This window comes from Balaenoptera musculus, chromosome 2 (genome assembly GCF_009873245.2).
Source record: "Balaenoptera musculus isolate JJ_BM4_2016_0621 chromosome 2, mBalMus1.pri.v3, whole genome shotgun sequence".
NCBI classification, from domain to species: Eukaryota; Metazoa; Chordata; class Mammalia; order Artiodactyla; family Balaenopteridae; genus Balaenoptera; species Balaenoptera musculus.
In genome coordinates this window covers 47,220,961-47,284,041 of record NC_045786.1, presented here as the reverse complement: position 1 = coordinate 47,284,041, position 63,081 = coordinate 47,220,961, and the positions used below count along the sequence as shown (strand labels likewise).

Genomic DNA, 63,081 nt, shown 5'->3' with positions numbered 1-63,081 from the left:
TAATAGACATTTATTAAATGCTTTTAGAGAGAGGCATGGGGCGCGTGATTACATCCTAGTTATAGACAGAACATAAAGACCTACGTTAACACCCATTTGCAGGAAGGAAGGAAGAGGTGGGGAGGGGGCTAGTAAGGCAGAGGGATGGAGCTAGGAGAGATGGGGCGGTCGGGGGCACAGAGCCTGGGCGTTATTAGCCAGGGCTGCCTGGCGGGGAGCAAGGCGGGAGCCGCGGGAAGTCTCCGACTGCTGCGGAGAGGAGAAGTCCTGGCTCGCCTCGCAGTTCCCTGGGCTTCCCCTTTCCCTGCACCCCACCCCCCCTTCCGCGTGGGGGGCTCCTATTCTCTGCCACAGCACAAGGGATATTCGTGCTGCCTCCGCTGACCCTTTTCGGTCCCCACCCCCCAACTCCTCTTTTACTTTATTTCAGCCCTCTCCAACTGAGACTCTTTGGAGCAAACTAGGGAGAGAGGGAAGGGAAGCCCCCGCACTTCAGGACCCCGCGAGCTCCTTTAAAGCATCCTCTCCCCCACCCACCCCCAAACCAGTTAACCAGAGAGCTGAGCCAGGCCTCCCTCAACACAAAGCAGACAGACGCTTTGGCCTCGGGGTGGGATAGTCCCGCTCGCTCCAAGGGTTCTTTGGCCCGACACGCTCTGCTTGTGGATCCCTCCTCCGCCCGGCGCCAGGAGGGAGCAAGCCACCTTTGCACCTCCGACGATCATCCTGCCTGGGGACCTGCCCTAGGCTAGCCCCGCGCCCCTCGACGACCTCAACCTCAGGGAGCTGGGCCTGCAGGAATGCCTGGGCCTACAAAGGGCCTAACCCCTTCCTGAGCGCCCCAGGGCCTCACCTAAAGGCCCAGTCCCCGGGCTCCGTCAGTTCTTCGCAGGTCCTCGCCGCGCCCTCGCTCCCCGGGGACGCAGTCACCAACCCCGGCCGGGGACAGCCTGAGTCAGGACTCCGGGCCCTCTCTGGCTCCTGGTAAGGAACACTTCCGCTATCTCAAAGTTGCCGTAAGAAAATAAATACAAGTGACACTGTGCTGGGCCAAAGCTCATTAGTTCGTTGTCCAGGCCTAATAAAGAAACAGAGGCGCAAATTATAGAGTTCAGCTTCAACACACGCTCTGTCACCCGATATCAGCGGACGGCGAGCCTGATTCCAATTGCTCCGAACTTGCTGCGTAGTTCGCCCCCCACCCCCTCCTCGCGAGCAGGAGGTTGGGTGGAAAAATATAGTTCCAAAGGGGGTAATGATCAAGCTTTTCCTCTCGGAAGCCTGCGCCACCTCATTTCCCATCAGTAATCCCAATAAAATTAACGTCGTGGCTGCAATTGAAAAGAGGAGGGCCCGCGACACTCCTGAAATAACACCCTCTCCCCCAGCAAAAGGTAAAAAGCAAAACGGCCCTTTGTTCAGCTAATTAACGAAGGCCCAACTCCGAAAGCAGATGTGTTTGCTTAGCTAATCACAAGCATGTTTCTTTCAAGGAACGTCATTTAGAAGGGGCTGCTCCGGGGGATGGGAAAGGGGGACACAGCACCCACCCCCCTCGCCAGGCCCTCTCTGCCTCAGGGGTCTCTCACCCCAGACTAAGATCCACAGGCTAAATCCGGGTAGCCCATCTCTTACACCTCTCTCTCCCTTGGTCCTACCCCAGAGGCCCACTAGGCACCTAGGCGCTTGCTCGAATGCCAAGCCTGCAAGACGCAAGGGGGTGGGGGGATGAAAAGTTTTAATGACACAGATGCCATATTAAATGAGGCAGTTTTACAATTCACTTTGAATAAGACGCTAACTTATTACAAGTGTGTTATCAGAAGGACGATAAGATTTATAACTCCAAGAGTCAGCTTTTTCGCCTTAATGACAATGGATGTTAAGGAGAGGAAATCTGTTCTCTATTAGAAGAGATGAGAGTCCCTTCCCTGTTTTCGGGCATTTACAGATGCGTCCAAGAGGGCAGATACCAAGTCCCTTTGTGTCTCCTTATGAAAAATTCTCTTTCCCCTTTGGCTATGAAACCGGCTCCCCTGTCTGGGTTAGCACCTCGCTCAGTTTTTGAGCGTGAGTTTGAGAGAGGGGGAAAAAAAAGAGAGAGAGAGAAGGGAAGGGAGATAGAAGTGGGGATGGAAATGGAGGGGGTGGGGGCCGTTCTCAGCCCTCCAGTTCACGCAGTAAAACTATTTCCACGTCTTTCTTTGCCTTACAAAAGATAGCTTTCCCCTAAACCAACAGAGTAAGCAAACTTTAAAAAACTGGGGTCCTATTACAAACCAACGCCCAGCACTAACTGCTTTAAAATTACTGCATAATTAGATTTAGTTGAATTTCACCATTAATTAGGCAGCCGCACTGCAGGGAGCCTTTGAAATCTGAGAAAATGGGAAAAATCATCTGAAGCACGTTTTTTAAACCTAACTTCAATAAATCTTGACGCGGCCCAGAATTCAGAGTACCTCACTCCCCTCCCAGGCGGCTGAGGGTAAGGGTCTCCAGGCCTGGGCTGGAGTTGCAGTTGGACGTAAGGGGCGATTCCCCCGTCGGCTGAAGGCTCAGCCCGGGCCAAGCCACTGTCTCTCCAGAGGCTCTCAGAAGACCCTCTCTGGGCGGCCAGGTCTGTCCCACGGCCGACCTCGCCTCCTCTCAAACCTATTAGATAAAGGGGATACCCCGCTGTGAAGTGCTCCTGTCAGGGGCGCCGTCCACGCCGGCTCACACATTTCTAGCGCCTGCGACCGCCCGCCCGGAACCAGCCCTCGGCCCCTGCGCACCCCCAGTCAGCCCTCCGCCCAGAAAGCCAGCTTTCCTCTAAGTTTGCCATGCAAGCAGCAAGTTGTGCCCACGTCCGGCGGGGATCGCAGCCCGGTCCCCACCCCCCAGCTCGGAGGAGGCCCCGGCACAACCCCCCGGCGCAGCCCCTGCATTAATGAGCGCGAGAACTGACCGAGGTCTGTTAATACTGGCCTCTCCCCCTCCCCCATACCATTCAAACATTTAAGATCACGGTTGAGGATACAGACTTTTTCTCATTTGGTTCTTGTTGGGAGGGGAGGCCTGAAATAAACTCTCCGGATTATAAGGGGGAGGGGGCGAACAGAGAAGGGGACACTGTGTCACCAATATGTTCCCCAGTAATTCTGCTGCTTTAATTACAGAATAATCGAGGACCAAACTCACTCGCCAGAGAGTTTAAAAGAGGGTTTTCTGCCTGCAGATGGAATGGCCTTTAGCCGCCCCCCCCCTTTTTTTTTCTTTTTGGTAACCAATGTGTTTTCTATTACCCGGCCCTGCCGTGCCTGGCAGCCCGGCGCTCGCGGTGCAATGGGAGACGCCATGTTGGCTCAGCTCATAGGACCAAGTCAAAAGCGAGCTTCGAGGCAGAGTTTCACACGCTCGAGCTCCCCCTGACCGCCCCCCGCACCCGCCCCCCGCCCGTCGCCGCTTAATGCACATCCCAGGAGTGCAGCTCCGCGCGCCCGGCACCCCGGACTTTCCGGGGGCGCGGGCGGAATTCCGCCGCACGTAAGTGGGGGGCGGGGGCTGGGGGGGGCAGGCACTTCTCCGCAGCTGCTGCCAACTCCAGGCTCCCGTCCCCGCAGCCTGCCGGATGCTAACCCAGCGGTCTCCGCGGAACCAGCCCCGGACGTCGCCCGCTAACTTTGAGCCCCAGCCCCTGGCGGCCCAGAGAGAACTCTTGGTAAAAGGCCGAGGCAGGGCGACCGCGAGCCGAGCGAACAGGCTAGAATTCACCGTCCCGTACCCCCCACCCCAGCTTAGGCTTCCCCCAGGTTTGTTTCAAAGTGTCGAGAAGCAGCGACCGACCCTCTCCCTCTCTCTCTCTCCCTCTCTCCCTCTCTCTCCCTCCTCAGACTATTGTTGCATCTCGCCTCTAACTGGGTTCTCTCACTCCCCCGAGCACCAACAGGAGGAGGGGGAGAGGGGTTGGGAAAAGAAATAAAGCGAGCTCAGATCAGATGGAGAAAAAAAAAAAAAAAAACAGCAAGGAAAAAGAGACACTTAAAGGGAAAGAGTCGCCATGTTTAGCAGCTTTTTTAAAGATCTCGTCAATTTCACACAGAACGCACTCGCTGGGTCCCAGCCCTCGTCTTTTGTCCAATTCAGTCGCAGCAAAGATCTTTTGTTCTAACTCAGCGTGAAAAGAAAAACTTTCTTTAAATGCAATAAACTTAAACCAAACTCAAGACTCTAAACAGATCCTCCTCCGGCCACTCTAAACATATACAAGGGGTTTTGTTTTAACCGTTTGAAAAAATTTTGGTCCTGTTTTTCTGCTTCGCAGACCCCAAGCTCACTGCTGAAACTTAGAGAGAGTGAGAGAGAGATTTCCAACGTCTAGAACACATGCTTAAAGCATAATAAAACAGGGACTGTCTTTTGCTTTGAAAATCATAAATTATAATTTAATGCCAATAATAATTTACAACAAATGGCTGTTTACAATAAACTAACACAAAACAAACAAGGAAAAGGGCCTGTGTTTTACTTATTAGAGAAACTTCACACACTCACATGGATAGCACTTGCAAGAGAAAAAAAACAACCTACAAAACCTCGATCTAGAGGTCAGCGATGTTCTGCCATAAGAACATAGTTATATTTATGTATGTATATATCTACAGAAAGAAGCTGAGGGTCAGATGGAGAACTCCGCTCAAATGCACAAATCAGACAGATTTTTCTGGTCTACATGTATTGACTGGAACTGAGTATCAAAGTTTAATACACTTTACAAAATGATCCCTTTTTTTTCACATCCCCTTACCCACCACCCCCTTTTAAAATCAAACCACGGCACGGGATAGTGGTGGGGCTGCTGCAAAGCCTCAATAGGAACAAAAATTGCAAAAGCTCCCACACACCGAGCTTCCTCCGAACCAGGAAAAGAGAAAGAGGAAAAGACTCCAAAACAAGATACTTCCAAATCCACACACCCTGTAAAGTTTCCTTCTTTCTTTCTCTTTTTCTTTCTTTCTCTTCCTTTTCTTAATTTGGCTTTTAAGGACAAAGGATCCCAAGAGCAGTACAGACTGCATCTACACAATCTGAAATGTCAAAATGTCGATGTGTTTTTATGTACAGAACTCCAATGGAAAAGATTCCCTTGACCTGTGGTCATGCTCTCACAGAATGAACGTACGGGAGGAGGGGGGAGGAAGGCCAACTGCAAGTTATCATATATACATTAAAAATAAACCCTTCAGCCGCTCTAAGCTATATCACTGAATTTGAAATCCTCTCAACAACCACACTAGATGAGAACCACAGAATATTTTTAAAAATCACACCTACTTAAGGAAAAACCCATTGCAAACAACTGCCTTCTATTTACAAGGCTGTGATAGCTTGCTTGAACGGTCTTCTGCGTAACTGTCAGAAATGTACAAAACAGTATTTTTTCCTGATCATAAAATAGATACTGATCTCAAGATTTCTAATACTTTTCACAATACCTTCCCTAAGCAGGCACTTAAGTGTGACAAATATAAGGGCCTTTTTTTTTTTTCCTGGAAAATCCATTTTTAATTAAAAGAAGGATTAGGTGAATGGGGGTGGTTTACTATATCAGTATGGCACTTCCTAAACCATAGATAAACCATTAACTTCAGCTCCCCCCACACACACACTCAAATTAAACAGGCAAATACACTAGTCTACCTTTGAACAAACTGGCTGAGGGGAGTAAACAAATAGAGCCCCCGGCCCAGCTCAGTGAGAGCTCACAGGGGCTTCTCGAAGGAAAGACAGTGAGTGGGGACAGCCAAACAGGTTTCAGATATCAAATAATATTTTAATTTCTGAATACTTTCAATTTTCCTTGGAATATAACACACAAAGACTCGACCAAACAGTTCAGTTATTATAACTTTTACAGTATACAGAAATGTTGCACTTAAAAAAAAACCTTCAGTTTTTTTAAAACACAAACTGTAAACTCTAAGATACTGAATCAATCACGTTACCTATAAGTGCCAACAGTGTTATTTTGTCATGCTGATTTCAATGGTATTTTTTAAAAAGGGAAAATATCAACAATTATAATACAAAGGGTTTGCAAATATACAAACAGATATAGGATTTTCATAACAATTCAAGAACTAAGCGGGACCCAATTCAAATTACAAAAGTTCACTTTTTATTCAAAACCTCAGCATGTGTCTTGGACACATTCCTTGGCTGCCAATAAATTCCACAGTTCATTCTCTTTCTTAAAATATTTTTAAAAAGCTAGGTTTGTCATGGTATCTTTTTTGGGGGGGGGCAGGGAAGGGGAAGTTAAGTGTTGTATGTGGTTCCTCCAGTTCTCAAATTAGAGTGCTCAACTTCACCTAAAATTTTTGGTCACCACTTGTAAGTGCGTTTCCATCATCTTTGAGTTGCCTTTTAAAGTTTTATGTCTTCCTATGATATTTTCATGGACTGAGTTTTAATTCTTGCAGAACATATATTTTAAGGATACACAGTTTTTAAGAAGCCAAGATTATATCAAAACTTATTATAGAACCACAGAATAAACTGGTTTGGAACCAGAAAAGTACAAAAAAGAACAGCTAGAGGTACATAGACACAGGACAATTAATAATTTGGAAAAAAAAAGACTTACTTTCTCCATTCTGCTAATTTTCTCCCAATCTCCTTAAATGCACTTTTAGCAATATTTTTCCAAAATTTACCAAAAAAAGAAAAAGACTAATTTCCTTTTTATACAAAAATGATAAGTAGCAAGTTGTTCTGACCGACACAGGAGTTTTTGTTTTTTTGTTTTTTTTTTTAATGCATTCTGTAAAAGTTCATTTGACAGTCTTTTTTTTTTTGGAAATTCACAGTCCATTAAATTCTTCCCCTCTCTTCTTTTAGCAAACTTGTAACATCCTTTTATATCCTTTCTTAATAGAAAGAATTTAAGCAAACAAACCAGTCTTTTGCCTTTTCTTTCTCTCTGTTTCACTCCCCCTTCTTATCTTGATTTATTTATTTATTGAATTGCCATATACGGCCAGTTAAAACTGCTGCCGGACAGTAACATATCCCGGATGAGGGTTTCGATGGGGGTTTTACCTACCAAACGGACGAAAAACAATTGCTCTATGACTGAGGAGGAGACCGTGCGGAGGGAAGGGAGGCGAAGCAAAAGCTTTCCGAATCGCGTTGGTTGGTTGGGGTACTGGCTCCTAACGTATTCTTCCAAAGCACACTGGGACTTTTCCTGCAAGCTTTCCACATGGGCTACATCAGAGAGACCACAGGCATCTGGAAGAAAGTTTAAAAAAAAAAAAGAAGAAGACGAAGAATTCAGTCATCAGATTAAGAGGTCTGAAATGGGTCACATGAGGTGTGTGTACAGTGCTCTGTCAAACTGCCCCAACCGGAGTTGGAGCAAATGCCTACATACTGAAAACTGGGGTGGGGGGTGGGGGTTTGGGGAGGCGGGGACCGCAAGAGATGGTCCTGGGGTATTTGCTTTAAAATAAAACACAGCTCAATGCGTTGCAGGCTTTCCCTGTCCGAGTCCTCAGGCTTGGTCACTGGGAGGCCCAAGCAAAGTGCATTGGGTAAATCTGGCCCAGGTCAGTAAACAGACAGACAAACAGATGAAACCAAAACTGCCAGTGCTCCTCCCCCTCCTCCTCTGTAAATAATAGTTTGGTTTATAATTATATAGTGGGGGGGGGCAACAACCTGGCCCAACCCCGGGTAATGGCGCCCACGACCCAGCCTCAGATTCTCCCCAAAGAGGGCGACTCATTTTTCTCCAGTCTTTGAAACTGATTTAAGTGGCCCTTTAAAACTGATCTTGTCAGTTTAGCCTATTGAAGGGCAGCCATGCAAACTGTGATCTCTCTGTTCATTTGAGCTGTTTCTTTTCCCTCCTTTTCTTCTCTCTCCCTTTTTCTCCTACCACCCCCCCCCCTTATTTTTTTTTTTAAACCCAGGTCCCTCCAAGAAGAGACCCCTCCCCGTTATCTTCAGGAAAACACTTTTCTTTTTCGGATACGTGAAAATACAATAAGTGCCTTTGAAATGAGAGGCTTCTCAGTGAAGGCGGTGCAGGTTGTGACCTGACCTTTGGGGGCTCCCCAGGCAAGACGAGGGCTAACACATGCATACTGTGAGTTCTTAAAGCAGATATTCAAAAAGAGCTGCCACCACGTCCACCCCAAGAAACAGAACACACATACAATCTCCTCATGTGTGGATCTGGGACTTTGCATGTATGCAGAATGCATTGGTGTCTGTGATCAGGAATTAACAGATCTGTTTGCATAGGACTCCTTCTTACAGCGGACTGTCTCAGAATCAGATAACAGGAACCTTTATCTCTTTGTGAGGTGATTTGCATTCTCCACACAGGCCTCTACATTTTGCAAATAGTAATACATTAAACTGTTAAGACAGTATCAGGCATTTCTTTCCTTGGAAGACCAAGGGTAAGTCTAAGAGCTAACAAGCATATCAAGAAATGAACCACCACCCAGATGGTCTGGGAACTTGGGCTGGGTTAGGGTTTTGGGAAGGGGTGAAGGTGGCTATAGGCTAGGGGAAGATCCTGCCTGTACCTCTGCATCAGGCAAATGTTCTAGTTATGACAGGTCCCCCGAGAAAAATAATCCAGATCCAAGCCTCTGCATACAGCTCTTCCTTGCCCAGACACTGTCCTTTAATTGACTACCTAAGGACTTTCAAAGGCAGAATTTGGGGTGGCAGTGGAGGCGGTGGATTTTATGTGAAGAGCAGCAATATGTAAAAGACAGTGGGTTAAGGACTCAGAACCTGCAATAGATTCAGCTAATGACTTGGGCCCCTAGAATTCCTTGGAACAGTAAGGAAGAGACTGTGGATCTTTTTGTCTGCCACAGGAATTCCACAGCTCTCCTCGTGTCCTGATTACAAGCTGCAAAACCTGCAGTGGGTGACTAGGTTCCAAGCCCTACCCAGGTCCAGATGTTTGTTATCCTGAACTGGGAACCCCTTCCCCTCTCAGCCGTGACAAAGGGATCAGCTGACAACTTAGAACAGGAATGTGGAAAGGGTGATTTCAACCCACCTGGGCTCTGCTGAACTCAGCCTGGAGGCAGCCAAAAGGCTCAGGTGTGGCCCAAAGTGGTAAGCCAGACACCTTCAACAATCGTTTGGCCTCAAGAGTTAATTAATATTAGGTCTATTACTCACACAGGTTAAACTACCTGCAAACTAATTAGATTTCATAATGCAGTCAATGATGGTTTTATAGCTCCAGCAATACTCATACCCAGCCCAAGTTGGCATACACTTTGGGTTGTTTGAAAATTGCCTTAACTGTTTGCCTGGGCAGAGGAAGCGAGAGGCCAGAGTCTTCAACCCCCTACAGGCATTCTGAAGAGTTATGATGGCCCCTTTCTTCCTCTTACCCCTTTCTGACAGCTCTTTCCCCTCTCCTGGCAGTCTGCACTGTTTTAATAAAAATATGATTTTGAAAATTGCTGCCCTCAGGTTGGATGTGCCTGGAGCTCCAACTCCTACTGAATTAGCAGGCAAACTTTTCCCCTGCAGGGGCAAACTTTCCCCTGCAGGGATGATACCAGGACTGCTCCAGTGCCTAGGGGCATCTTCTAGAGGCTCAGCCAGGGTGACAGAGAAAGCCATGGGGTAGAGGAGATTCCACAGGCTCAGCTGGCCCAGAGGGCCTGAGCTAAGGGAGGGAGCAGAAGCATGCATCCTAGTCTGGTGGGAGGGGAACAGGCCTGAGAGGCTTCCCCATGGCCTATTTTGAGTCTGTGTCTGAAGCATCCTTCTTGCAACCCAGCCTTCCTATCCTCTCCCCTCTCCCCAGGACAGGCCTGGTGGGGCCCCAACAGCTATGCAAAGTTCCCATTCCAAGTTGCACAGACAGTTTGCCTTTTTAAGGGGGAGGCTGGGCTAGTTCTGGGGGCTCCGAAGAGCTTAGGCCCTAACTCTGAGCTAGGAGCGCTTGGGCATGAGAGGGCAGGGCTCCTTCCTACCTGAGGTGAACAGGACTATGGCCTTGAGGCAGCTGTACTCGGCGGAGTCGACGTGCAGCGCTTTGAGCTTCTCCACTTGCTCTTGGAAGATCCGTATGTGGTCCATAAAGGCGACCACCCGGTCGGCGGACATGGGCGAGGCGTGTAGGCCGGCGGCGGCCAGTAGCGGGGCGACATGGAGGGGCATGGAGCACTGTGCCGCGTTCAGCACGAACAGCTCGCTCCAGGTGAGGCGAAGCAGGGCCACCTGGTCGGTGATCTGCAGGTCAGGGAAGAAGGGGATGTTCCGGGCCCACTCGACGGCGCTGAAGAGCATCCGCGCGGCCAGTTCGCAAATGTTCTCGATGCCCATGATGTTGTTGGGCTGCATGCACTGGCTGCCGAAGCGCGACGTGGGATAGGGTTCGGCGCGCAGCAGCAGAGAAATATATCCGGACAGGTACGAGTGGCAGTTGAGGGGGTCCCCGTTGGTCAGCGCAAACTGCCCGTGGGTCGGCTGGGTGGGCGGCATCCTGCCCCTCTGCACCGCTGCAGGGAGGAAAGGAGACACTCCGCAGTTAATGACCAGCTTCGTTCCGCTGCTCCCCCGGCAGGGTCTGCCCCAGCCCGACCCCCACCTGACCCAGACCCTGCGGGGCGCAGGAACAGGCAGGCCTGCCCCTCTCACCAGCGCGCTAGGGCCACAGACCTGGGAGTCGCCGGGAGCCCGGCTGCACTCCTCTCAAATCACCACCCAGGCAAGCTCTGGCGGCCAGGGCGGCACACTGGCCTCGGAGGCCCACTCCGGGCTGGGCGGCCGAGGACCCAGAATTGGCCGCTTTGCCTCGCGGTCCCCGGCACGATGGGAGGGATGGAGCATTCTGGGGGCATCTTTCTTCCTTACTGCTAAACGGTTGATATTTTTTATTGATTGGAGGAGAGGGAGCGGGAGGGGCGAGGCTGGGGGAAGGGTGAGACGCTTTTGCAAAAGACACCAGGCTTCACCCCGGACGGCCTGTGGCCACCCCGGAACCGCTTTCCCCCCAACCCCGCAACCCCAGCCCCGCGGGCCACCCCCGGTGAGAGACAAGCTGAGAGCCGAGGTCTGGCGGCAGCCTAATCGGTGTGCTCGGAGGAAGAGAGACGGAGGGAGAGGGCGGAGAGACAGGCCGGCCGAGGCGAGAGGAAGCCGGGGAGAGACGGGGAGCGGGCGGCCGGCGCAGCCCGGGGAGGGCCCGGGAGGGCCGGGGAAAGCCGGCCAGGCTCGGGCACGAGCTGTTATCTGACGCCGGACGGGGAGAGTCGCTCTCGCAGAAACACAAAGAAACCGCGGCGTTCGCTCGCCCCAACCCGGAGCCCGCGCCCGGCGCCGAGCGCGCCATTGGCCGAGCACGGCTTGCGGCGCTCGGCGAATTTCATATCACAAAGACCCAACTCGCGCAGAGCGAAAGCAGCCGCCCAGAGCCCCTCGCCCACCCTTCCCCTACTCCCTATCGCGCTCTCCTCCTTTCAAAAGTGAAAGGAAAAAAGAAAACAGAGGGTTTTTTTTTTTTTTTCCAGCCGAATGTTAATCCACGGAGGGTCACATGAGTGCTGCCCGGGCGGCAGCGTTAATACGGCGAAGTGCGTAAAATTGCCATTTGTAATTTGAACCTCCTGTACAAAAGTACAATCTCAGGTTGTTGGGTGTTTTTTTTTTTTTGGTTTTTTTTTTTTTGAGCGGGTGGGTGTTGGGGAGAGGGGTGGGGAGGAAGGACATGTGTTGAACATGCAGGAAAAACAAGGAGAGAGAAAAAAACTGAGAGGAAAGAGAGAGAAGTAAACCAGGCTTTAAAACAACAACAACAAACAACACCCCATCACTTGCAGAAAGGCGAACTCGAATGAACTGGCAGTCAATGCAAAGAAAATGAACAGAGCCCGAAGAGAGAGTAGAAGAGGAAATCAGTCGGCCAAAGCATGCGGATTTGGGGATCTGGGTTCCAATGCAGAACTTGCTTCTAGTATAAAACCCCTTTCAGCTGCAATACGAAGAGAAGAGCTTGGGGCTTCCGTGTCCTTACCCAGAGCAGGCTAGCCAAACGCACCCAGGGCCCCGGGACCCCAGGCGAGGGGGGTAGAAATGAGAGGCCGATACCTTCCCGTCTCATGCCCACTTTGAGGCACTTTTTGAGGCGGCAGTACTGGCACTGGTTGCGGTGGTGCTGGTCGATGGGACAGTTCCGGTTGGCGCGGCACGTGTAGCTCAGGTTCCTCCGCACGCTGCGCTTGAAGAAGCTCTTGCAGCCCTCGCACGTGAACTGGCCGTAGTGCTTGCCGCTCGACTTGTCCCCGCACACCACGCACTCGATGTGCTGCTGCTGCTGCTGCTTATCGCCGCCCGGACCGCCAGGGCCGCCCTGGCCGCCGGCCGCCGTCTGGGCCGGCGTGCTGGCCGGGCCCCCTTGGCCGGGCGTCTGTGGTGTGTGCGGGGCGCCGGGCGGCGGGCCGGGCACGGGCGGCGCCTGCGAGGCCTGGCTGCCCTGAGAGCCGGGCACCTCGTCCTGGGGGTCGCGCCACGTGCTGACTACCATTGCCATATCTATGGGGGCCGCGTCCGGACTTCCTGCTCCCCTGGCTGCGGGCGGCGGCGGCTCCCGGGTCTCGGGCTCCGGCGCGCCGCCTTTTGTGTGTGCAAGGGTGCGAGAGGGCGCCCCGGGTGGCTCGGGGTCTGGTTGGTTGAGGTTGGTTAGTTTTTCCTTTTTTGTTTCTGCTTTGCAAAGTTTTGTCGATTGCTTGTCTGGCCCGGTGTGTTTGTTTTGTTTGTTTCTCTCGGCTCAGCTTTGTTGCTTTCGGGGGGCTTTCCGCCGGGAGGGGAGGGGATGGGGCCGGGGGAGAGCAAGTGGGCGCAGAACGTGGAGAGAGAGGGAGGGGAGGGAGAGCTGCAAGTCGATTGTCTGGCTTCAAGACAGAAGTAGGAGGCAAAAAAAAAAAAAAAATCTCTCCAAAGATCTCCCTCGCTCTCACTCTCTCCCTCCCTCTCTCGTTCACTCTCTCGCTCTCAGAGCTGGTGTGCAGCCGAGGAGTTGGAGGAGGAGGAGGAAGAGGAGGAGGAGGAGGAGGAGGAGAGGCGACTGTCCGGGGGCCAAGTCCAGGGCAGCCCACAGTCAGCCATTCAGGAAAGCCATCGAAATCAGGAGGACTAGGAGAGCAGAGGCGCCGATCTCAGGCGCGCCCAGAGAGCCAGGCAGGCCGGGGCGGAGGCCGGCGGCCCGCGGAGTGGCCGGAGCGCTGCCCGGGTCCGGGGGAATCAGCATGAAAGTGGTCCGCGTCGGGCGCTGCGCGGCGTCGTCCTGGCGCTGGGCCGCCGCCGCCGCCTGCCACAGGCGCCCGGCGCGCGCCTCGCTTGCTCCGGCCGCCGCCGCCCGCTTTCGCCGGATAGAGGCCGCTCGCCGCTCCCTGCGGGCCGCCTGGGCCGCCGCCGCCGCTGGAGCCGCCGCCGCCGCCGCCGCCGAAGCCGCCGGGTCAGGCCCGGAGCCGCCGCGTCTAGCGCCGCCGCCGCCGCTGAAGCCGCTGCTGCCGCTGCTGCCGCCGCCGGAGCCGCTGCTGCTGCTGCTGCCGCCGCCGCCGCCTCACACACATAGGGAAAGAGTCAACTCGCCGGCGGCAGGGGAGAAATGATAAAAGAGAGAGAGGAGGGCAGATCACCACCTAGAAGCACATCCTTCGTGCGCAGAGGGGGGAGGAAAAGACGGAGAGAAAGAATGAAAGAGGGGAAAAAAGGCAGCACGGCACCCGGAGAAAGAAGACAACTCGGGGAGAGGAGGAGGAGGAGAAGAAAACACACACGCGCGCACGCACACACACACCGCGGAGAGAAAAGAACAGAGAATCAAAGTGATCAAATATGCTAAAAAGGGGGGCGCGGGAGGGAATGCGATTTATAGGCGCCGGGGCTGGCAGAAGTGGCTTCTCCGCGATCAGCTCACTGAGCTCTCTATATAGTGAACTTTGACACGACTGCTGCAACTTAGCGCACGTTGCCATGGCGACGGCGCGCCTTATAAGGCAGCAGCCGGGGTTGGCCTGGCCAGGCGCGCGCGCACCGCCCCCTCGCCGTCATTGGCCGGAGCGCGGCGGCCCCGCCATGGCGGCCGCGGGCTCAGCCCGGTCCTAGCGCGAGCGGTGTCGCGGCCCGGGCGCGGGGGGCGAAGGGGGGCGGGGAGGGGGCGACTGTGCCGCCGCCACTGCCAAGCGGGGGATGGGCCCACACCGGCCCCGGGCGCGCGGCCACAGCTCTCTCCGCACCCCGCACCCGAGGTTTCCGCCCCAGAGGGGAGAGGACCGCGGCGCGCACACACAACGCCTCTTAAAGGCTCCGCGAGAGGCTTTGGATGGAATCGAGGACTTCGACTCTCGCAACTTGGCAATGCCACCAAATTCGTCGCTCGCGCACCACCCGGGACTCCCAGCGCATCTTTATGCCCACAGTGCCAGAGAAAGAGAAAAGTTCCCTGGTTTCTTTGCAGAGGGGTAGTGGGTGAGGATGGGAAGGTGCCTCGAGCCGAGCTTGCAGGCATTTTCCAAACGAAACATTTGGTCAAATCCGGGTGATGGTAGACCCTTCCCTTAGTCTATTCTGATCACTTTCTTGGTTTGGTGGCTATTTTTTCTTCCTTCCTTCCTTCCTTTCTTCCTTCCTTTCTTTCTTCCTTCCTTTCTTTCTTCCTTCCTTCCTTTCTTTCTTTCTCTTTCTTTCTTTCTTTCTCTTTCTCTCTCTTTCGTTTTTTTTAGAGAAAAGGAACCTTTCAGTGGCTGTGTTTTCCTTGTAGGGTTAACATTTCACAGGAATGTGGCCTGACATTTTAATTGCTCAAATAAAGCATCTCGGATGCTGAGAAGCAGAAATAGACTTCATCTCATTGTCATGATGCAATTAAAATCAATTTTCTTCAACTTTATCCTCTCTCGTTAGTTTCAGCTAACTCCCAATCCCACGTCCTGCCACACACCCAGTCTTGGTGAGAGGTGAAAAGACCTTTCTGCCCGCTGATGGACAAGCGGATGCAGCCTCCCAGCGTCCTCTGTGCATACCCTCTGTACACACATGTAAGCGTACATATATCAGATGCGCATTTGTCAATGTACACAGACAAAGGCTTCAGCGACTATGCTTCTAGGTAATAGAAGAGTTGAGTACGACTTCATTGTTCCTCAAGTTCCTTTTAAGCATTCATACAGTCATTAAAACACACCCAGAGATTCTGCCCCAAATTGGGAATAATAACAAGTACAACTCACAGGAATCACGCACAAGCCATATTCTTCCTCAAGAGATTCACTGCAGTGAGAACAACTTCATCTCCTGTGCCATTCTGCTCAATGTGCTAAAATCATCAAGCCAGTTATGTCTCTGAATTCCAGGGTTTTTGGTTTTAAACATCAAACATCTAGAATTGCCCCCCAGGACACACTGTATTCCAAATCAGTAACCTGTCTGTTGGATTTTGACCAGTTAGTGGATTATGATTATTCAAAATTTATAGAACAAAATTGTGACTCCATCATACACTCTTTGCACCAAGAAAAACTGTAGACTGGTAATCCAACCAGGTTTATGAACAATTAAGATATTTTACACAAAACATGTTAAGCTTCCAGAAACATGAACACACATAAAAAGAGTAAATTAATGACCATAGGAAAGCATCCTTGATAGTTTAAAAAATCGGAGTGATGAAGGATTAAAAAAAATAAACCATACATATAACTGACATGTGTAGATTGTACTTTGCATTCAATACCCTTTACACACATGGGGAGAATACGAGGTAGGAACTAAATGAAGATGTAGGCAGATAGGCGCTAGTTTATAGGGAAGGAAAGATTCTCCTTATGCTTCATTCTTGAAACCTCCTTAGCCCTCACCCTTCCTCCGCTGAAATCACATATTTCACTAAAGCTGCAGGTGCTGGGATTATTTGGAAGTTGTTTTAAAAAAAAAAAAAAGAACTATAGTGGACACTGAGCTATCATAAACCTGGCGTGTAATGAGATTGCCATAGAGCAAAGCCAGGCAGAAAATTTCAGGTTGATTAGAGACACAATATAACTTTCTCCTAAAGAGGACAAGAAGGATGGAAAAGAAATCATTTCGGAGAAGGCTGTGCTTTTTTTTTTTTACTCTTTTTCTTTTCAACCTCTATGATTTGAGGAATTTCCTAATGCTACAAATGTCAGTAGATTAGGGGCAAACTCAGCAGAGATGTGGTAGGGCTGGGGTTGAGACAGAAAATCTAATGGGCATCCCCATCTCAATTTAATAGAAGACAAAAATAATTGATTATAAGGAAATCCTAAACTCGCCTCTTGGGTGCAGACACTTCCATGGCAAGATCACCTTTTACAAACATGCCGTCGGAAATTTTTGAGGAAGAAGAGCTTCTCCAGGACACTTTGAGATTTTTGGTATTTGAAGTACGCTCTGATGGCTTCAGATTTAAAATGAAGGATTTCCCAACCATCTCCTACAGCTCTGGATCCTGCTAGGCATACAACCACAGGGCTGCCAATGAGTCAGAGGTGTTTTACTCTGTATTTTAGGACTCATTCAGTTATGGGGGTGCTATTAAAAAGCCAAAAAACAAAAACAAAAACAAAATGACCATTTCAATTGTAGTTAATTTATTGTATAGAAGAAGGGAGAAGACTGCAGACTGAGAAGAAAAACAAGGAGAAAATATTTTTAAATGTCTTCTTCTGAGATGCTTATATTCCTTGATTAAAACAGCTCTAAGGCTAAAAGATAAATATCAATATGTTGTTGCTGTTTTTTTTTTTTTTTAGACAATCCAGCCCAGTCTTTTATTGCAGATGTAAATTTATTTTAATGAGAAGAATGGCAAGCTTTAATTTGGCCAGAGAAAGTTGAAAAAAACATTTGTTTTACTGTAGGGGGAAAAAAAGCCACCCAGGAATATGATTTTCTTCCAGAAAGTGGCTGTAATTCTCCACAAATTAAATCATAATATGAATACAGACCCCAGCAAATGTCGAGATTAACTCTGAACTCAGTAGAAACCAGTTCTGTCCACCAGGATTCATTGAATTCCTCCTTCCCCTCAATCTAGTCCGTGTGTGTTTTTCTCTTCCACCACACTGGAGCTCCATGAATAGAGAAAGGGGCTTCCATTGTGTCTCTCTGAACTTCCAAGTCAATGCAATTTTTAACCACTGGCTTGTGGTACTTTGAAAATCACCAGGGGCTGTCAGAGTTGGGTCCTCTGAAAAATTTACAGTGCTAAATCAGAGCATATGCTGGGAGGGAAAAAATTGCTTAAGATTGGAGCAAGTACAGTATCTGTCTGCCCCCTAGTGTAAGAGTCCTCGCTGCCTAAAACGCAACTTTAAAAGAAAAGAGCTCTTAAAGGGAAACGACTTTGAGCTCACGTAGGCATAGCAGAATGAAACTTCTGTACATTTTAATCTGAATAATTCTTCAGGGTTTAAAATTAATTGGCTCTGGCTTGGTTGGACCGAACTCCGATCTCGCCACCTCTGCGTTTCCTGAGTCACTGGCGGAGAGGTGATGATTTTTTTTTTTTTTTTTTCTGAACTGGGTTTATGTGCGTCCCCCTCACCCCCTCCTCTCTTTTTTCTTTCTCTGTCTCTGTCGTCTCTCTCGCTGGCTTTTTAAAAATGAGGAACCGTTCCTTGAACGTTCTGGACAGAGAACAGAATTGCTTAAGTCAGCCCGACACGGTTGTAATAGACAGCAAAAAGGTAAACGTTTGCCTGAAATCCGCACGCCAGCTCCACCACCCCGCCCGATGGTGAGTACCCTTCTCGTTGCGATTCTCCTAGCTTAACCGAGCGCTCTCCTCCCGGAGCCGCGGCCGAGGGCGCCGGGCAGAGCTTTCCTCCCTCCCTGCCTGGCTGGATGTCAGTTGCACAAGGTTGCAAAATACAGCGCAGAGGCAGATCGAACAGTAAATTCTGACGCTTAGTGAGAGCCTAGTAGCTCCTTTGCTAGAAAACCGAGTCGTCTATTGCTTGGAAAAACACGTTTATAGGACTGGTTTTTAGTTTGCTCTAGCGAAGGAAATGAGTTTGAGGAGATGGGAGGCACCGCAGTCTTTACGCTTCGGTTTAATCATATTTTGGCAGCTTCGCAATTGTATTTTCCCCTTCTCCCCGCCCCCCACCACCTCTCCTACCGCACACATGTAATAAAATATGGCAAGGCATTGAATTGACTGTCCCCCCTTCCCCGAACACCTTAAACCACAGTCCTAGGCATTTCATACACGTTAGCAATCCGATTTTTTGAAAAACCCCAAGTCATCCCCAACCCCACACAGCACAAGGAGGAAAGTGAGAAAGGAGAGAGAGAGAGAGAGAGAGAAAAAAAAATACTGTAAGTAAACATACCAAAACCATATTTGCCTTGTTCAAGGTCCCAAACCGCTTGCATCTTCCTTCTAAACTGGAATAACTCTCCTTTAGTTTGGCGGGTGAAATAAATGCTTTGTTGGCCCCCTGAAAAGATGTGTCTTTGATAATTAAAGAGAATCTCCTCCTCGGTGTTTATCTAAGCGATTGTGCAAACTGATAAAAAGTAGGCACTAGCCTGCAGGGAAAAAGAGGAAAGGTGAAGGGAGAGATCTTCCACCTCAGGGAAGTGCTTCCCCATGTATTAGGCGCTCTCAGCCTTGGAAAGCCCTGCACAGTAACTTTAGAGAGACGAGGTTTCAGGGAGCTTTGTACATAGCTGCTGAGGAATGCAAGCCTCGCCTTTAAGAAAAAAAACCCCAAACCGTAGGTAGGAGATGTCTGGAGTGATCCTTGTCTCTCATCTCATTCCTTAGAAGGAAGAGTGCGTTGTTACACCTTGTTTGGGGCTGGAAAGACGAGACTTTAAAAACACCCGTCCAATTGAAAAAAATCTCCCAACTTAATGAGTTTAGTCGGAGGCTGGAGCTAACGGCTCAGCCTCAGCAGAAAACCGCCAACAACTATAGGCGATATTGCAGAGCAAAGACGACCCAAGGCACAGCCAAATTCCACTGTTTGGGGTCGAGAGGGATGGAGGCTAATCCTAAAGCAAGTTGGAAAAAAACAGAGGTGGGAGAGGAGGGGAAAAAAGCAGCAGCCTCACAGACTGGCAGACAGGCTCCCCTCACCCTAGATCAAAGATAGAACTTGAAACAGGAGGGCAACATTTTTCCTAGGAATCCGTTGAAATCCTCATTTTCTACTTTTAACTCAACCCCCCCCAAGTGATTTTTCCCTCTCCCCTGAAGATTCATGCCCCCCCCTTCCCAGTTCCCCTTCTAGAACTTTCCTGAAGAGGAAACCTATTTCTTTTGGGGGAGGGGTTCCCCACTTTCTGTCTTCAGATAATGTATGCTTAATTCACCCCCTCCCTTCATCCACCTCCCAAAATGAATAAAGGAAGCAGGAATACAGTAACTAGCAAAAATTGAGAATAAACTATGCTTCCCCTCGCAGTTTAATACAGTTTTAACTAATGGATTTTTTTTGTTTTGTTTTAAGAGAAGAATAATGGGGAAACACGGATCTTTTATTTTAGGAAACTGTTATGGTAAGATGTATGTCAGACTTGACAAATGGAACTAACCCTCTTCGGCTGCTTCTTGTCCTTGTCTTAAACAGGAATTAAGTTAAACACAGTGCTGAATGTTAATTACATGTTTACTGGCTAATGAAAATTACAAATGGTTTTGCCACCTCAAACAATGATGAAAACTCTGAAGACACTGTAATTATATACTTTGAGGGAAATAACTCAGAATATTGATCATAAGAAGTGTAAATCTTTTTTTAACTATTCATTAATACCATAAATATGGGCTACAGAAGTTTTTCCTTGTGGTTTGTCTCATTAGTTATACGAGTGGATGGATGGTGAGGCTTCTCTGGGGAGGTGATGAACTCATTCTCTTATAGAAGGAGGCCACTTGTGTAACTGGGGGTGCCCCCCTCCCTTTCACCCCCGCCCCCTTTAACCCCAGCAGAAGGTCGAGGGATAGTTGAACAGGGGGGCCGGGCTCAGGGCAGGTGAAGGTGATCACAGCTCAGCCTCTTTCCTCCCCTCCCCTTGTCCTCCTCTCTCCTCCTCTCCCTCCTCCCTCTCCTGCCAGGTCTGATCGATGACTGCCTTCCCCAGCCAGGGCGCCTGTCGGATAACCTGGCGTTTGGGTTCCTAATGGAGGACAACTCACCGCAACCCAGCGATGCAGCCCTGACAACCCAAGTTCCCTCCTTTAGAGGTGGCTAGGGCAGTTCATTGCAAAAGAAGAAGAAAAAAAAAAAGGTTGAGTGAGGTATTACTGGGTAAGGTGGCTCAGGCGGCCGAACCAGAACTGGTTTCCCTGGGTTTGGGAGTAGAGAAATATTTTGCTGTTTTGTTTTAACTCTGGCCTGAGTTGTAGCTTTGCACTCTGCAGTGTGGCAGCCACTTCGATCTTGGGGGTCAAAGGTGAGGGCTGCACTAACCCTAAAAGCCTGGTCTGGCCTGGCCAGAAGGCCGAGCCCGCAGAGGAGTGGGGGGTGGTCAGCCACGCCGCCTGACGCTTCGGAGGGGGTGCCAGTGAAACCCGCACGCGGGGGGCACAGAACCGAGAGCGGGTTTTAAGTGCAATATTGAAGGTTTTTAAAAAGTGCCCTAGGCTTGTGGGACTGGAGTCCTCTTTTTCCCTGAGAATTCCCAAGGCGCTGGTCTTTGTCTTAGAAGGAATGGAGTTTCTGAATGGTGTGAAAGGGACAGAGAGGGTCGCTTCAAATCGATTTTACTTGTCCTTTCTGTCTTTTCGGATCAACGCCCTTCAATGGGCACAGAGGTGCTCTTTCAACCAAAAACTTGTGCTACATTTTCTGCCTGTATTGGTGCTAAATACAATAAGCACTGGGCAGATTTTTTCTTTGCTTTCCAAAGCAAGAAAGCACCCTAATTAAATTGTTTTATATGGACAGTCAAGACGGACCAATTAAGTATGCATTAGTATAAAGATATAGTCTGCAGATAAAGCGGTTTAGAAAATCACGTGTGCGACAAAGGAGAGGGTGCTAGCGCTGGGGAGGGGTGCGTGAACCAGCGAGGTGGCTCACCTCCCTCCCTGGACCCGGGGGGAATTGCAGAAGCCCCGGCCTCAGGTGAGAGGGGATCAGGGCCGCTAACAGGTGGGCGACAGTGTTGGAGTTTTTCAGGCCCGCGCCCCCGACTGGAGAGCGGTGGAGCCCAGGGGGTTAGTATCTCTCACATCCTCCTACTCTGACAAGGCAGCGGCCCGAGGTGGTGGGTCCGTAGGAGGGGGCGAGAGCGTGCCATGCCTTACTCCAGGTCGGGCCCATTGCCTGGTGTCTAGATTCAGGGCGCGGCCCTGAAGTAAGGAAGGAGTGTGCGCCTCGGGAAGGCCAGGGGGGGCGCGGACACTGTCACTGCCGCGGCCGCAACCCTCTGGCAGCCAAGATCAGGGCAGGAGGCCCCCTTCCAACTCCTCCAAGCTAAGCGCTTTTTCCGCTTCTAAGGAAACGGGAGCGTCTCTGCGAGGAAAGTAAAGTTCCCGCCCGACGCCATCCGGCCCAAGGGGCGTCGAGGACCAGCCACAGAAGTGGGGAAAAGACTGAGGGTCTGAGAAAGGGTAGCGAGGACAGTGGCTCCCCGTCCGGGCCACCGCAGCTCTCGGCTTCTCCACAACCCCTCGACCCTCTGAGGTGTGGACGGGCAGAGTGCATTTCACCCCGAAGGCGACGACTCCCAGGGCAGTGGCCTGGGCCTCCCCGCGTCGAGGCGTAGGCTTGTGATAGGTGGTCCCCGGGCCGCGAGGGCGCGAGCGCAGCGCGCTGCCACAGGAAGGGCGCGCGGGGCGCACTGGGCGCCCTTGGTTGGGGTGGGGAGGGGGGAGTAGGGCGAGAATTAGAGCCTGGGGAGGCAGCTGAATGTCAAAAGTAAAAAGGTTGAAAAGCCAATTTTCCCGGCGCGCTTTCGCCCCCCCTTTGCTGGTTGCAGAGGCCGTAAATCAGCGGCCAGCGGCGAGGGCGGGAGGAGCCCCCTCGGCGGGCTCGGCGCGGCCCCGCCCTGACCGTGCGCACCTCCCGGTGGGCCCCGAATCGATCAGAAGCCTAGCTGAGGATGTCACCGCACTAAATATTTACTGATCACACACAAATAGCCGGGGCTCGAACGATTTTCCTCTGTGAGGAGAGCGCAGAGAGAAGGGTAAATCATTTTATTAGTGTGGATAAAGCCCAGAGCACACTCCGGGCTGGAGTGTTTTAAGATGTGTCTTCAACTGGATGAAAAGAGTTAGGGAAATCGATACGGAGTGATTAGAAGCCCCCGGGGTGACGAAGGGGGCCGGGGCTTTCAGGGATTTGGCGAGGCTGAGAGGGGGGAGCGAGCCTCGAGGGGGGCGGCCCGACCACCGCCAGGGAGCTCCCGGGGGCAGGCCTGTGTCCCTCCCTCCTCGACGGGAGACGCGAGGGCGCAGCCAGCGGCAGGGAGTCCGCCGCGTCCCGGCGCGGCTGGGCTGGCGCTGGGTGAGAGCTGCGCGGGCCGCCGCGGGACAGAGAGCTTGGGTGGCACGGGGCTCCACATCGCGAGTGCCAGTGGTCAGGTGGCCACGGAAGGGGATCGCAGGCCCGGCGTGGAGATGCTGGCAGGTTCCCGCACAGCGCGGGCTCTCCAGGCAGCTTCCCGGAGTAACGACGTGGCCCAAACGGGTTGCATTTTCCCCCGCCGCGCCACGCAGCATCCCCGAACTTTCTCCCGGATGCACCTCTGCCCCCTCGTCTCCCCTAGTGTTCCAGAGAGGACGCAGCGGCCCAGCCCAGCGGGCTGCCTCTCCATCCCACCCACCCAGTGTCAAGGGCAGCCGCCGGGTGGCGGAACCCGCTGCGGACCGCAGGGCCAGTGGATTCCAGGTTCGGGGCTCCTAGGCAGGTGGGAGGAAGTCTGAGGTGGAGCAGGAAGGCAGAGGCAGGGTGACACACACCAACGACGCCCCCAGGATGTCCCCGTCCTCTCCAGGGCGGGAAATCAGCTTTTGGGGGGTCTCAAGCGACAGTCCAGCGAGAGAAATGGTTCTGTGGCCCCAAGGCTGGGTGTAGAAGCCTAAAGTGCGAGGACGCAAAGGCTTGCGGGGCTCGCTGAAGTTAGCAAGGCTTTGGGTGGAGTTTGCTGGGAAGGAGAAGAAAACCTTCTCCCCAAACTCAAGCAGCAGAGTCCTGGCGCGGAAATGGCTTTTCACTTCTGGAAGCGGAAGGCATCGGTCGCTGCTGTGAACAAACCTTGAGGTTCGAAACAGCTGCAAATAATCAAGAAGGCACTAATTTCGGGGGGAAAAGGGGAGACGGAAGGTGAGGAAAGGGAAGATTTTTTTTCGTTTCTTCTTCCCTTTCTCTCTCTTAACCTTTTCCTAAAAATCTGCCCTTCCTGAAGAAACCGATAGCTTGCTGGCTTTATTATTTATTTATTTATTTATTTATTTATTTATTTATTTATTTATTTATTTTCCTTCTCTCCAAATTGCTCGATTTCCTTGGCAGATTGAGGAATTCAGTTCAGGCTGCCCTACTTGGCTCCTCGGTGCAACAGGAAATATAACTGCAGATCTAATTAACCGTTTTGCAGAAGGGAGAATTTTTTTTTTTTTAATATGAATCCCAATGGCTTGGAGTGATGTGTTCAGGTGTGAGGCGATTGGTGCCTCGAATTCATTCCTCGGTAATCCTCTAATTCCTGCGATGGAAGCTCGAGAGCATCGCTGACCTGGAGGCTGTCAGAAGCCGGGTCTCCATTAACTCTTCTTGGTCTCGGCCAGAGCGAAGGTTAACTACACTAATGTACCAAAGGGGCTGTAGCAAAAAAGGAAGGAAGGGTGAAAGGGAAGAAGGGGGAGGGAGGGAAGGTAAATTCACTCTAGTTGCAAGGATTATAGAGCTCTGTCTTTCACTGGTCCTCCCCCACCCCCACCCTTCCTACGAAATCGGGTTTCCATTCTGAGAGACAAAAGTCTCATCCATCAAGGCAGCTCACTCCACGGAGATGGACTTCAGGGAATAAGAAAACACAATGTAGTGAAATATTTTCTTCTATTTAACTGACCACCCAGTTCACTTTAAAAACAATTCTAACATGTATGCAACAATTAATTATTGTGGGAGAGGTTTTAAAAAAACCCCAAATCCTAATACATGTTTTACCTTCTTTCATTTAAGTAAAAGCTAATTTAGAATTTTGTCAGTAGCCAAATTATAGCCATAAAATCTAGATGAGATTAGGAAAATCCATTCTGCTGGTTTCACACCTGGTGGCATTTTTAATGAGTAGTTATATAATAGTTATGTGCATGAAGGTATATGCACATGGGTGTGTATATATTCTTATGGTGGTAGAAGTTCCATGATAGATTAAAGGTTTATATACTCAAGCACTAGATAGAGGCTGTCACTCATGTGTACATGCTGGGGGTCTGGCAGAAAACAATGCAAAAAAGAGTTTTGAATGAGTTCCTTGGAATCTCTATTGTTGAAATACAAGCTGAAGCAACTTAGTAATGGTAAAGCTGTTGTGCCTTGCAGAATCATGGAAAGATACTTAAAGGTAAAAATGTCAGTTTTCAGTTTGGTAGCTTTGGCAGGGCATTTAAACAAGAGGTGAACATCTTTTGCCTAATATATTTATTTTAAAATTCAACAATATGCTACTCTGTTTATTTTACTTTTTAATGAATTGAAGAATTAAAAGAGAATAGGCTCTAGCTATAGATGCTAGCATAAGGGATTTGTTGCCCATTTAACTAAGTCTGATGTGGTCTGTATATGCTTTTAATATTATATTGCAAGGCAACTCCAGCTGAGAAAGTTTTAAAGACACCTAAAGCCATGTGGACATCAGTTCTTATTTAGAAGTGGACAGAGTGAGGAAAGGTTGTCTGATTCTGTATTTTTTTCTCTTAGGAGACTGGTAATGAAATCTTTAAAATGACAGTTCATTTTTGGTTTGTCAAAAAAGGCATTAATCAAATGGTTTCAAGTGCCAGTCATTTAAATGTGAAGGTGTTAGTAAGGCGAATATCCAGATAAATTTATATTGTTAATTAGCTGCATCAGTGTACTTAAAGAAAATACAAACAGAACAACAAAGGGGATTTATCTTGTTTAATTTTCTTTAGCCACAAACTCAAGGTGAATTTCAGAAGGAGAAAATAAGGGCTAATTTCCATTCTATTGGTTTTTAGAAGGCTGAAAAACCCCAGTTTCAATATAAAGCATATAATTATAGAAGTAAGTAAATGGACAAAGACAGATATACTGCCATAATAGAAAAACATAATGTATGAATTTAGAAAACATAATTAATTAATTAACTATCAACTGCACTTCTCTTCTTAAATGGATGGTTTCTTGAAATGTTGAACGGACACATTAAAAATAAAGGACTTCTGTGCAAAAGTGAGAGGAGGCTAACATAATGTTCAGTTTTTTTGACCATAGGAAGTATCAACTTGAGGCTTTACAAAGTATAATGTTTAAATAAAATTTACACTGATCTTTTTTTTTTGAATACAGGACACAGAAAGTTACCTTTCTTATCCCTACATTACAATTTATAATAAATTAATCAACCTTATCAAAGGGATTACAATGTGCTTGACTGAGGTAAATTGACTGAGATGATATCACTTAAAATAGTTTAAAGCAAAAGTGAAAATGTAAAAGGAAGAAAATATTGACTTCAGTGATAAATGTCACATTGGGTATTTATTGACAGGACCACATTACATCACATGTCAGGGAGAAGTTAAAAATTTAGGCAACCCTATTTCTTGCAGAATGCATGTTAATAATGTATTTACTGACTCCAAAAGTTATGGTGTAAATTTTTATTTTGCATATACTTTGTTGCCATATTGCCATCCAAATAGAAAGAAGTGAAATTTAAGCGAGGGGGGATGGGGTTTAAAAAATATTAAACAATGTTTTTCTTTATAGTCTTCAAGAATTATGCTTAGTTACACATTGACTTTTTTCATATGATTTTGATTAATTTAATAGCTTTTAAAATCATATATATTGTGTTGAAGTCTGCATTGTTTATACATTGAAAACAAATTCAAAGGCATCAGATCTTTCTCAGAAAGTGCAATTGAATGTTCAGTTATTGAAGAGCTACTATTTAAATTTCCCAGGTTCCATTAAAAACAAACACACTTACAAACACCTGAATCTATTCTTTCCGAACAACTTGTAAAATTGCAACTGGCATGGCTGTGGATGAATATTTTATATAAGAGTCTTTTGTTCTCTTCTTGTTTAGCAGGGAAATGCCTCTAATTTGTCTTTTATGCTTAAATACTTTAAAAAAGCATTAGTCCATATGCAAGAATTATTCATCCTCTTTAAAAAAAAGTGAATAAAATTCTAATTATAAAGAAAAGGTGTGATGTTTACTCTGAAGTTTCAAGAACATGTAAAGTTTTCTTAATAAACTAGAAGAAACTCTATCCTAGATAAATTTAAATAGGGCAGATATTGGGTATGGTTTACATTCGTGTCCTTCTGCCTTCTTGCCTTTGGCATTAAGGTATCTGGGTTTTTGTCTTCACACACTGTCTATTGTTAGCAGATTTTGAGATTAAAAAATATTTTCAAATTGTCTTGCCTTTATAGCTTAATGCATTATTAAATTGGAAAATAATATTCACTTCTGTGTTCAAATTTCTATGTCCAGACAATAGTTAAGAGGTGAGGTTCTGCACTACCCCCCCAAAAAAACCCAATAACAAAAAAGAAAACATCATTACATATACAAGCTAAAGAGGAAAACAAAAGCAAAAACAAAAACCTTAGGCTTCAGTGTGTTGGAAATACAGAATCATTGTTTTTACAATGGAGCTCTTTACAAGGCTTTTTTCATCTTAACTATCTACCAAGATGGGACACTTGAGTTTTGTATAATTTTTGAATTTTGAGCAAGTTTTAACAACATATCACAGGCTTTTTGAAGTGAAGAAAATTTGAAAAATAAGCCTCCAGAATAAAAAAACACAGATAAGTGACAGGGCATGATGGCTTGCTTCCGTTTTTAGGGATGTTACAGAAGTTTTATTTTAAAAATTACAATAACATGCTTTTTCATTGGGTGCAAAACAAGATAATTATAGGAGAAAAAAGAAGAAAAGATTCCCTCCCACTCTTGGCCACCAAAAAACAAAACAACAACAAAACCCCAAAGAAACCCCAATCCTAACCCCCACCCTTACCACTTTAGGGAAGTTTCTGTGTAACTGTGGGTCCTGCAGTGGTTAGACTCTAGTCCGTAGGCTGGCAGCCTCAAGAAGGAGGCAGATTCTCTGAGCTCAACTGCAGATGACCTACCACTTCAAGGTAAAGTTGGGAAAGCAACTGTTGAAAGTTAACCTCTCCTTTCCAAAGAAGGTTTTCAGAGGCGGGACAGTGAGAGCTGATATAACCAATTTTATTATTTTCTAAGGCATCCCTAACTTTTATGATCCCCCCCTTTCCTTTACTATCCATCTTTGTGCCTCCAGGGCTAGTGAGAGAGCAGGGCAGATTCTAGATTGCTTTCAGAGTTTGCCTTCTCTGATGATGGATTACCACGTCAATTTAAACGGCATAGGATTAATTTGTTTCAATGATTTCTCTTTAGGCTGAATGCCAGCCGTCTTTCTAGCTCTCCCCTTACTCTTCAGAACAACAACCAAAAAAAACCAAAAAACCAAAAAAAAAGCCTTCTTTCCATATTCTAAGTTAGGAGACAATAACAGAAATAGACAAGTTAGGTGTAATGTTGCAACACAGTTATGGGTCTGAGTGTTTTTATCTCTGTCTAAGAGGCTGAAACATACAGTCAGTCACATTAAAATGAAATTGGACTCAACATTTATTCAATAAATACTTGTCTTGTAGATAATACAGTGCCAAGTGCTTTTGACATATAAGGACTTAATTTGTCTTGGGTAACAAGTTATTAATATGGCACATTTAAACTTGCCACCTACAATAAGGTTTTTGAGATCCATAACAAACTCAGATGATTATTGTGAAAAACAATTTGTGTGAGGGTGGGAGATCTTTCTGAGAATGAATATCTTTATTACATATATATATATATATATATATATATATATACACACACACACACACACACACACACACACATACATATGCATATATACATACATACATACACCCATACTAGTAACACACATACATGTCAGATGACATGCAAACAAAAAAGTTCAATAAAGTTAAAAATATCCATTCATTATGCAGGTAGATCTAACCTTTCCAAACTAAGAATATGTAAGACAGTTTTCTCTTTTGAATGATTTCTAAAGTGCACAAGAAAAATGCTGTTCAAATCCACTTTCCTTGCAAGACCAAATCCATTATAAGGATGAAATGGCACAAAAAAGCACTTAGGTGCAATCCAAAATCAAACACCCCCTCCAGATTTTTCACCTAGACTAACCTTGCAGCCAGATAGAGCATGTTGCTTGTAGATAAAGGCAATTTAAGTGAAATAAGCTATCCCTAAAGTGATTATTGTATTTCTTTCTTAACTGGAGGTCCTCCAGCAGATGTGAAGGAACAAGAGAGGGGTTTTATCCTATAGACTGACTATGTTGAGTACATGTGGCTGTTTTGAACACTTGGCTGCTGTTTCATTTTTTTTCAGTTTTCCTAATTGCTTCTCCTTTTCCCAGCATTCCCCTGCACTGAAATTAAGCATCATAGTTCAGGATAATAAATTGCATTCTGAATATGAACACGATGGATTTTCTAGACTTCCTCTTTTCCTTAGGCTTCTCAATGCTGTTTTTGAGCAGGTTCTACTTTCTAAGGACGTATGCAATCTGAGGCCAGTGACTGCCAGAACTGGAATCTATGCAATTTTAATTTGTAAAAAAGTTGTTAGTTGTTAACCTTGGGGGAGATTGTGCATCTCTGAGAAACCAAATCTTTGAGAGCTCTCCCTGGGAAATGATGTTACACATGAGCAGAAAATCTAGGCAAGAAAGGCTAATTGAATGAGGAGAGAGAATTAGGTTAAAAAATAGAGTACAATCTAGTATCACATTTTCACGAGTGTATCTTGAAATGAAGGTGTCTTCAAGTCGCCAGTGATGCCAGAATGTTTAGATGCTGGCCACAGATGGGAACACCTATTGAAATGTGTCTGAAGAAGATTAATAGGGCTTGTCACTGTTGGGAAAGCACTGCTTTGCTGTAAATTTCTACCAGCACAAGATGAATTACCGATGAATGCTCACTTATCAACCCCATCACTATCGTTCGACACTAAATCAAATTGAGAAGTTATCTGCAATCAGAAAATTTCTTTTTAAAATAGACATACACCTTTAGGCCCCGACTCTTTACTAATCCTACTCAGAAAACAATTCCCGTCCCATGATGCTTCTTTAGCTTAAACAAAATTGTATCTCAATAATGTATATATTTTTAAGTTCACGTGCAATGGACAGCTGGTCAATGGCAAAGTCTGACAGTATTTTAACAAGGTATGAAGGCTTCTTGGAAGATGTCATTGAATATTTCATAAAGTGTGTTTTCTTTACTTTGAGATATTTCTTTCTCTAATTACTTGGAAGGCAAAGAAGAGAGTGCTGTTTTCCTGTTCTAAACCCTGTCCCTGCAACCTAATCATCTTCTAATTCCCTGGTAAGATAAAATTATGAGAGAATTGCAAGTTTAGGTAGAGAACAGTAGAACAGGATTAAATGGATAACAATGATAACTGAGGAAATGCATTTATTCTTTTATGATTACATGGTGTTGCATGTATCTCATTTCTAAGGTGATTTATTTGAGAAACAAATCAGTGGCATTATCTCTTTTGTCATCTGTTAACCAGCTCTAAGCATCCAGAGGCTTTCTGACCTAGGAATAATAATGTTTAATAAAACCATCAACCCTTGTATTTTTATAGGACTCTACCTATTTACGAAAGTTATTCTCACATGCATAACTCATTTGGTTTTTACCAAAATCCTGCAATGTTGATATTTTAAATTCCCATTTTGCTGATGAGTAAACTGAGGCTCAGAGACTTATCTGAGGCCATGGAACTAATAGGAGCACAGTCAGAATTCATACCTAGGTCTCCTAGGATCCTTTCAGGGTTTTTCACTATGTAAATGAAGAAGAAAAGGACGGTGATATTAACATCAGCCAACATTGACTATATACCAGAACTATGGTAAACATACACATGTATTTTATTTAATCTCTTATACAACTCTGAGGTAGATATTGGTGTTATTTTCCATTATGCAAGAGAAAAATAAAAGCAAACCAAGGCTTATGGAGGTTAGGGACTTGCCTGAAACTCACATTGCTAGTAAGTTGGTGACATGTTATTCAAATCCAGGAAGTCTACATTCAAAGCCACTTCCCTATCCTATGTTCCCGTTTCCAATTGCAAGGAGTCTTCAACTGCATTGAGTGGTCGCAAGAAACCCACTTATCTGTGGAATATAAAAATCCCTCAGACTCTGAGGCAGTGTGTCATAGCAGAATAGATCCTGGTTTGGAAATAGACCTGGATTTAAATTCTAGCTTTACCAGTTACTAAGTATGTGACCTCCACTTCTTTGGCCTTTATTTTCTTCATCTCTAAAATGGGGTGGTTGGGTCAAATGAAACTATGGGCATTGCTTTTGGGTACTTCCTTCTGTCATGGTCTCTAAGAGAGAAGAAGTAAGGAACAGAAAAATGACAGCCATGTCTGAGGAGGCGAGCAGGGACAAGTGACAAATGAGGTACTTTGAGAAGTTGTGACTGCCATCTCTCAGAGACTGGCACTGGGGACACTCAGCATTGGATGAAGTCTCTTTTCTTCCTCTCTGCTTTCAGAGAGCACGGAATGCTTAAGGACAAGGATAGTTCCTTACAAAACCATAGAATTTAAAACTTACAAGGAGAACTTTACCTCCCTTATTTCCCAGATGAAAGCAAGAAGAAAAACCTGAGGTCTGGAGAGGTTGGGTGACTTCTGTAAGTTCTCCCAGCTGATTGGTGACAGGGTTGAAATTAGACCCCTTTTCTCTTGGCCCCAAAACCAGGAATCCACCCTCCCTCCCACAATATCTTCCAAACTATGCTCCTTATTCATCAAAAAAAAAAAAAGTTTAGATGATCTCGTCGTGTCCCTATTATAACTATTTTGCTGCTCTAATTATTTTGATATGATAATTTGTGTGGGTTATTATTGGTTGTAATATGAAATCTTCCTAAATCTCTCCCACAATAATTTTTCATAAAATCTGTTAAGCTAACCAGCCGAAGAGTTTAAGCTGCAATGAAGAATCACACAATAATAAAAATATTCTGTAATCTCCATTAGGTCACTGTAATATTCCAATCTGTATTTATTACAACCCTCCTCTTATGCTTACATAACCAAAATTGCTAGATTTATATTCTCTAATGGTTCCCCAATGGGAAAAACCTGTGTTTTTTATCTCCCTTTTCCTGTCCCAAATCACCCTTCCACATACGTTGGCTGCTTTGGGAAACCCCGTCTGGGTTTAATCAGAAGTTGCAAGACAAAATGTGCATTATTAAGAAATATAAATATTTTCAGAAGCAATCAAAGGGATGAAAGATTGATTCAGCATGTAGATTGGACCTAATTCGAAGCAGCTTTTTTCTAGTGAAGGCTACCGAGATACAGAGGCAGGAGTTATTGTGGCCACCAGTTGGAAATGCCCACTCATTAGAATGTCAGGATTTCTCTTGCTAGGTATGTTGAAATACTTTTTGCAAGGTGTATTCTCTAGTCTCTGGGCTGAACCACCTTTCTTGCCACCCTTAGGGACTTGGAGTAGTTACCTTTGAGAAATTTAGACTAATTCCTTCTTCTCTTTAGAGTTTAGATCAGCGAGTACCTCCATTTTCACAACTCGAAAGTTGGCTTAGCATTAACTTCATAAGAACATTTTGGCCTGGAGGCATCTGTATTACAATTTCTTTCTTGGCTTTATAAAAGGTATCACATTATCTACCTGGTCAATCTCTATTGGCTTTCAAAATAGAGACATGGAAAAACCTAATAAGCTTCATTAAGATACCTGCTTTAAAAACAACAGGCTGCCTCATTTAGCATGTTGCTTTGAAATGTCCCAGCAAAGCTGGGTGGTCATTGCTTGAATACAGGTATTGCTAATTTGGGATCTTTGTCAATCTGGTAGCTCTGGAAAAAAAAAAAAATGTCTAATGTGTAGGTGGAATTTTAATACACAAGGGATCAAACCCTGATTGGTGTATTTTGTTTCTGTTTTCTTTCTTTCTTTCCTTTAATCCCACTTTTTGTCCACATGGCTATGTGTGAGAGATGGCTTGATTTTCTTGATATGGTTCACCCATCCACAGATGGAATCCAAAGAGGACTGAAAATGTCTTTAAAATCAACACAACTCAGGGAGTTTGAGTGAACCAGTTTTCCTTTGTTGTAGGGTATAGTATTATTGGCTGTAGGTTTTTTGATATACATTCTAAATTAGGCCTGCAAAGGCATGCTTCATCTTTAATTCATCACTCTCAGCTGAAAGAGATTAGCAATGTCTAGCACGCACCCCTCGTATGGTGCTGACCTCATCAAGTATGGCCTGAAATTAATTAGCCTCATTCATTCCAAATGGAAAAGGATAATGGAGCAGCATTTTAGAGATGACCATCACAAATTGTATGCAGCATATTTAAAAGGCTCCTATTTTCAAACCATGTAGATTAAAATTCTTTCCTGGGTTTACAATATGCCAGAGTTTTCAAGGACCCAGAGGGAAGCCTGGGCAGGTTTCGGATGTATATGTTTGTGTGTGCGCATGCGTATGCCAGAGTGCGTGCATGCCCAGTTGTTTGTTGTATGAGTCTTAGAACCTGTGTATGGATGTGTCCATATTTAGCTGACTTGCTGTCTAGGGTGATACCTGGAATACGTGACCGACAAAAATATGTTTCATGCTGATTTAAATGATCCGGTAATAGAATACGTTAAGAGTATTTTTCTTTTTTTCTTTTTTTTTTGGTTGCCATGAATACCATGAAGCGGGCACGCTAGCACAAACTTGCTGCTATTTTCCAGTTAGACGCTATTCATCCTCTAATTTAGAAACCGAAAGCCTCTTAAAGAAATGCTTGGTGTTTCTATTTGGAGTTACTTTTGGAACTTTCTATGTCTTTTCCCAGTCCTTACCGTTTCATCATATTTCAAAACATGATTGAGGACTAACTTGGATTACAGAATCACTTAAATTTACCACCTTTCTAAGATTAGCTGATTTTTTCCCTTTTGGGAATTGACTAAGGAAGGCCACATTTGTTTTTTTTTTTTTTTTAACATCTTTATTGGAGTATAATTGCTCTACAATGGTGTGTTAGTTTTTGTGTTATAACAAAGTGAATCAGTTATACATATACATACATCCCCATATCTCTTCCCTCTTGCGTCTCCCTCCCTCCACCCTCCCTATCCCACCCCTCTAGGTGGTCACAAAGCACCGAGCTGATCTCCCTGTGCTATGTGGCTGCTTCCCACTAGCTATCTATTTTACATTTGGTAGAGTATATATGTCCGAAGGCCAAATTTTTGAATATCAAAATTGCTTTCTTTTCTAGCCAAAATAATCTTGACTGGGGTTCTTTGGTATTCTCAAAGATGTTGTAAAGTTTATTTTTATTACCAGTCATTTGGGGACTACAGATTAGAAGAAAAAAAGTGTGACTTTTTTTGTGTGTGTTTTCAGGTTTTAATTTTTTAAATAATATAAAGTGTGGTTAACTTATGAAAAAGTATCAGTAGTATTTGGGAGAAATTTTATCTAATGCACATTTCTTAAGAGAAATTTTTTTTTTTTTTAAATCCCAGAGTAACTTTGTTTAGTTCCATTAAAAAAGTAGGTATTCAAAGTAATGTAACTGCAAAGCTTCTACTTAACTATTGGAGTGAAAAATGCACTTCTAGGCAAATAATCTTTTTAATCTCATTGATATATTAGTCTCAATATATAAGTTATTTAAGATTATTTTGCCTTATAATAAAACAGAAACTGTAAGCATGTTGCCCATATCTCTGCAAACGTAGGATTTGGAAATTTCCCTAAACTCACTTTTGCCTAATCTTCTCATCCCAAAGGCCTCTTTATTTAATGGGCATATATCATTTATATGTCCAAGATCATCAGTCACAAACTGTGAACCTATCATTTTGACATAAAAGATCTATCCTTAAATCTCCTCAAACCTCTAGCATATAATTTGAGGAAATTAGCTAAAGTCTGGGCTTCTGACTTCTGGGGGGAAGAAATGTAAAAATGGAGAAAGCTTATATAATACAAATTTGATTTTAAAATCATGGTTTACCTGAGCCAGGGATTAAAAATTGATGCAGCTGCAGATCTTTAAATGTTGACAGAAATAGATAATCTTGTTAATTATTGTCTGGTCAACTTGGAATTTTGTGGCTAATAAACACAGTATGAAGTAAAGGAGAATATTTGCAAAAATAGCATGACTCATTAAAGCATATATTACCAAAACTGTATTTTCCTCATAGTTATATATTGAGACAGAGAAATGTATATGCTCTAAAATATTGCAATTTGCTGAAATATTGAACAGCATGTCTCAGTTTTTATTTAAAAATGTTTTTTATCAACTGAGGTGAAAATGGCAGGAAAACCATAAATATAAGGATTAAGGCTGCATGAAATTTGAGTTCATTCAAATGACAAACCCAAAGTAAAACTCAGATGAACTTACCAAATTTCATTTGGTATCCACCTGAAACTGTAAATCCTCTTTTGGCATTTGAGAGTAAAAAGGAGGTTCACCTAAAATTCAAACCAGGTTTTCCTAAAGCTAACCCAGATTCACTCACTTTGGGGTAAACTACAGTTGTGTTTTGGGTTCATAATAAAACTTTCATCCCACTTTAGCTAATGATGAAGAGATGATGGGCTGGGGAAGAGAGCTAGATGTTTTGGGAATTGCTGTTTTGTCCTGTTTTACTTCGTATTTCCTGTAACATTCTGAAGTAGGGAAGAACAGTATATGAAGCCCATTTTCAATGACATATGTGGAAATGTGACCACATATGAGAGACCAGAGGGGAAACTGACAGTCAAATATGCATACGATTTTTTAAAAAAGGAGAATCTAAATGAAATGTCGGTAACCAACATTTCTTGAGTGCTTACTGTAACCAGGCACAATTTTAAGTACTTTGCATGTATTAACTCAACTTAGTTGACCATAACAGTACCAAACAAACACAATTATCTCCATTTTGCAGATAAGAAAGACTAGGCACAGGGAAATTACATAACTTGCCCAAGGTTACACTGCTCCTAAAAGGGATTTGAACCCCAGGATGTCTGGTTCTGGAATCTCTGTACTTAAGCACAATGCTATACTGCCTCCCTAGAGAAAATATAATTGCAATGTTGTTTGGAAAACAAACTGCTACAGACTATACATAGGAGAAGTATTTTCCCATTTTTAACTGCTAAGAACAGAAGTAAATGTAATGGCAGAAACCAGGGTCGAGAAAGCTCATTCTTGTCTAATCTTCTTAACCCAGAAGTAGGAAGGGAGTCGAAGTCCCAAATCTCCCTGAAGTCTTTGCTGAGTGTCTACTTGGAATGCTACATATGTAGACTACCTTAATGCCAAAGAGATAGAGATAAATGGACTGGAATTCAAAGAAAAAAAGTACAAAAATGACAGGGTGAGAGATTGACTTGGGAGGAAAGATCAAAAGAACTAAATAAGGAAAACTTGGAGAAGCAATAGTTAATATAGAACTCAATAGCACTCTAGAAATATTTAGAAGAAAAATGAAGGCCTACAAATGTCACCAGGGAGATTGGAAATAGGTAAAGAGGAAGGTCTAAGAGAAAAACAAATTAAGGGAACTCAGTTAGATTTTGTCATTTTCTTGCAAGACCGGTAATGAAAGCTATATTTTCTTGGAATACTGAAGCCTAAGTCAGAGATTTCACAGGAAAACAAAAATATGTTCCCTGCCTTGTGTAGGTTGAAGCAGAAAGATAGGCATATATATATATATATATATATAAAATATAATACATATACTATTACATATATTACTATTTGATAGTAATATATATATATATACTATACTATTATTAATATATATACTATTATGATGTAAAGTATTTTTTAAGCCATATGGCTTTAAAATTGCTTTACATCATAATAGTATGTGGAATGTCCCCATAACCTTTATATTCACTTTCTCATTTAATTCTCATGATGAGTTTGTGAAGTTTATATTATTAGCTCCATTTTGCAGATATGAAAACCGAGGCTCAGGGAGGTTGTTGTTACCTGCCCAGGGTCATGCAGCCTGTGGACCCCCTGCATCGTCCCAAGCCTCGTCTCCTCCCAGAACACCACACACTGTCTTCTCTCCCACGGCATCCCCAGGACTTCACCCAGAAGATGATGTCACAGAACAACTGGTTTTAGGCCAAATTCACTGCGGTGCATCACCCTTGAGGCATGTACTGATAAGAACACGTTCTGCTGGAATGGGACATAACCTGGCTTCTGATAACTGGGGGCACCCTCTAGGAGGTGGCCTGTCTGCTCAGCTCTTGCAGAAGCTGTGTATGTTAAGTAAACACTCTGAAGTTGGCTTGGATGGGGGAGCAAACGATAGATGGATGAACATTCAAACATGAACTGGAACTCTCCAAGCGGGCCCCCAGTCTCCTGTGTTTACAGGCCCCCAAATGAAATCACACGGCTGTTTATAGGAGTCTTAGTGCTGATGAAAAGACTGAGTTAACGCTCCAAACTTTTCCCTGCCAAAGGAGAAAAGTTCCAGGTTCTTTAAAAAGTATGTAAAGCATCTGATCTGAAAAGTGGCAACAGCATTTGGGACCAATTACCCAGATTAAGAGGCAACAATGCTCTGTTTACACTTTGTAGCCAAGAGCCCTTTGGCTCTGGCCCACAAGCTGGAGATTGTAAATTACAGAAATTTCAGCCTAACATTGCCTTCTCTTTTGACCTGTGTGTCTTAGGGTAGAGAAAAGCAGCTAGAAAAACCCTGTTGTTACTTGCCTTAAAGTGTCAGTGAATGGGGAAAAATGAATGTTGTCTTCCAGGTAAGATGTTTAACACAGATCCTCTGCAAGGAAAACGTGCATTTTCTCACTCAGGGAAGGGGCTGTGGATGCTGTGTCAGGATGTGGTTTTTCAGTTTGCCACTCCTCAAAAATGATTTTTGCAAAAGAAGTTAAAAGTAAAGGCTCTCTGACATCTTTTGCTTAATTACCATTGCATTCCACTTTAACTCCGTTTTCCAATATGCTGTGGATTAATCAGTAACAAATGGGAGTTAGTGGCATCATTACCCTGAGGACTGTACTGCTGAGAATGGAGAGACACAGATTATGGTAAATACAGCCATGTGGGCAAAAAAGAGGCATCATTTGGCCAAAACTTGGAGGCCAATACGGGTCAGAATCATTTGGGAATGAGATTTCGTTTTCTCCCTTTACTAAGGAGGCCAGCCCCTACTTTATGTAACGCTGATAATTCCAGAAGTTTGGGGAAAATATTCGTCTTTCTTTCAACATAATCCTGATGTTAAGGGCTTGACCTTGCCGGGGGAGAAAGGAACCACAGAGGTCAGAAGGCAAGAAGAATGGGAGGCATATCTATTCCTGAAGCACAGACCTGCCAAACCCAGTGGTGTGGAAAAGACGAGTCATTATTTTACCAATAGCCGTAATGCACGTGTTCAGAGGTTTAGAATTTAACCACTTTCAATACCACATTTAGACCATCAAACTGGATGTATCCAAAGGCAGGGACTGAGCTCTTTTTAAAGTTCTATAGGTTAGATAGTCATTTAGATGAAAACGTGATTGGCATTGTGATTGTGGAGTATTATGGGAATCTTAGGATCGGAAACTATTTTGTTTTGTTTTGGAAAACATTTTTTACCCCGTAATCCAGGGTCCACTTCATGGAGGGGCTGTCTTCTGAGGCAATTCATATTTGAGGGCATTCCAGTCCTCTTGGATGTCAATATACTTTTTTGATAAAAACTGATCAACAACCAAATTTATTCAATTTTGGATTCTTCTGACCCTGGTCTATCTCAATAATTTACCATTTTTGGCAGTGTCAGAGCTTCCTGACATTTACAATTAACTCACAAATTAACTTAGAAATGATAGTAAGCTCTCAGCTAAATGATACAGTGGCCACTGGGGACCAGACCAATTTTCTAGAATAAGGTTAGGGCTAAGTTGCTCTGTAACAATGCTAAGGTTGGTTGTGTAGAAGTAGTTATTCAAGTGTGAGCAGGAATCTATGTGTGAGGGGGAGATGTTATCTGCCTCTAATTCTGCTGGTTACTAAGCCCTCTGATATTTCTTCATCTATACAACAGGGATAACCGGTTTCTAAAACATTGTGGAATTCAAGGCTCCATAATGGAATCAAGAAGTCATGAACGGTTCCCTTGGAAGGAAGCTTGGAGGACACTGGTCCAACTTCCCACTGAAGCCAGAGGTCTGGAAATGGGCAGATGGTCAGGCAGACACCGATTCAGCATTTTCAAGAGTTGTAAATTCAAGACAGGTAATGTAAATATGTGAAGGTCTGGGTGAAGGTTGCCAGTTAGCCCTGGCCAACCACCTAAGACAGATGGGAGGGATAGGGTTCCCTTTCCCCCAGGCTACCACTATTGGGAGCTTTGTTTTTAGAAAGTTTTGTTCCTTCTATGGGAACCAAAACCGTGTCCCTGGAGCATCTTTCTACAGAGTTGGAGTCTGTCCTCAGAAGCAATACAGTTGAACCACTGCATCCCTACACCATATGGCAGACTTTCAAACCCTTGAAGGTAACTTTCATTCTCCCCCATCCCTTCAAGCCACTGCTTTTGTTTTATTGGCTAAATTCCCCAGTGCCCCATATGACATGGACTCAGAAGTTTTGTCTTCCTGAGTTGGCCTTAGTTTGCCAGAGTCTCTTAAGAAGCATCCAGAAAAAAATAAAATATTCAGAAGTCTCATGACCAGTGCTATCTATCATGTCATGTGACTTTAATCAGAGCCCTGGTCAGGAAGGAGCCCCCATACTGTGGAGTCAGACTTCAGTCATCTAGGGCTTGTATGGGGGATTTATTGCATTTAAGAATGTCTCATGTTTATCCCCATTAAACTGCATTTTGTTTTGGCTTTTGGTGGCTTTTAGAGTCTATTTCTCTCATCTTTTGTTCCTTTACAAATTGCATTAGCATGTCTCTTACAGTTTTGCCCAATCATTGATCTGAATACTGCAGAAGCCAGGGTTTCTGGGGTTTCTAGGCTCTTTGATGTCACTAGTAGTTATGCTGAAAATAGTTAAAGCTTTATTTCTTTAATTAGTTCCTAAGCAGCCATTAACAGTAAGGTCTCTGGGAACTAGATTTGCCTGGATTTAAATCCTGGGTCCGCTGACATACAAGGTGTGTGGCCTTGGGCCTGCTGATTTACTACCTCAGTTTCCTCATCTGTAAAATGGGGGATAATAATATAACTATACCTATGGTTGTTTTGATGATTAAATGAGTTAATATATGTAAAGCACTTAGACTAGTGACAGGTACATAGCATACACTATTTATTATACAATGAAAATAAATCAAGACAGGGTCCCTAAGGACAAGGACAGTCTCTCATTTGTATCTGTGTCTCCAGAGACTAGCACTGTGCCTGGAATATATTTAGGGCTAGTAAATTGAGTATATGGATGAGTGAGTTTCCATAGTGTTCTAGACACTAGATGCAGACAGATAATATAATCAATGCTATGATTTCCAATGCTAACAGATTTTCAATACTATTATAAAAAAAGAGGTTGTCCACATTCAATTTCAGGCCATCATCGGGGTGGTTATTTTGCCCCTAATTTTTCTAGGAATGATCATCATGGTCACCAGTGTCTTTATTGATGCTAATCTGTTATGTCTCAGTTTAGCTTGGAAGACCAGAAAAATCACACAATGAAGTTTAGTCTCAGCTCAGAAAAAGAGCAAGGATACAGCTTAGTTTGCCTGCCCCAATCTGAGAGGTGACGCTGTCTATTTTTAGCATGAAAAGTCTCTTAACCCAAGAATGCTAGTGTTCCTTAGTCAGATCTTCATGTTTAAACTTTTGTAGATTCCCCAGCCATCGGCAGACTCATTCAAAAAGACATGATAAACAATTTAAATGTTTTAAACATCATCCACAGCGTGGAAGTTTCCGCATCTCTGTACCTTTCCATTAACACCCCAAATGAAGCGCTGACATCAGGCTAGGTCTTGATTTAAGTGCATAGCAACATAATGCCCCCCTTGGTTCAGTTTCTGTATGTGAAATCAAGTTCTCCTCGGGTTGCTAATTTAAATCTTTCAGAGATATCTTTTTTTTTTTTTTTTTTTTAAGTTTATTTATTATTTATGGCTGTGTTGGGTCTTCGTTTCTGTGCGAGGGCTTTCTCTAGTTGCGGCAAGTGGGGGCCACTCTTCATCGCGGTGCGCGGGCCTCTCATTATCGCGGGCCTCTCATTATCGCGGCCTCTCTTGTTGCGGAGCACAGGCTCCAGATGCGCAGGCTCAGTAATTGTGGCTCACGGACTTAGTTGCTCCGCGGCATGTGGGATCTTCCCAGACCAGGGCTCGAACCCGTGTCCCCTGCATTGGCAGGCAGATTCTCAACCACTGCGCCACCAGGGAAGCCCCAGAGATATCTTTTACATGGAATTCCCTTTGAATTTCCGTCCAGGCTAATTCAAACACGTTCCGTATTTTCCTCCTTCTCTATTAATACAGTGGAGCTCAAAGAAGAAAATTCACCCATGTTTTCTCCTTTGTATATGTTCAATAGTTACCCCTGCAGCAATTACCTACTGGAAGGTGGAGGAGGAGCCAGTCTGTGAGCGCAGGGGCCACCGGTAATAGGATCCGTGGTTGTTGTGTGTGTAAAGTGCTAACACTTTTGACAGCCACCATCCTAAAGGGGTGTAGCAAGTCATTGGAAATTTGTACACAGACTGCCCCATCCATTACGCATCACCCATATCATACCCATAATCTCCCAAGGCAGAGATGCTATTACACTCAGCGGGCCAAGGGCTGCCCGCGCTTATATACACACAACTCCCACTGACTCTGTGCTACCGATGCACTTCAATGCGAGTTGTCAGCAGCATAAATTTAGCTCAGTACAGACACAACCACAGCAGGCGCAGCAAACAGAGATGTGGCTGTGTGTTAAAAAGGCTGAGGAAGAACAAAAAAGCTGCCCGTTTTCATAAGAAATCTTATCCCTAGAGCATGAAGAACTGTAGCCTGACACCTGCCACACCACCCTCATCCCACAGCCTGCGGATCCCAGCCTGGGACTTGGAAGCAGCCAAAACAGAGAGATCATGAAAAAAAAAAAAAAACGGCCTGTTACAGGGCATAAAACTGTGCTTTGCATCCAACCTGATTATGTGAGGGAAAAATTCCCCATACACAGATGATCCTCAGAACATTTATTTATCAAAATTTCGAGGAACATCTTGGAACCAGTGACCCTCTTTAAATAGAGAATATTTAAAATACATACAACAAGGGCACATAGATGCCCACCTCTTGAAAGCCACTAGTCTGAGTCAGACGGTGTCATGGGTGTTATAATATATATATTTCATACTAATATGAGAATTTCTTTTTAGTCCTTTCATAATGTTTTTGACATGTTAACTAATGTAATTCTTTGGGAGGTCTTTCTTGGCTTTTCAGACAACCCCAAGTCATACCTTATAAGTGATCAGGTGTCATTGACCTCAAGCCCAGCCTACAATAAACTCCAGGGTTTAATCTGTACTCTGAGCCCTTGCCACTGCAGACAATGAAGTCTATTCATAATCACTGAAAGTGCCATAGTTTGGCGAGCAGGGCCTGGGTGCCAATCCGTGCTTCATGTCACACTAATTGTGTGTCTTAGACATGTTGCTTAACATCTCTAAGCCCCAATTTTCTCATCTGTATACTGAGGTTAACAATTTCTTCTTCACTGTCATGCTGTGCAGACAATACCAGAAAAGATGTGTGAAACACTTAGCACAACATAAAAGCTCCATCGAATGGATGGATGCACATGTCATACTGTACGGTACATAGTAGGCACTCAAGAAAAGCTTCCTCCTCCTGCTTCTTTTTCCTCTCTTCTTCCCCAAGGCAGTCTAATAAGTTACTGCTCATGCAAACCTAGGTCTATTAAGAAAAATACTGCTTTTAAAGAAAATAAATATTATCCCATGTGTGACAAATGGCCACACATGTAACAGAGCACATTTAAAGCTATTCTCATCCTTTGATAGTTGTTAAAGAACAGATAAGAATAATCTATTCAAAAGGAAAATCAAAAACTAAAGAGTAAGCAAGGAACCAAATTAGACATTTAGTCAAGTCTGATTAATGGCTACTTCCAATGGTGATTTGAACTGAGTTCAGGATCCCTGCCTGTCTGACTGTTAATGTACAGTGGTGAAGGGTGACCATATTAAGAAGTGGAATGCATAATTCATTCAAAGTTCACATAGATTGTCTTAGTTTGTGAAAGACCAAACTCAGGTGCAATTCTGGTAATGCAACAAAACTAGTATGTTTCATGATAATAAGTTTAGGTATAGAAAACTATCTTCCTTCTGAATAAATTTAGCTTCCTTGCCATTTCTTCATTTTTTTTTTCTTCAGTTTTTTCAATATGAGGACCCTAGTTTAGAGTAGAATTAATCATGTTAATAATGTGTTAAAAAATTATATCATTCTAAAAGACTTCCATTCATTCTAAAAAGGGTAGTGTAGGTCACATTTTAAAAAGAAGGCATTCTTGAACAGGAAAAAGCGCAATAGGTAAATTTGAAAAGTATGAGTAATTCAGAAAAGAATCATACATTTCTTTTTATATGTTTTCCGGTATAAAAATGTTGCTCTATCATTGTTAAGTAACTCCCATTGGCACATTTAACTCTGAACTCTCTGATCGGAGATGCGATATTATGTTTATTAGAAGAAAATAACAACTGAAGTTTAATAAATTTGGAAAGAGTACCTGCAAATTTGTGTGTGTGTAGGAATTGACTTTTTTCACTTGACAAAGGAATCTTGTCTGGTTTGAAGTTGCAGTTAGAAAATGTTGAAAGTAAAAACAAAAATTGAATTTGTACCAAATTCAGGGGCTTTGAAGAACTGGTGTGTAAAAATTTGGTAGTGGTGATGACCATGCAGCCACTTCTATTTGTGTAATAAAATCAGCAAAAATACAACAAGATTTACTCTAAATATAAGCTGAGGTCATAAATCAAGCTCTAAAGCGGAAAATAAAATGGGTGTACATACATCCAAATATACATGATAAATTCTTTAAATTCTTTTTGTCTCATCAAAGATAATAGAAAATTAATAATAATAAAATTAAGCTGCCTTCTGCCTTCCAGCTCTCTTCCTTTTGTGTAGAGCTAATCGTAGTAGTGGCCTCTTAAATCTGACTAATTCTGTGAATATTGTTTAACAAGAATTCTTTTTCAAAAACAAGGTCCTTCCCCTGCTCATCCACATTTGCCTCGATTTGACTTATCCCCCCATCTCCCAGGCATGTCAGATCAGAGAATCATATCAGCCCATGTCAAATCGATTTAGGACACGAAATCTTTCCTCAAAAATGATATTCCCTGTGAACACTTAACAGGACCAACAAATACATCGGAAAAGTGTTACGGTAAAAGTGCCAGAAGTCGAGCTAAAATGAAGGCCGAATCTTTGAGATCAGGGAGAAGGGGAAAAGGGTCAGACAGAAAGAGAGAAAGGAAAAGCAGGGCAGGAGGAGAGACAAGAAGGAGAGAAGGGACCCAAATTAGAACAAGAGGCGATGTTTATTAATAACCTTGCTGACCCACAGGCCCCTGACCCAAAATACATTAAGTATTGTTGGGACACTGCTCTGTCACTCACAGCAGGAGCATGTAAAATGGTGTTGGAAGTTGCAAACTTTCCGAGAACTGACAAAAAAGAGCCAAAAAAAAAAAAAAAAAAAGCCAGGATAAGGTAAAGACATAGACTCACGGGGTTGAGAAGTTCCCTTTATACTCCTGCAGCATCCTCTCCGGGCAGCCTACCTCACACTTCCACGCTTCCAGCCAGCTAGGATTTAAAACAAACATGAAACAATGTTTTTCTTGATTGCAGAAATAATACACGTTCATCGCAGAACATTTGGAAATTATGGAAAAGCACAAAGAAGTCAATACAAATTGCCTCTAGTCCCACCGCTTGTGTATAATCATTGTCAACGTGTTGATATACATTTTCTCATCTTTTTCCTCTCCTTTTTTACATGCATATATTTGTATGCTGGAAAAGTAAGACTGACGCCCTGCTGTCATCCACTATTTTGGAATCTGGTTTTCCCATCTGACAAATCCTTATATATATTTGCTCATGTTGTTAAAACTATTATAAAACATGATTTTTATGTTGGCATCATATTTCCTTATTTGAAGGTATCATAATTCATTTGACCTCTAGTTAGATATTCGTGTAACTTTGTAACTTTTTGCCTTTTGAAAATGTTTGCGTGGATCTCTGTTCCCTCTGGAAATTACTGTGAGCGAAATTCCTGGGTCAAAGGCTTTTTGGGGCTAAAATTTGCAGAGTTGCCCTCCAAAGTATTTATGCCAGTTTATATTCCCACCTGCAGTGAATGAGAATACAGAATTCACAAACCATCATTAATTCTTTCCAAACTAAAATAAGAAACTTAGAACCTACTGTGATTTGTATTTCCTTGGTTATTTGTGATGCTAACTTCTTCATGTTTCTTGGCTGTCTTGTTTTGTGTGTATGTTATTTGTCTGTTATTTTAATTTCTATTTATTTAAAGTTGTAGAAGTTCTATTAAGTTTTTCAATTGTGTTAGTTCTTTGCATATAAAGTTGTAAAAGTTCTTTGCATATTAAATTTGTTAACCCTTTCACTATTGCCCATTGCAAGCATTTCTTCATTTTGTCACTTGATTTTTAATTGTTAATGGATTTTTAATGTATATGTTTATGAATTTAAATACATGACTATTTTCGTTTAGTCTTTCTTCCTCTACTTTTATGTTCAGAAAGGCACGTCCCAGGGTTAGAGAAATATTAACCTATATTTTCTACTAGTGCTTTTGTGGCTCTTTTTAAAAGATTTAAATCTGTCACGTATTTGGTCTGTGTGGTAAGAATCTATTTCCTCACTGATCTAAATGTTGTATGTTATTGGGCCTATTTCTCTATTTTAAAATTTTATTCATTATCTTTCTGTCTTCATCACTTTTTTTGCCAAAACCCTCCATTTTTATTATCACAATTTAAGAATATGCTTATATTATATCCAGTAATGCAAGTTTTTTTTTTTTCTCATTACAATTAGTTTTCTGGGTTATGCCTCCTTATTTGTTATCCCATAAGAACTCATCAAGTTCAAAATGTAAGAGAAGACAATTGATACATTAATGTGTGAGGATTTGAGGTCTTTAATACTGAGTTTTCTCATTTAGAAGTAAAGCATGCCTTCTCATTTATTTTTTCACATGAACTCCTATTAAAGTTGTAGTTTCTTCATGTATTTTTCAATGTGCATGGTGTCAAATTTATTCATTGCTATTGTGAATACAGTTTCTCTATTAAATCTTATAACTGTTTTCTGAGGAAAGTGATTTTTATTTTGTATTTTTGCTTTTTTATTTTCTATTTTCCCACTTTACTGGTTTCTTATTCAAAGAGTTTGCCAGTGGATTCTTTTGAGCCATCTAATTAAATCTTATCGTCTGCAGATAATGATAATTTTGTCCCTTTCCTTCAAATTATATAATTTCTTCATTTTTTTCCCTGTCTTATTACCAAAGAGTAAACTTCCACATTATTTAAAATATTCTTTATTTGGAATGACTCCGATATTTTACTACCACGTGTGGTGGCCTGAATACAATGCATTTTTGAAGGGCTGCAGCTTTTAGAATGTGTTCAAGGCTTCAAATTTCAACCTCCCTTCCTGAACCTTCTGTTCTCTGGTTCCCTTGTATACCTCCCAGCCCCTCTCTGTCCAGTATTGAACAAGTCTTCCCCTTTTAATACACGAGTGGTCTATCTCCATACAGACAACCCCATCACTTACCTACCGATGCTTCTTTTCTAGTCTAAACACCCACATTTCACTGTGGTAAAGCTCACCTTCAATTCTCAGACCAACACATTTAAACCACTATTGTTTTATTTAGTCTATCCCATGAAACCACCAGGCTATTTTCTGCCAAATTAAAAGTTAGAGTCTTGTGTAAGACTTTTTTTTTTAAGTTTGCATTTTAAGAAAATGCTAAACTATTTTTCTCACATAGAAATTATCATTTCATTTGAATTTGCTGACTTTTTGCCAGTGAAAAGTAAAAATAACCTGGGATTTTGCAAATGCCATGCAAAAAAGGATTGGCTCCATGGGTTCAGCTGGTTAGAACAATATGTGAAGACAGAGTGAGGAAAAGAGTAACAGCGACAGTTAGGGATCCTGCCGGGGTTACCTATGGGAAGGAAGAAGGGTGAGTGTCTACAAGGTGGGAAATGGAACGAGTCTCTGGATCACCCTGACCCTTCATTTCTTCAACTCTGATTGTGGATCATTACCTGCCTTGCAAGCGTAATACAGGAATGAGAGACAACATGTGTGAGGCACATTGGAGGACACTTGGCAACTTGCAGGCACTTACAAAGACGAACTGTTAGCGTCCGGCTAGGTTTGAAGGTAGGGATATGGGCCATGTTATAGGTAACAAAATGGAAAGAAGAGACCCTTCTCTACTATACATTTCTACACAGAGTTAACCCCGAGCACACTCAAGGATTTTAGGATTTAGCCAACAGGCAGTGCTGTACCTGGGGCGGGGGTGTGTGTGTGTGTGCAGTTCTTAAACTACACATCCCCCTGACCACCTCCCAAGGAGATAGAAACTCTTATTCCTCTTTCTTCTCTGTGTGGCGTGGCCTTTGCTGTGAATGCCAAGTATCATTGGAACTGACTTTTCGTCCTACCGTGACGGACCATGAGCTCCAAATGTTTAGATTTCCTCTTCTGCTGAAGGGGACCGGAAGGGCTCCTCATTTTGATATTACAGTAAATAGTCCTTGTGGCCATGTGCCTGGCGTTTAAGAACTTCCTTGTCAGCATGTCTTCATTTTTCCAATTTGTTAGCCTGGAGAACACGCTTATTAGTATCAAACTTAAGTCTTACCAAGGCAGAGTGAAAATTTCTTTCTATCTTTCCCAAAGTGAAGCTAGAGATCTGATTTTTTTATTTTTTTTAACGTGGTGGGAGGTTTCTGTATTATTATTGTTTAAAATCAATTTCCTTTACTCCATATTCTTTTCCTGTTGTTTATTTTATCTGTCCTTCTCTCCCAGAGGGGCAGCATTAAGGCCCCCATTTGGTTTTTATTAGTGTAATCTGTTAATAGCTGTTCTATAATGCTTTACTTATTGTGTTAATTTTCTGTACTTATGTCCAGAGGCAGCTTCCTGGAAGACCATATTTAAAAAAATAGAAGATCTAACTTACTTCTTCTTTAATGGGTCCAGCAGCCACTTATAGTTTCAGCTAAGATTACTGAATACTGTTGATTTACAAGGTCATTGAAAATATATATAAACTGCAGCTACTATTTTAAATATATCTATGGGAAGCCTAAAAAGCCCATTAGTCTGGTAAAGGTACAAACACTAACCCCAGGGTCTCAGTGGACATTGGCTTATCACTCCACTTCTCTGGGTTTGTCTTGAATATGTCAGAGCTATGGGTACATGCTGTTCTGTGTACTGTCCAGTTTTCACGTTTAAGCCCAGAGCTTGGCAGAACCCAAGAGCCCCTAGCTGGGAGTGGAGGCTCTATTCATGATCTGCCCCTCTTTACTGAGATGTCCCCAATCTCTGCCCCTTGGGACCCATGTGTACTGTGCCAGTCACTGCATGCTAAACTCTGGGTCCCAGGAACCATTGTCCAATTGTTGGGGATTTTGATGGAATGTACCTTACATGAACTTTAGTATTCATGGGACTAGTTCTCAAATTAAAAAGGAGCTTCGGGGCTTCCCTGGTGGCACAGTGGTTGAGAATCTGCCTGCCAATTCAGGGGACAGGGGTTCGAGCCCTGGTCTGGGAAGATCCCACATGCCGCGGAGCAACTAGGCCCGTGAGCCACAACTACTGAGCCTGCGCGTCTGGAGCCTGTGCTCCGCAACAAGAGAGGCCGCGATAGTGAGAGGCCCGCGCACCGCGATGAAGAGTGGCCCCCGCTTGCCGCAACTAGAGAAATCCCTCGCACAGAAACGAAGACCCAACACAGCCATAAATAAATAAATAAATAATTTAAAAAAAAAAAAAAAGGAGCTTCAAAGCAGAGCACTTGACAAACTAACTTACCTGAAGGATAACAAAGGAGATATCTGTGATCCATGTGATAGGTTGGGCCCCCAAGTTAGGTTGCATTCGGAATTAGATGGATGCATGGAAGTGAAGAGAACATGGCTCAGTGATCAGCATCGTGGGTTCTAGACCTGCCTCTGGTGTGAATTGGCTCTTAAGGTTTTTAGGGGCCTCAGTTTCCTCCTCTGTAAAACAAAAGTTGGGAAGAAAGTTCTAAGGTTCCTCCTTTTACAGTCTAGGCAGTGTTCAGTCAATGATCGCTCTGTGCATCAATTCAGGGGGGACGAATCATCAGCAGGTGATTGAATCAGGATTAAGCTGCTTCCCATTCATTGTTGAGTCTCTGGCGATGGGCAGGCTCTTAGCGCAAAGCAGGAGCCCATCTGTGCTTTTATCATACATTAGTTTTTATTGTGAAGCCTAAGTAAAATTCTGTTTGAGACGAGGTTTGTACAGTACCATGGCCATGAGTGGCAGCAGGGAGAGCACTAGACGGAAGTCACTGTGGCCAGCTGTGTGACCCCAGGCAAGTCACCTCCTTTCTCTCAGTCTCTTATCCTTCATCTGTCAAATAATGGGTTTGGCGATGAATCAGCAAAGTAGCTTCAACTAAGAAAGTCAGTGACCTTGTAAGAATTGCCTGCTGTGTTAAGCAAATGAGAAGGGTCAGATGTGCCCCAACGTCCAGTACCCACAGCAGTCAGAGCATGTTACCCATGATTCAATGCTCCCTGAGAAGCCGTACATGAGCTTGCTATGGGGATGGTCTGGGAAAAAGAGAATGGGAAGGGGATCTGTATGCGAAGGGTTGACTGGGAATTCTACGCAAAGAAGGAAATGAGACCACCCGTAATTGCCTGTTTTTGAGCTGCAGACTGTATCAAATGCCGTTTTTAAATTGGTGCAATGCCTGGCTCTTAGCCCCGCGCCCCACCTGTTTTGTCTGTTTCTATACCACGCAAGTGATGGTGATGTTTGAGGACTTTCCTTTCACGTCGTGCCATCAAAGAGGGCAATGAAAAGCGACCCAGCAAAGTCAAGGCATATTTAAAAGAAAGAGGAAAAAGCCCATATACATTTCAATGGAAGTACTTTAAGGCATTTCAAGTAGGAGTCCGAGAAATAATTACAGAGTTTAAGAAGAAAAAATCTTAACTTTGATCTGATTTTCTTCTGTAAAGCAATTAGGTGCATCATTTTTCAAGTGCTAAACTGAATATTCTAATGGCTGGACCCAAACACTTTCATTTGTGTCTTGGGACTTCTATAATTCCCCCCCAAAAGTTAAAAAAGTTATTAAGGTGATTTTCCAGAGGGATTAATACATAAAGCATTTGCTGATCAGCTCTCGTAAAAACTACAGCAGCATAGATTCAAATAATGCAAGAGTCTAATTAATAGCACCAAACTAAGAAATCTGTCAAGTTGATCTGATGGAGATAAACTGTCAAGGTACAAATGGAATTTTCCCTTCCAATTGCTGTTGGGGGTTTTAATGGGAATGTGCGTGACGTAGACTTTAATATTCATGGGAGTAGTCCTGAAATTAAAAGAGAGCTTCAAAGCAGAACATAGGGACAAACTAACTTACCTGAGGGATAACAAAGGAGCTATGTACAAAAAAGGAATGTGATCGATTGAGCCCCAATGTTAGGTTGCTTTTCCTCTTAAGATTTTAAACCCCAAGTCCTTCATGGTTCATATACATGAAAGCTAGACTGTCAGTTCCTTGAGGGCAGATACTAGGTGTTACTTTCTTTTTGCTTTCCCAGTGCCCAGCATGTAGTTCTTAGCACATAATATATTTCCATTAAATGTTTGTGAAATAGTGGAATAAAAATACTTTGTTAATTTAAAAAATGTGTGGCATATCTTCTCCCCAATAACTAGATGGATTGACCACTTGTGCACCAACTAGGAAGCAGAGCAGAGGTGGCCTACGGGCTAAATTTGGCCAGTCCTTGTCTAATCTTTAGAAACTGAGAAACTTCAACTTCACACAACAATATGGATTTCTGGATTCTTTTGAAAAATCTAAAGATGTGGGACCGTTTGGGCCACAGCTGGTGACAATTAGCTGGGGCCCAGGAGCAGCTGCCCCCATTATACAGGGTTCCTTCCAAGTTGCCACTATTCCCTAGCATATGACTCCAGGCCAATTTCACTTTTTTATTTACCAGCCTGGTCCACAGGACAGGCTCTCAGATCAGGAGAGAATATCTGGTCTGCATTATATCAGTGCTAATTTCGAATTGAGTTAAAGATCTGAGTGCGAGCTTAACTGTTTTCTCCAGGTCCATGAAAAGAGAAGGCAAGATTCTAAGTACTAGGCTTCGAGGGGTCATCTTTAGTATGTACATTCCTATGACTTCTCTGTGCTCCAGGGAGAATAGAGCAGGCTTGGAGCTCTGAATAATCCAAATGATATTGGGTAGGAGCCCATCAGGGACTTGTTCAAGTTTGTCAGAGCATATTAAAATACAATACCCTCACATCATCAAAAAGGGTACAGCGGTCCATCTGTCTATATCTTTCTTTCTCATGTTACATTTGTACAGGAATTTTTCAAAATTATGTCACCTACCATATTGTCTTATAGTGAATCAAAATGGGGAAAGAATGGAGAGCAAGCCAGAATAATGCACATTGGTGAAAGTCCAATAATTGAAATAATTATTGCTTAAGATACCATTGCTTTAATCAGCCCATCATAAATCAATGCTTTTCACAAATGAAGGTTTAAAATAAAGTGCTGTTAAATAAATCGGGCCTCTTAAAAGGCATGATGCAATCAGGAAGCTCTTGAAAATGGCTAAAAAAGTGGTTTCTGAATGGATCCACTGGTTCTAGCGTTTTATCTTCCACTTAATTAAAAAAAAATATTACCTGGTCCTTTCTTAGAAATTACATATCGGAGGTCTATAATGGCCAAGCCTTTAACCCATTAAAAAAATTTACTCCCAGGAACAGTTCATATTTGACGTTTAATTGCTTTTTCTTGTTGGAAAGGAAAATCTGTTTCTTTCCTTCCTTTCCTGATTGACTTTTCAAAACTCACCTTGTGAGCTATAAAAATGGAGAGGTGTAATTGATTTTCAAAAACTCAAGTGCACGCACACATATTCACATATGCGTGTGTGTGCGCTCATGTGTGTAGACATAAAAATCTCCCCTGTACTGGGAGCTGGCGCTTTCCTCACGTAACTCTGAAAGGCAGGTGTTACTATCTCCATTTAACAGAGTAGCAGCAAAGGCCCAGAGAGGTTCATTGCTTGATTAGGGTCACACAGGTAGTAGCGATAGGAGGTTGAGTCTTATCCCTTCTACCCTGTTGCCTGCTTTTAGGTGTGCTTCATACCCAGGTGTGCAGACATCCATGGAGCCGGGATAAAATGTCATGCCAATGGTCTCCATCTTTGGAGTCACTAATCATTTTAGCCTATTTAACCAACACCAGATTCTGGAATTTAATAAATAACGCTACAAAAATAAAAAAAATAAAAAAAATAAAAATAAATAACGCTACACCATCCATAAATGTAGAAAGAGCCCAACGGTGATGTGCGCCTTTTATGTGAATACTTCATTGTAACTGAGCCAGGAGAAGCCGTTGAACTAGCCTTCTAAGTGACAGCATCTTAAAAGAGATTTCTCATCAGAGAGTTTGGTGTGGAGGGTGGTCAGATGCTTTCTTATTAGAACAATGCCCACATAGATTTCAAATGAAATTCTGGGGCTCCTCAAGATTTGTTTAAAGAGAAAGAGGGGGTCAGCAGGACATTGATGTGGAAAGGGAAGAAAAAGCCTCTACTTGGTCACCTTGAGTTAGAAAATTTCCATTTCAACATTGTCAATCCCTCACCTCTCACGTGTAGTAAATTCACTACCAAAGGCCAAAGTATTCTCTTTCTTTCTTTTCTTTTCTTTCCTTTTTTTTTTCTCTCTTGCCACAAAACCAGCTATTATTTAGGTCTCTTGCAAAGTGGCACAAACCAACTGTTCCTCCTCAGATTATCCTTTTCAGGGCTCAGGTGATATGCCTCCTTGGGTTATACCTTCCATGTTTTGTGGTCAGATGTGGGCTGTGTCATTCTACAGTATTCCACTTTGCAAGAAAATATTTATGTATGAGTCTCATTAGGTCCCATTTCCTCTGGGAATGGTCCTGCGTGCAGTGTTTTCATGCCAGTGGCAGGCAGTGAATCGCTGGTCTTCATGGGACAACTGGACAGCTGGCAGGAAACCAGGAAACTGCTCCTTCCCCTCTGTGACTTCACTCAGCCAGAAAACTACAAGGTGTGTGACTGTAGGATGAAAAGTTCCTGAGAGGTTGAATATAACACTTTGAGAAAACACTTGGACGGAAACTTGCTGATGTTGAAGGAATGGAAATTTGTAACATTCAGAGAATGTTTTTTTCCTAGATCTGGAAACACAATGGCTTACTTGTACAGAGTCTTTTCATTATTTTAATTTTTTTTCTTTTTATTACTGGTAAATAGTAATTCCCATTATTCACCAAAGAGCAGTGAAACTGATACTCTATATAGCTGAGATGAGGGTACGTTGGCAAAACCCTTTTGGAAAATCATTTGACCATGTGTATCAAGAGCCATGAGGTTTTTTATAACCCAGGACCAATTAATTTTTACTTCTAGGAATCCATTCTCAGTACCAAAAAGATTATGCTCGAAAATGTTCATCAAACTATTGCTTATAATAGTTAGAACAGGAAATGGAAGTATAAAATATTTTCTTGATATTCATTGTTATGCAGCTGCTGTAATAATATTGAAATAGGATATGCACTCTTAATGATTACAAATACACAGGCAAGATATGCAGAATTATAATAATAGATAAAATTTATTGTCTGCTTAATATATAAAAGGCAATGTGTCAAATGCTTTGTAGTCATGTCTCCTTTAATCTGCTCCCCAGATTAAGCCAAATTTATTATATCTCCATTTTACAGATGAGGAAAGAGAGTCACAGGAATTGGTTTATCTAAAGTAACACTGCTAGGGTGAAATTTGAAACCCATCCTGGTTGATGACAGACCTTATAGAACATGCAATTCCTCATGCTATGTGGTTAATTTTGAGTAAAAAACAATCATCAACCACAAAAGAAAGAAAGAAAGAAAAAAGCACCCCAACCTAAAAGAAACCCAACACCAATAAACAAAAATCTGACAAGCTCTATTCTTATGATAATCACATGAAAAAGTAAACAGGAAAGCTTAAACCAAGAGAAAACAGCCAAACTTGAAAAGACTCATCTTCCACCAGTTAATAAAATGACAGGTAGCTATCTGAAACAACACTTAAATGTGTAAGGTCTTTCCTCTGGATGGGAATTAGATCTTACTTTTTTTTTTTTTTTTTAACATCTTTGTTGGAGTATGATTGCTTTACAATGGTGTTAGTTTCTGCTGTATAACAAAGTGAATCAGCTATTCCTATACATATATCCCCATATCCCCTCAACATGTCTGATCTTTTACTAAGAGAATCTAAGTAATATTATTCTGCCAACTTAAGGAAGCAAATATTAATGAGAGCAATTCTTGTACGTAGATGGAAAAGACTCTGTCCAGCGTGACTTGAGAATTTTCTGGTGGACTGGGTCCTAGACCGGTGGTTCTTAACTTATTTTGTGTGAGAACATATTTGAAAATACTAATGATAACTATGGTCTGTCTCTGTTTCTCTCTCTCCAGTCGTTTCTCAGTATCCATCTGGGATTGGTTCCTGGACCTCCGAGGTTACCAAAATCCGCGGATGCTCAAGTCCCTTGTATAAATGATGTAGTACAATTGGACTTCCCTAGCGGCAGGTTCCGCATCCACAGATTCATCTAACTGTGGATCAAATTTTGCTTGGTTGAACATGCAGATGAGGAATCCGCGGATAACAAGAGCCCATCGTATTAATATTTATACAACATTTTATTGCATATCTATCTACTTTTATTCTACTTTGAAATCTTTTGGGTTCACTGATGGTTTGAGGATTTAAATTAAAATTCCCCTTTATGTTTTGGCTTGCATAGTGTTCTTTGTCCCACAATTTGGGGGATATTCTTTCTTAAATCGTTCAAACACTGATACAGTTTCCTTAGAGTCTTATCTACACTTGGATAACTAAGGTTTGTAAAGTAAGTTAGTATAATGAATAATTTAGTTTTGATGTTTTCTTTAATATGTTCACATGTTATTATGGATGCTTGTATTCCAATGTGCGGCTAACAACTGCCTTTTTGGTTTTCCGTGTTAGGATGAAGAAAAAAAGGAGGATATGCATTACTAAGAATCAAAGGAAGTGCCTGACTCTATAACAAAGAGAAAAGCTTCAGAATGTGAGTGGACTGCATTATGAACAGCTTTGCTTACCACACCTGCAAAAATGCACTTTCATTAAACACATATTTGTTAACTGCACATGCAGAAGGCATAGTGTTAGATGGACATGAAAGATGGATGGATGATGCCCTTATATAAGCTTTTCCCAGGACTCTAGCATGCTGAGGTTTGGAGTTGCACAGGTAGCCTCCTGGAACTATTGGCTATGCTGCTAATAAGATTACAGCTAGAGTATGATTTTATTCTGTGAAATATTTTCATCATCAGGAAGAAGAAAATTATTTTTACCCTTTCTGCTTTCTGCAGTTGAATAATTTTCAGGTACAAATCCCCCAAAATTTATGTGTCCTCTCTACCTTCTATTTAGAATTGTACAACACGAAGACAGAAATAACCATGTTAAGAGGTCATTGGTCCGACTTCTCCAGAAACTTCCCCTGGGCAGCGGTCTCTACCTCTGTTACAGAAGACTGCAAAAATACCAGCCATTGTGCATCTGGCCAATTATGCAATGTTCTATCACAAGGGGAAATTCCTTCCTCACTCCAGCTGGTGAGCAGTTATGCCCTGGAGCCTAGGACGGACATGCCTTGTAACTTTTTAACCTAGTTAGTGTAACTGCCAATATTATTCCTATTCATATAAATGTCTAATCCTTTCTTGAATCTTGCTAGACTATTTGCCTCAATAATATCCTGCGGCAGTGAATTCCACAGGTAGATTATATGCTGTTTTAAAAAGTATTTCCTTTTATTCATTTTAAATTTGTTACCTTTTAATGTCACAAGATGGCCCTTGTTCTTGCATTAAGTGGTACAGGGTACAGGCATTTCAAACTGAGCTTTAATTCTTCCAAGCACTTTCTCTGCCATTATTAAAACCCTATCTTCTTCACATATTTTCTATTTTGGCACGTGTAATCTTGAATAAATGGGATGATTGATGCAAACAGTCTCATACTGCTTTGGACATATAGTAGGCACTGGAAAAAGCTCTCCTTGATTTTCAATGTCATTTATTGGAGACATATTTCTTGAGCATCTATTATGGGCAGGAATTGTTCAAAGCATTGGAGAGACAGCTTTGAATAAGAGAAGGTCCTTGCTCTGAAGGACCTGGTTTTCTAGAGAGAAGACAAGCAGTAAAATAGTGGATAAAGATAGGACTTACATTGTTTCAGGTGTCTTATGTATTATGGGAAAATTAGACAAGAGTCACTAGGAAAGGATGCCAGGGGCCACTTGAAGTGGCCTGGTCAACTGTCCCCCTGCAAAGGGGACAGTTGAGATTGACTATCAAGGAGTCGTTTATGTGACATAGATGGAAGGAGAACACTTCACCCATGAAGGTGAACTCCAGCTCCTAGAACAATGCCCAGAGCTAGCTGAAACTCAATCGTTGCTGCGTGAATGAATGAATAAAGGTTAAGAAGGGAAATCTTAGTTACAGAAATCATCAGTATGCTACTCACAGACCCAGGAGGAACATTTCTTGAATCCCTGGGTTTGGTAACTCCAAAGACTATTAGAGTAGAAGGAACAGGGGATTTACTTAGTTAGACTCAGCTTTCAAGACCTGCCCAAGTCCCCAAATACCCAGCTGTATGACCTTGGGCAAGTCAGCGAATTTCTCTCATCCAAAGTGTTCTCATTCATAAAAATGGGAGTAAAACTTCCTTCCTTCATGGAGTGTGGAGGACTGGAGGTAAAGTTAAGTGGCAGCCCTTTAGAAACAGCCAAACAGTGTGAACATGTTGCTCATTCTTTCAGGAACCTGTCCTTCTCAGCACTCTGTTCTCTTTCCTTGCCTTTCACTCTTTTCCTTCTTCTGTTCCCTATTTGTATCCTTGCCTCTGCCTAAAGCTCATCCCTGGCATCCATGTACTTAGCTTTCTGCTCAAGAGGTGGCTTAAGAAAGGGGGGGTGGGTTACCATTCTGACATTTTGGTCTATTTCTTAAGGACTTTAAAGATAGAATAGGATGGAGGTGGTAGTTGTTGGAACAGTGGACTGCAAGTGTATTTCCAATAGTGATTATTTGTTTTTATTTTGTTTACTGCTTACTCTTCTAGGGTAAGGTTAACCAAACTTCTCTATATAGAAACAGAGGCCTTGCCGGAATTTCTGAGGACATCTTCCCCCAGAAGTGGAGACTTTGGTTGAGGATGATCTGATTACCTGTCTGTAGCTTCCTTTTGTGTTCTAGCCTGATAGGCAGATACCATTTCCTCATGTTCCCTCTTGTTATACTTTTTAATTGCTCTTTCATTTACTCCTCCGACACCCCACCCCCACCCCTGCTTTAGGCAATTTGAAGTAGAAGCATGTGCAACTCTGCATAATAATATATTATAAAGGCATTTCAAGGAATAAATGATTAGAATTGTTTACATGCATGGTTCAGATTTACTGGCAAATTGCTCAGGCCTTTGTTTTATGATGTAGCTTCCAGCTAGGTTCCTTCTGGGTAAAACTCTGAAATAGGAGAAGTTTCCTTTTGGTATTCCTCACCAACACTTCCTTTGCCTTGTTCCTCTCCTTTCAACACCTCCCTTCCTTTCCCACCTCCACGTAACTCCATGGAGCTGTCAGGCGTTTTACACCTTAATGTGAAGACATATGGGTGCATGGGTCTCTGCCCTCACCCAGACTGGCCCCCAGGGAAAGTGAGGTGTGCAAAGGAATAAATCTTCAATGGTATAATTTTAGACCCAGCGGCAACTGGGAAGGGTGGCTATTTTGGGCTGTGGGTTTTCTCCTTGACCTGAGATGATATTACTTTGCCTGCTGCTAGTGTGCTGGGCCAACCCTGCACGTGGTCCTTTTAGCAGCGTGTTTGGCGTTCCTGGGGGTTGCTTCTTCATTCCTCTGCTGAACAGCTCCGTGCTCCTCCAGAATTCCATGAATTTGTGCAGGGGCATCACTCTGTCCATGTGAGCCCACCTAGGCTTGTCACAGGTGATCTTTCAAGGCAGGGGCGCAGGCTACTCCCAAGGGGCAGCACAGATGGAATGCACGCCCTTCCACATAGGGGGTGGGGGGATTTTCTGGTCTAGTTTTTGCCTATCCCTCAGCCTCCATGCTTTATCAGCTGCTGAGTGACCTCACTCCCTCTTCGTGCAAGGTGAGCCAGGCCGGTCTCCAGGTTACAGGGTCTGAGCATCCCTCCTATGAGACCTCCTTTGAAGCTGCACTCAGCATCCTCACAGCCATTTTGACCACCCTGCTTGCTGTCTTCCCACCCAAGCTCCTGATGCAGCTGCTGCCTGCGGACCCCCTGTACTGCCTGGGGAAGTGAGTCAGGACTCCTGCAGCGGATGGGTGGGGCAGCTCAAGATGATCTGAAGGTGGCCCAAACAACAGTGCTTTCCAGATGCGGGTGAGGTTATAGCCAAGATCATCACTGGTAGAGTATCTTGTTCTTAATTTTTACAACCTAAAAAGAACACACAAGACTCAAAGGTCATTGGGGAAGGAGGAATAAAGTCAGTAAAGAACAGGAAAATGGGAAGAGGTTTTGTTTTGTTTTTAATAAAGAATTTGAGCTCTTTTACACCAAAAGAGAGAGAAGGAAAAAAAGCGGCCTTTTATAGGTATGAAGAGAGCCCTGGCTCTCTCTCTCTCTCTTCTACAGGGAAAATTCTGGATTTGCAGAGAGAGAGAGAGAGATTGAGGATATAAGGAGAGCCTGACTAAGGAACAGAAAATGATGGAGAGTAAGACAAAAAGGGAGAAAAAGATCAAAAGACATTGTTGCCTTCCCTTATCTGCTGTTGAAGTAAATGTGATGTTTGTTGAGAACCAACCAGGCCTGCTCCAGTTATTTATTTCTGTATGACAGATTCAGTCTGACACTTACTCACATAAAACCACAACCAACATTTTATTATGATCCGTCATGGTTCTGAGTGTTGGCTGGGCTCAGCTGGGTGGTTCTCAAGCAGCCTTTCACGAGAATGAGGTCTGATGGTGGCAGAGGCTGGAGTGACCTCTGAGGCTTCCCCACTCACACGTGTGATGTTTGATTCTGGTCCTTCCTTGTTGCATCCTCAGCTGGGGCTATGAGCTGGAACACCTGGTCATTCCATGTGGCCTGAGCTTCTTTAACAGCATCTTTCTTGTACTCCTTTCCTGGCCACTCAGGGTTCCAAAGATGAGCATCCCAAGAAAACAAAGCAAAAGCTAAAGCATCCATTTTGTCCTAGCCCAGGCACACACATTGTTGGTCCACCAGTCACTAAGGTCAGCTCAGATACAAGGGGAGAGCACATAGTCCCCTCCTCTGGATTTGAGGAGTGTTAGAAAACTTCTGGACACATCTTAAAACTGCTGATGTCCAATCACAGTGTCAGCTGTTCCCAACCTCCCTATCTCCAAGAACTTCCTGTCTAGTTGGAGTTATAAAAAATTGATGAAGTAATTAGTGAAAAGTAATGAAATATCTATTCTTCAGCCGAGCAAGGTGATAGGGGAACTTGTACCAAGTGATATACAAGATGAACACATGCCTCCAGAGAGACCACAGGCTGTGTGTGGTTAGGAAGGCCCACGGCAGCTTATGATTTGGGGAGAATCGGAGGCAAATAAGATGGCAGTGGGTAACATTCCCTAACTCTGGACTGGGTGTTCTTTTTTTTTTTTTTTTTTTTTTTTAAAGAAAGTATTTTTTTTTTATTTTATTAATTAATTTATTTTATTTTTGGCTGTGTTGGGTCTTCGCCTCTGTGCGAGGGCTTTCTCCAGTTGCGGCGAGTGGGGGACACTCTTCATTGCAGTGCGCGGGCCTCCCACCATCGCGGCCTCTCCCGTTGCGGAGCACAGGCTCCAGACGCGCAGGCTCAGCAATTGTGGCTCACGGGCCCAGTTGCTCCGCGGCACGTGGGATCCTCCCAGACCAGGGCTCGAACCCGTGTCCCCTGCACCGGCAGGCAGATTCTCAACCACTGCGCCACCAGGGAAGCCCGGACTGGGTGTTCTTGCTAGCTTTATTCAAGCCCAAATGTTTGTCCTCAGTATCTCATTTTCCTGTTACTTGTCTTTTCTTCTTCTGCCCTACCTTGGTTCCACCACCATCCTTCTTTCAGCTCCTTTACTCTTCTATGTACTATATCTTCTATGGACCTAAAAAATCTCTCCATTCCTTCATCTCCCTTGGCATCACTTTATCTTTCTGTGCATGGAAAATCTTACCTCCCACTCCCCTTCATCACCTATCTGCAACTCCACTGCCATTTTTCAGACCAAGGCAATATCCCTGCTTTTCCTTGTCCTATTCCTCACTTGAGTGCTTGAAACACGTATTTTCATTTTGGTTTCCTCTTTTATGGTCACTGTCTCTTGCCTTCTATAACCATACGTTATATTCTGTGTAGCTCATGCCTTTCTTCTCTGCTCTGACTTGCCTTATCCTAGGAGCCATTCGTCCAGCACAGTGTCACGGGGCACTCAATGCCTAGCATCTCCATCAATACAGCTTTGACAGCCTCAAGGCGAGGTCTTGCTCCACACCTGGCGACTTTCAGGTGGGGTCTGCTGTTCAGCTGCTAACCTTTCTTTGGTAAGAGTTTCCTATACCTTAGCATCACTAAGGACACTTTTTTTCTCTTTCTAGTCTCCAAATATCACCCACTTTAGACCTATATGGTTTGGCCTCTTTTCTCCCCTTAGTACAGAAATAATTTATATCCACTGTAGAAAACTTAGAACACATAGAGAAACAAACATAAGAAAACAAATGTTGTACGTTTAAACACTGCTAATACCTTGTTGTGAGTCTTTCCCATCTTTTTTCTCCATATTTATGGTTTTTAGTTACAAAAAATAGAATTACTACTTAGATGGGCAGTGCTTTCCTGTAAGCCATTTGCTGTTTTGTAGAATCAGCTGTTATAGAACTCTAGCCCCTGACTCCAGCTAAGTGGACCAGGGTGAAGCCCAGGCCTCAGCTGGGTTACAGTGAAGTGGGGTTACTGAAAAAGGTGTTTTGCAAGAGACAGGTACAAGAGACACAGGGTGAGAAGCAGAGGAATGGATGGCAGGATGCTAGAGATGCTCCTTGTATCTGGCACTAATCCTGCAGTGGCTTTTGTGGGATAACATTTCTTCTCAGTTCAAACCGTTCTTTAGTGGTGGAGCAGCGTCTGAAGGGTTCTGATATTTTCCTCTAACGATGCCCGAGCAAGATGACACTTTTTTTTTTGTAACCTGCTTTTTTCACTGCATAAGTTTTTTCTGTACCATCCTATATCCTCCCAGATTATAATTTTGGTGACTGCACAATGACCACAGTGGATGTCAAATATTTATGAGAGAAGTGGAAGGTCTGGCATTAAATGAGTAGTGAGTTCAAATGCCTATGCTGACACTTGTTTGCTATGTGATTTCGACCGATTATTTAAGCACTCTGTGTCTCAGAGTCCTCATCTGTAAGATGGATAGAACAATATGGTTAAGTGATATAATGAATCCAACATTCCCAGTACACAGTCTGCCTTATAAGTGTTCGGTAGATTTCATCTATTGTTATTAATAATCATAATCATAAGTCCTCTATTACTGCTCATGTAATAGCCCCTATATTTTTCAACATTATAAGCAAAGCTGCAATGAACATACTTATAGCCAAATATTTATGCATGATTTTTCCTTGAAATAAGTGCCTCATCAGATCAAAGACTGTGGGCATTCAAAAAGATTAAAAAAATTTATTGTCATTGCTTTCACTGAATCTTCTATGTTGTCCACATCCCAACCTTTACCATTTTCTTCTTCTTGTTCACAGTTTCAGAGACAACATGTCTCTTTCTGATCCAGCATTTGCTCTCTGGTCACCTTCCAACAACATTAAGACAGTGTTATATTTGACACTTGAGTTGGGGCTCTGTCAGGAAGATTTAACTCATTCATTGAGTTATTCACTCACATGCCAGGTGCAGATTAAGTTTATATATAGACTATGTTTACAGACTAGGTTTATATTTTCAGGACTGATTCCAGTGTTGCTAACCGTGGAATGGGCTTTGGAGCTTTGTAGGAAGAGTTCCAGACACTTCTAAAGAAGTCAGATATTGACCAAGGCTTATGATATCTATGAAATCTTTCCTCTTTAGAGAGAGGGACATTTGGAATAGGGACACCTTGATTCTTTGACCTGCCTGGAATGATCTCCCACCTGCAGACCCTACCCTGGCTTTCAGGCTCAGGAAATATCAATGTAAAATTCACTGAGATGCTTTTTTTGAGCCACCCACTGTGCTGGGCACTGGGAAGACAAAGAAAACCCAACATTCTCCTTATCCTTATTGGAGAAGTAGGTGTGCTAACAATTATTGGACCAAGAATGGAGGGGTGCACCTGTAAGGAAATCTCTGAGTCAGGTGACCCAAGAGCCAAGGTCTGCACACAGTTAGCCATTTGGTCCCCAGAGGGTTTTGTTTGGCTCAAAGTTATAGCATTAAAAATCTTTTTAGGTGTCAACAATTAACAACTGGAGGTTTCAGGTAAAAATGCAGATTTCTTTCTTACCTTGAAGAAATGGAAGTTTTGGCAATACTGTATGCCCATTTTGTCATGGCCACAGTGAGGAGTGGCTGACCCTTTAGCCAGGGCATGGGTTCTCCTTTTTGCCACAGTCTCCACCACTCCCTACTGCATTACCTTGTCCTCCTTCACTTAGCTATGCTATCTGTGTGGGCCATGAGTTTGCGACCATTGACTTAGTAAAGGAAGCACTTATTTTTTTCACAAGATATCAGGGAAGACACAGAGAGATCTGCTAGAGAGGAGACCTGCAGGGTCAGCAAGGATTTGCCATGTAGATAGGTGGAAGGTGAAGCATCCATGGCAGGCAGAATAGCACGTGCAAGGGTACAGGGGCTGGAGCCCAGAAGGCCTCCTTGGATGATGACAAGCAGACAAGGATGGTAGGAGAGTTGGGTATTTGAGGGAAGGGATTGAGAGAAAGAACTGGAGAAGCAGGCAAGCACCAGCTCCTGAGCAGCCTGGCACCCCAAAAGAAGGACATTAGATTCTGTCCTTTAAAAACTGGATCTGATGACTGATAGGAGGACAGCTAGCTAAAAGAGTTTCAACCAACAGTGCCCTGACTTCATGGCGGCATCTAGCAAAGCACATTCTGTGCAGACCTCATTAAATCCTGACACCAAGCCCACGAGACTTGGATTT

General features: G+C 43.6%; 1 protein-coding gene and 1 long non-coding RNA gene across 5 annotated transcripts; one reads left to right on the top strand and one right to left on the bottom strand.

Moving 5' to 3' along the window:
• Positions 1–5,794: 5,794 nt before the first annotated feature.
• On the bottom strand, positions 5,795–18,693 carry NR2F2 (nuclear receptor subfamily 2 group F member 2). 4 transcript variants are annotated; one of them, XM_036843290.1, is made up of 3 exons: positions 18,393–18,693; positions 10,005–10,532; positions 5,795–7,275 (listed from the first exon to the last, which is right to left on the bottom strand). In XM_036843290.1, the coding sequence occupies exons 1-3, from the start codon at positions 18,433–18,435 to the stop codon at positions 7,001–7,003; spliced, it is 846 nt and encodes a 281-aa protein (XP_036699185.1). In that variant the 5' UTR covers positions 18,436–18,693; the 3' UTR covers positions 5,795–7,000. The 4 variants fall into 4 exon arrangements, with proteins under 4 accessions (XP_036699185.1, XP_036699184.1, XP_036699186.1 ...); XM_036843289.1 differs by lacking the exon at positions 18,393–18,693 and adding an exon at positions 12,121–13,407; XM_036843291.1 differs by lacking the exon at positions 18,393–18,693 and adding an exon at positions 12,047–12,182 and having other exon boundaries at positions 6,773–7,275.
• Positions 17,595–58,805, top strand: LOC118890437. The gene is made up of 5 exons (XR_005018743.1): positions 17,595–17,794; positions 38,464–38,654; positions 54,813–54,894; positions 55,266–55,450; positions 58,145–58,805. It is a non-coding gene; the product is annotated as an uncharacterized LOC118890437 (long non-coding RNA).
• Positions 58,806–63,081: the final 4,276 nt, after the last annotated feature.

What these genes read in the sequence shown, in the direction of transcription:
- NR2F2 (XM_036843289.1), bottom strand. Translation starts at nt 12,562, where the DNA reads ATGGCAATGGTAGTCAGCACGTGGCGCGACCCCCAGGACGAGGTGCCC. An exon ending in AGTGGGCATGAGACGGGAAG is followed by an intron (nt 10,533 to 12,120) that starts GTATCGGCCTCT and finishes TCCTCCCTGCAG; the next exon opens with CGGTGCAGAGGGGCAGGATG. An exon ending in CATAGTCCTGTTCACCTCAG is followed by an intron (nt 7,276 to 10,004) that starts GTAGGAAGGAGC and finishes ACTTTCTTCCAG; the next exon opens with ATGCCTGTGGTCTCTCTGAT.